The sequence below is a fragment of the Chenopodium album genome, chromosome 15 (assembly GCF_948465745.1).
Source record: "Chenopodium album chromosome 15, dcCheAlbu1.1, whole genome shotgun sequence".
Classification (NCBI taxonomy): Eukaryota; Viridiplantae; Streptophyta; class Magnoliopsida; order Caryophyllales; family Amaranthaceae; genus Chenopodium; species Chenopodium album.
Window position 1 is genome coordinate 46,325,537 of NC_137848.1, and position 72,089 is coordinate 46,397,625.

A 72,089-nucleotide genomic window follows, 5' to 3' on the forward strand; every position below is an offset into this window, starting at 1 on the left:
CGGTACCTCGTGATCCTCAGATGCTGATGCTGAATATGTGCTTCCCTAATGCGTCGGTGCTTAACCAGTACTTTGGTGCTTTTTACATCGCCAATACCTCGACATGCTTTAGATGTAACGAGCCGGTGCTTTGGTGTTGTGCTATGCTTGTGAACCAATACTTAGGTGCTTGTGAAAAAATATTTAGGTGCTTGTGTTTTAGAACCAATACTTAGGTGCTTGTGCTTTATAATGAGCCAATATTTAGGCGCTTCAAGCCAATGAGACAATCGTCGTCAAGCCGATCACTAATTAAGATTGTAATCGAGCTGACTACTAATCTTGTTAATTGCTTTAGAGGCTAAATGGCGTACCAAAGAGCCTAATTTGCTGAAGAGAGTCCTCATAATCTATCTATGGGGCCCACATAGTCCGTCGCTGGCAGTGGCAGATATATCGCGCAATTCATATCTCCATCGCGTCACGATGGTCGTATCGCGTAGCGATATGAGCATCGCTTAGCGATATTTTTGCATTTTGCGGATTTGAATCGTTCTTTTTCCTTATTTGGAGCAATTTTCTTCAAATCTTCTTGTCTTCACTCCTTGGAAGTGATAGCTTCTCACGCCTTGGAAACCTATCGTAAAACCTTATTCCTCAAGATTCTATCGAGCTCAAATTAATTTCCGTAGAGATCTTCCATCTCGGGAAATTCATGATTATGACCAATCATTGTTTAAATGATGTGCTCGATCAAAACTCAAATGTGCTCAATCAATCAATATGATCGTCATCAGGTGATCGTCAATCAAATATGATTGCAATCAGGCTGATTACTAATCAAATCCAGTTCCTTTGCTAAGTTGTTTGCGTCTTTTGCTTTAAATCCTTTGTAAAGGTTACTCGTCCGTCAGGGACTTGGTGTACTTGCATCTATATTTTTTGGAGTATAGGACTTTGCTCATGTTTATAATTATCTTGAGGTTGACCCAAGGCTTGGTACTCAACTTATTGTGTCAACTCGACTAAATGTGTTTTAGCACATATGACTTGACATGACTCAAGGTGCAAACTTAACTCAATGATGACTCGTTGTGTATGACTCGTGTGTGCAGAATGTTGATTCAACTCAATGTGATAACATGAAATAACTCAATGTACACGACTCGTGTGTGCATTGTATTGTGATTAAGCGACGACTCGAAAATGCAGAAAAAACAAAAAATTTCCGTCATTTTTGTGAAGGGTACCGACTTTCTCCCGAAAAAGAAAGACGTGAAAAGAAAGAAGTAAAGTGTTGGATATTCCTCAAAAGGGAAAGAAGGTGCGAAGAATTTAATTAAGTGATAATGCATATTGAATGAGCTTAATCGAATGTATGTGTTTATGTTGTATCTCATGGTGCGAGGATTGTGAATCCTAGATTATCTCGATTGATGACTCACTAATGAAAGTATTTGGGTAACTTAGGCGTGGAGGCTAAGTACTTCATACTTTGTGATGCAATGATGAGTGATGAGTGATTTTGATATGACAAGTCATGCTTCAACGTTGTGTTAAGATTTCATGACAAAGGGTTCCTAAAGGGAAGTATTATTTAGCCGTGTATCTGAGATGTGTGTGAAAGCGACACTTAAGTTAGGCAGCAAAGGATAACGGTGTGGAAAAGTATTTGAGAAGAGTCAAATGATGGTGACTCTTAGGCTGGGTAGGCTAATGATGTAGGGATCAAGCCCCCAATTCTAGCTCTAAATGGATAGGGATAGCAATGAATATCCCTTGATATGATCATGTGTGAATGTAAATGTAAAATTATTACGGCCGCACCTCGATGTGAGGTTGCCTACGTATCCGTTAGGAATCAGGCCGAACGTAGCTCTAGCCGAACCTTGCACAAGTATGTGTATACCTCAAAGATGTCTTTTGAAGGGTTGAAACGTGGTTAGGCTAAAGGTTGAAGAAGAAGGGACAAAGGATCAAGACCCAAGATAAGCCCCCAAGGTGTGCAACCTTGCTTTTGAATCTTTGTATTTGTATGCTTGAGGTTTCCTCACTTTTGAACTCTCTTTTGTTTATATTTTTCTCTCTCTTTTTTGCTTTTGCATTTTTTTTTATTTTGATAAGCGTGGGCAATCTCGAGCATGCGGTCTATCACTCACTTGGCATTCATGTTTCTCAGGCACGGTACCGAGCACTTGATAAGAGACGTAATCTGAGACGTGTTCATATCAAAGACATGTTCATATCAATGACATTGGAACACTTGCCCTTTTGCACATTTTTATTACTTTTGAACTTTTGAATTTTTTGTAAAATCACTCAAGATTTTGTATTTAAAACTTGCATAAGTTGCACACCATCCCATCCCAAGGTTAGGTAAATATGGGTTGAAAGAAGAAAGGTCTATCGTTAGACGAGGCTCAAAGTAATTTATCAAGAAAGGGATTGTAATTCAAAGGGTGAAAGTGATATGATATGGCTACAAGGGGTGCCTCAAATCATTGGTATACCTTGTGCTTAGTTCGACATTTTTTTTTCTTTTTTTTTTTTAATGCAATGCAATGATCATATGTAAAGAAATAAATGCTCATTTTATTAAAAAGTGAAGGGTAAAAAACAAACTCTAAATAAATCTAATGAGGAAGATGAGGAATGCCTATGCTAGACTTATTGGGGAAATGAGGAATAAAAGAAAAAAAATAGAAAAAGAGGTCACGAAATCTTGTCGTTGAAGCTTGCCTCGTGTCTTGTGCTCTATCATCATTTGGTCCTCTTGCCAGCTGGAGGTATGGGAAGCTTGTTATTATCGATCAAATATTGGATGACCTCTTTTAGCTTCTAACAACTCTCGGTAGTATGTCCCCTACCTTGATGGTACTTGCAGTGTTCATTTGGGTTCTAACTAGGCAACCTCTTTTCAGCTGCGGGATCTTGAATAGGTCCAATAGGAGTGATGAGTCCCTTGGCATGGAGTCGATCAAAGGCAGTATCGTAGTTCATTCCAATAAGGGTGAACTCTTTCCTTAGTTGCTTTTTAGGTCCTTGATTATCCATGGGTAAAACTTCATTAAGGTCAGAGGTACTAACATTGTTGCTAGAATAGGTGTTTTCGGAAGAAGAAGAATTGTCGTTCTTCTTTCCTTTCCAGCTACTGTTGTTACTATGGTTAGTAGCTTTCTGTTTTGCAAGATCGTCTTCAATATCAATACCTATGTCATAGACAGCTTTGAAAGTATTTAAATTGCATTGATATTTCAGGTGCTTTTGGTAATTGTCTTGGAGGTTCTTGATGAACATCCTCACATATTCCTTTTCAGTAGGAACTTCTACCATCTTAGCAGAAGTTTCCCTCCACTTGTTGAAGAAGGAAGTAAATCCTGAAAGGAATGGTGTCCTTCAACAAGTGTATTATTCCGATAGATGGTTCGGAATTATTAGAAAGCTAATTATTCAGTGAGGTCAAGTGATCGGAATGCCTGGGTGGAGGCCGCTTCTGATCAGTAATATTAATGTATAATTAATATTACAGCTTAATCTTGACTGAACCCTTCGTGTCACACCCAAGAACCTAGTGAACCGAAGCAACGAACTAATTCGAAAGGAATTAATGAGTCGCCCGAGTAATTAATATTTAGACGTTGGAAATTCGAGCTTGGAGCGTCGAAACTAAGCGTTGGAAGTCGAGTCGAAAATGATAACAGACGAGACGAGAAAATTACTAATAAATCAACAAAATGACCAAAATACCCCTAGCATCGGAATGCCCCGAGCAAACCGAGTGCTAGGGGCATATAGCCTAGCAAGGTGGCTAGCAAGCGCACCAAGCCGAGCCTAGGCTGGCTGGTGCGTGCTAGCGCACCAACGCTAGCAGCAGCAAGCTAGCAATGCTGGGGCAGCGATGCATGTGGCATGGCGCGCCACGCCCAGCACAAGTAGCAAGCTGCGGCTAGCAGCCTACACCTAGTGCTTGGCGTGCTAGCATGCTGCAGCTAGAAGCCCACACATGGTGCGAGGCCTGCTAGCAGCGGCCTTTGGCCAGTAGCAGCCTGCACGCATAAGCCTACTAGGTCGAAGATGGTAGCAGCCATGGCATCCCACTTGGAGTGCCTTGGTGCCCAAGTGGTGCTGCCACGTGGCGCGATCTCATTGGGTGTTTGGGGTGTGTGCTGGCCGGTTTTGGGAGAGGGAGTGGGGAGCAAGTTTGGTCCCCCCTCCTCCAAATGGTCCTCACCTAACCCCTTATGTGAGCTTGACACTTGTTGATTTATTAGTAGCTTGCTTATTTATTTTATTTTAGATTTAAAATAAAATAAATAAAATCAAAATCTCCCACATGGAAAGATGATGGGAATTTTGAGAGCCTTTGCCTATAAATACCAACCTTGGGTGTTGGGATTCTTCACTTGAGTAAGTGTTGAAAAGGCATTACAGTGTGAAAACCTTTGAACACTAATTACTTGGGTTTTGAGGTCGGGCCTTGCTAACTCCAAGGCAATAGACCGAGTTCGGTGCTCGCGTTGCGGGTGGACTTCGAAGGAGGTCTCCGTGTGAGCGGAGCTAAAAGGTTTCAAGTAAGAGCTCAATTTGGTGTGCGAAGCACGCTACAAAGGTAATAATCTCTTACTTAGTCTTGTGTTTATGTTAATTATGCTTATGATTATAATTATTGTGAGTTTGGTTTTGGGGGCAGGTTTCCTTCCGCGGTGGGTCGGACTCACCGAAACCCAACAGCGGTATCAGAGCCTTGCTCATTTATTTTTATAATCATATTTTTCAAGGTGTTTTTATGGCTTGATTTTTTTTTCTGGTTTTAAGTTACTAATTAGATTAGTAGCTCAGTTTTATTAATTTTAAACCCGTATTAGAGCTGATTTCAACCCTGAACCCGATTTTCGCCCAAAAATAATGAATTTTTGGTGAAAAAGGCGTTCTGGAAATGATTTTACCCTTTCAGAACTGTGTTTTTAGCCAAAAAACGACCAGAAATGCACTTTTCGAGGGATTTTTCGTTTTGACGAAAATTTTAAGTCTTTCGAACCTTGAAAATTCATTGCATATTTATGGTGGTTATGTATTTGGTTCATTCCTTAATTTATATGTAATTTTGAACCTCTTTAAGCATGATTACTTGGTAGTAATTTGTGCTTGAAAGTTTGGTTTTATTTTTCACATAATTGCAAATTAATTGCATTAAGTGTGAAAAGTTTGTTCTTTGTCGCTTCCAAGTACTAAAGATTCAATCTTTAATTGTTTTAAGTGATTGAAACTTTGAGTTACTAAATTCCATGATTTTTTGGTTGAACTTTTGATTTAATCATGTATTAAGTTGATTGGAATCATAAAGTTTGAATCTTGTGATAGAAATTTCATTTATCTTTATATTGGAAGATATAATTTTTCAAGGATTCACAAGTATTAAAGTTGAAATTTTTATTGAACTTGTGTTCATATTTCCAACTCCCTTTTTTAATTTGTCAAAATCTCATGATTAATTTAAATTAATTAAATTAATAGTGAGTTATTGCCCTTATTATTTTATTGCACTAAGTTAAACCAATTTTATTAAAGAATGGTTCTTGGAAATAATTTTGGTTATGTGCACTTTTTATGAATTTTTAATTAAAGTTGGACTTATTTAATTTTTCATTTTTTCTCACTAAATTGGTTCTGAAAATTAATTTAGAATTAATTAATTAGTCATGCAAAAACTCGGTTTTAAATCCCGAGAGTGTGACACGCAAACCAAGCAACACCCCTCGGCTAGCCGGGCTACTGAGCAGCCCGCATGTGGCTGCCGAGGCGGGGCTGCCTGGTGCGCGCCACACATATAGGCAGCGTGGCTATGTGCCTATTCACAGCAGTCGCACAGCAGCACAGGCCAAAGCAGAAGCACACTGTGGCTGTGTGTGCGTGCGTGCGAGCTGGTGTGTTACGTAGGTCGTGGGTAGCATGTGCAAGCTTGGTGCGAAGGGGCAAGCAGCCATGGGGCATGTGCCGGCACCAGGTAGCTCGTAGCAAACTCTACTAGGCTCGGCCTAGCTAGTACTACGTGGGGTGGTGGAGGCATATGCACCAAGCCGCATAGTCCGGGGTTGTTAGACGACCTTTGCTTGCATATGGCACGCAAGTAGTGCGTGAGCCACTTGAGTGAGGTTGGCTTCGTGTTTGCTTATTTTGCCGTTTTAATTATTTTATTAATTTAATTTGGTTTTAAAATAAATGTTGGAGGCTAAGCCTCGGTTTTTGAGCGTCATTTGCAAAATTTATTTTGGCAAATAATTTGGATTACCGGCTTAATTAATTAGATTAATTAAGATGGATGCGGAATTTAGTGGGAGCTTCAATAATTAATTGCGTTAAATTACATAATCAATTAAACAACCTTGACTAGTTTTAATTAGGCATGTTAATTGGATTAACGACCTAAATTAGTTACTAGTTTACGCGCGTTTTATGCATTGTTACTTGTTTTATCGATGTAAAATGGATGGGGCCATTCACAAATAGTGAATGGATGAATGGAATGTATATTATCTCACAGGTTTAATAAAATGGCAACTAGCGGGGTCCGATTACGATAGAAAATATGGACTACGATCCGTGATGTATTTTTGTAAATCTAAATACAGTCCGCGAGCCGTTGAGTATTTTTGTACCTTAATATTTAGATTAGTCCTAATCGTAGATACTAGTATTTGCATAATTGTGGTCATGTCTTGAAGACGGAGGTTCTTGGATGACGAAGCCATGAAGTTGCAAAAGTCGTCCCTTGAAAACTTGAAGACTCAAGGGGTCATGTTAGTTGCCAAATGCATCTTTATTTATGTTTTTGATATATATGAGTATTTATATATGAATTATATGTTAGATGCATGTTTAGGATTTCGAATGTTGTGATGATTAATTAAGTTCACTTAAATCAACCAATATAGAAACCCTAGGTCCCTAAAATATTGAGTGAAATTGCCATTCCAAAACAACACTTATCGACCTATTGAAAGTAGTGATGGGCTACGCCAAAGCGAGGCATCACTATTACTCCCTAGGATACGTAAGGCATACCGGGTATGCAGGTTGGTTTTTATACTCAACGATATGAGTGATAGAGTCCTAACATGTCGTGGCAAAGTGGATAAGTTGTAGAGAGAGCATTAGATGCGACGATGTATCCAACCAAGAGTGGCTTGGAGCCATTAGCAAAATGTTGCTTACCTTAGGATAATGAGTGTTAAGACAAGCCAAAGCATGCTTAACCACTCTTTGTTTCTTTGGATCTTGGAATCGACTTATTCTCACCAAAACGGGGACAATTTTAATGTGTGAATAAGACGTTTTTAAATAAGTTTGATTAAAATGCATGATTTCAATCTTATTTAAGTATTATGAATGGTTTTTCATTTAAAATTCTTTCAATTGTAGAATCATGTCTTCAACTATCAACAACAATTTAATCTTCCCAGAACTTCCCGAAAAGTTACCATTTTACTTGAATTTGGTGAACTTTAAGGATTGGGAAGAAGAACTCTGAAGGACTCTTCAAAATTTCTACCTAGAGCATATTCTGGATACGCCCATCCCGAGTTTCTACTCAAAAGAGGTTATGAGCGATGAGGCTCATGAGGAGTGGAGTTATGAATGCAAGAGAGTCTCGCGACTCATGGTAAACTCCATTCCGGAACAGTGGAAGAAGAAATTCTCCAACTATTTTCCGGATATGCTCCTCAAAGCTCTAGAGGATGTAGTCAATTTGAGGGTCACGAAGAGCGTTAGAGGAAACTATGATGATCTTGTGGAGGAGGTGACTAGGTCACTTTCTAACATGAGGATCAAGCCACCGCAAGAAGGGTGTCTCACCAAAGAGAGGCAAGAAGTATGGGCTAGGGTCTATAGTGCAAGACTTAGACCCGGGATGCCACTTCAAGCCCATATGCTTAAGATGACAAGGTTGTTCACCCACTTGGAGCTAATTGGCAAACTGGTGGAGGATGAGCAAGCGGCTCACATGCTTCTGAGCTCACTCCACTCGGGCTATGTGGCATAAAGATGCAACTTACCGCCAAACGGAACAAACTGTCCTTAGAGGAAGTTATCCAAGAGCTTTAGAAAACCTATTCTTACAAGGCGACTAAGTTTGCTCTGAGGCCTAAGAGAAAGGAGTTCAAGAACAAGGCAAAGATGTGCTGCTTCTATTGTAGTAAACAAGGTCACTACAAGAGAGAATGTAGCAAGTATCTAGAAGATGAGGCAAGAGGAAAACGAGCCTCAATCTCAGGTATCATCTTTATACTTGAATATAAGCAATTTACAAGGTATTAGATCCGGAAAATTGACTCACTATGTGCTCCTATTTCAGGAACAAAGTGAGCGGAGCTTTTCAAGTGGATATGAGTACACAAGTGGAAGATGATGATAATCTATCCAAAGAAAACTTGTAATCTCGTGTTTTTGTCTAGAGTTAAAACTTGTTTAGTTTTATCTACCATACTTTGATCTCTTGGCGTTGGACGTTATGTTGACTTTGATCACAAGACTTTTGTTTTATGTCTTGTTTATATTTATGGAGTGACACATTTATGTGTTTAGACAAAATTGTTTATAATGATACCTAAAAGGCTAAGACCATGGAGTCAAATCAAACGTACTTGTGGCATTGTCGTCTTGGCCACATTAACATCAAACACATCAAGAAACTTCTACAATAAGGTGTTCTTGACTCTTTCGATTTAGAATCATTTGAGAATTGCGAAGGATGCTTATTAGGCAAGATGATTAAACAGCCATTCTCCAAGTTGGGAGAAAGGGCAGGAGACTTATTAGGTCTAATACATACCGATGTATGTGGACCAATGAGCTTCACCACAAGGAATGGACATCGATATTTTATCACCTTCACAAACGACTATAGTAGATATGGCCATGTCGCATAAATTTGAATCGTTTGAAAAGTTCAAAGAATTTCAGAGTGAAGTTGAAAATCAGCTTGGCAAGAAAATCAAAGCCCTTCGATCGGATCGAGGTGGTGAATACTTGAGCCAAGAATTCGATGACCATCTGAAAGAAAAGGGTATACTTTCAGAATTGACACCTCCAGGAACTCCATAATGGAATGGAGTATCCAAAAGGAGAAATCGAACCTTGTTAGACATGGTATGATTAATAATGGGTCTTAGTGATCTTCCTATCTCTTTCTGGGGACACGCACTTCTAACCGCGGCACTAACACTGAACCGTGCTCCATCAAAAGCTGTAGAAAAGACTCCATACGAGTTATGGACGAAGAAACCTCCTAGGTTGTCTTTTCTAAAGATATGGGGATGCGAAGCATATGTCAAGAAATTGATTTCTGACAAACTTCATCCCAAATCTGACAAGGTTTACTTTGTGGGCTACCTAAAAGAAACCAAAGGGTATTACTTCTGCAACAAATCGGAGAACAAAGTTTTTGTTGCTCGCGATGGTGTCTTTTTGGAGAAGGAGCACCTTTCCAAAATGACAAGAGGGAGGAAAATCGAACTCGACGAAGTTCGTGAAGATGAGAAACAAAATCAGAATGACAGTCAAAGTGCTCAAACAGCATCTGTTGACGCAGGTCAAGATGATCAAAATGTGCAAAGTCAAACCGACAATGCAAAAGCTCAGTCCATTACCCTACGTAGGTCTTAGAGGCCGAGATCTCAACCTGATAGATATCTTGGTTTAGTATTAACCGAGAATCAGGACATTCTAATTATGGATGGAGATGAACCGGCAACCTACAAGCAAGCGATGGCAAGCACCGACTCTGCTAAATGGCAAGAGGCTATGAGATTTGAAAACTAACAAAGATGTAAATGTATTCATTTACAAAGCTAGATTGGTAGCAAAAGGTTATAGGCAAGTTCATGGTATTGATTACGATGAAACCTTTTTCTCCAGTCGCAATGCTTAAATCCGTTCGGATCCTCCTAGCGATTGTTGCATATTACAATTATGAAATATGGCAGATAGACGTCAAAACCGCCTTCCTAAATGGTATTTTGGAAGAAACTGTGTATATGACACAACCTGAAGGTTTTTTCGACCAAAACAATGATGGGAAAGTTTGTAAGCTTAAGAAGTCCATTTATGGGCTAAAGCAAGCAAGCAGGAGTTGGAATCTGCGATTCGATGAAGCCATCAATAAGTTTGGTTTTATCAAGAATCCAGATGAATCTTGTGTTTACAAGAAGGTTAGTGGGAGTGACATCGCCTTCCTAGTCTTATATGTCAACGACATATTGCTCATTGAAAACAACATTCCGTTGTTACATTCTGTAAAGGCCTGGCTTGGAAAGTGTTTCCCAATGAAAGACTTGGGAGAGGCTCAGTACATACTAGGCATCAAGATCTATAGGGATAGATCGAAAAGGATGATTGGATTAAGAGCCAAAGTACTTATATTGATAAGGTACTGGCTCGATTTGGCATAGAGGAGGCCAAGAGAGGTCACCTGCCAATGTCACATGGCATAACCCTAAGCAAGAAGTAGTGTCCACAGACAGCTGATGAGCGGGTAAGGATGAATCAGATTCCATATGCTTCGCTTATTGGATTGATCATGTATGCCATTATATGTACTAGACCAGATGTATCGTATGCCTTGAGTGCTACGAGCCGTTACCAATCAGACCTAGGAGAGGCCCATTGGACTCCGGCCAAGAATATCCTAAAGTACCTGAAAAGGAACAAGGATAAATTCCTGGTGTATGGTGGTTCAGAGGAATTAGTTGTTGCAGGTTATACCGACGCGAGCTTCTTGACAGACAGAGACAATTTCAAATCGCAATCTGGATATGTGTTATGTCTAAATGGAGGAGAGTTTAGTTGGAAGAGTGCCAAGAAGAGCACAACTGCAGATTCTACAACTGAAGTCGAATACTTGGCAGCCGCTGAAGCAGCTAAGGAGGCTGTTTGGATTTGTAAGTTCATTGGTGAACTTGATGTTGTACCCTCAATCAAGGGTCCAATAGCCCTCTATTGTGACAACAATAGAGCTATTGCTCAGGCCAGAGAGCCAAAGGAACATCAGAAGGTCAAACATGTCAAGCGGCGTTTTCACATGATTTGAGAATGGAAATCAGATGGTGAAATCAGAATTTGCAAAGTTAGAACGGATGACAATGTAGCCGATCCACTTACTAAACCTTTGTCTCAAGTGAAGCACAACAAGCACATTGAGGCAATGGGAATCAGGCACGTTGGAGACTTGCTTTGATTTCCCTGTTTAGTGTTTTAGTTAAATTTGAACATTTTAATGTAAGACACTAAGAAAAACCAATCAAGTTTTTGGAGTAATATAAATTTCATGCAATATTTTATTGCTCCGTTTGCTATTAATTGTGGTTTAGGATTAAATAATGAGTTTCAATTCTTAGAATATTCAAAATAAGGTACCAAGACCAGTCTTGGTAAGGAAACGCCTATTAAGTGAACATTGAATATTATAATAAAAAATTATCCCTAATCGAGGTCATTTAAACGATGGACGATTAATGACCATTTGAGATTAGTGTGTAGTTTGATTTATAGCATCGTTTCTTGTGCTACAAGGACATGATAGTCATAAATCATTTGCACAGGTATTGGTTTAGAACCATACTGGATCAACCTATGAGAATACTTTAAGAGATTAAAAATCGTCATAAGTATACTTCTCATTATGGCTATCGGAACCTATTTCCTCGACTATGAGTATTGTGAGTTCTCTTGTTTGAGTACTAGTCCGCTTTGATGTTGTCAAACGTCTGCTGTAATAGGGGATTATAACGGTAACACTCAGGCGGCTAGGTCCTCTCAGTAAGAGAAGCTACATTACAAGACTGGGAATGTCCCCCTACTAAAAATAGGGAAGATGTCTTTGTTGTTTACAAGGCCTCTCGAAGAACGAGACTGTAAAATGCATGGCCGTGCTCGGATGGATTTTAGAAATCATCTGTTCATTGACAGTCGGACTCGGGATCGAGAAACACTTCTGGACATAATAAGGATGACGAATAAATCTTACCTTATAGTTCATGAAGAGACATTAAGTGACATAGGAAAAAGGTTATACACTAAATGGGCACTTGTCCGGAAGGACAAGTGGGAGATTGAAAGGAATGGTGTCCTTCGAACAAGTATATTATTCCGATAGAGGGTTCGGAATTATTAGAAAGCTAATTATTCAGTGAGGTCAAGTGATCGGAATGCCTGGGTAGAGGACGCTTCCTATCAGTAATATTAATGTATAATTAATATTACAACTTAATCTTAACTGAACCCTTCGGGTTACACCCAAGCAACTAGCGAACCGAAGCAACGAATTAATTCGAAAGGAATTAATGAGTCGCCCGAGTAATTAATATTTAGACGTCGGAAATTCGAGCTTGGAGCGTCGAAACCGAGCGTCGGAAGTCGAGTCGAAAATGATAAAAGATGAGACGAGAAAATTACTAATAAATCAACAAAATGACCAAAATACCCCTAGCATCGGAATGCCCCGAGCAAACCGAGTGCTAGGGGCATATAGCCTAGCAAGGTGGCTAGCAAGCGCACCAAGCCGAGCCTAGGCTGGCTGGTGCGTGCTAGCGCACCAACGCTAGCAGCAGCAAGCTAGCAATGTTAGCTAGCTAGCAGCGCGCTAGCGTACTAGCACTACTAACAGTGTGTGCGTGCTGGAGCGCAGGGGCAGTGATGCAGGTGGCATGGCGCCTACGCCCAGCACAAGTAGCAAGCTGCGGCTAGCAGCCCACACCTAGTGCGTGGCGTGCTAGCATGCTGCAGCTAGCAAGCCGCACATGGTGCGAGGCCTGCTAGCAGCGGCCTTCGGCCAACAGCAACCCGCACGCATAAGCCTGCTAGGCCGAAGGTGGCAGCAGCCATGGCATCCCACTTGGAGTGCCTTGGTGCCCAAGTGATGCTGCCACGTGGCACGATCTCATTGGGTGTTTGGGGTGTGTGCTGGCCGGTTTTGGGAGAGGGAGTGGGGAGCAAGTTTGGTCCCCCCTCCTCCAAATGGTCCTCACCTAACCCCTCATGTGAGCTTGACACTTGTTGATTTATTAGTAGCTTGCTTATTTATTTTATTTTAGATTTAAAATAAAATAAATAAAATCAAAATCTCCCACATGGAAAGATGATGGGAATTTTGAGAGCCTTTGCCTATAAATACCAACCTTGGGTGTTGGGATTCTTCACTTGAGTATGTTGAAAAAGGCATCACAGTGTGAAAACCTTTAAACACTATGACATGCTATAGTCATAATCACCTAATCAAAAATAATTCCTAAGTCCACTAACTGTGCAGACAGGGAAGAAGGGTTGAACCACAGGGAAACAATTCAATTTATTCCTAATTAATCAAAAGTAATCTAAATTATCAAGTAACTAATTTGTTGTTATTTAAGAGAACTAAACTACTAGGAATAAAAGTAGGGAGAAATAAAAGTAGGAGAAAATCAATGAATAAAAGACCTAGGGCATAGGTTCACTAATAAATAATATTCCAGGGTAAAACATAATAATCAATCATCAATGCATCAATTAATCAGATCATAAAGGGCTTTCGCTACGTATTACAATCACAGAGTTAATCGATCTACCGGTATTAAATCTCATCTCTCGAATCTCGACTTAACCTTTTATAAATTAATCTGCCTATTGAAACTAAGCCTAAACATCAATTCTCATCTCTCGAATCTCGAATCAATATTGCAAAACTCATACAATTAAACCAGGCCTAATCTAATTACATAGCATTAAATCAATCAATAGAAAATTAATCAAGCATTAACAATCAACAATAACAAATTACCCTTTCATATTATTTATGGATCCCCACAATCCTAGAAAGAAAACTACTCACGCATAATTAAATCTAAACTAATCGAAGCAATTAAACAAGTCGTGATGAATTAAAGAAGTAAAATTACTGAAATTAATAGAGAGGAAATCGTTACCAAAATTAATGGAAAATAATGAGTTGAATCAAGAACAAGTGCAAAGTTGTAGAGAGAGAAAACAAGAGAGGAAATAAATCTAAGTAGAGAGAGAAAGTCTAAAAGAAGAGGTAATTAATACCAAAAACACTAAATCGTCCTTATACTAAAACTCCTAACAAATCCTAATTAAAACTAAGTAAATCGCCGAAAACACCCCATTGGAAGCACGCGCCCGATCGGGCCCGCCTTTTTCTTCACCTCCAGAATCTGGGCAGCCGCCCGATCGAGCCAAAAGTTGCCCGATCGGGCCCGGCTATGCTTGGACTTGGATTGGGCTTCACTTCTTAGCCCACTCCGAATTTCCACTTTGGGCTTGAATACTCGGTGTCCAATGCTCAGTATTTCACATGTCAGCCCTTAATCACCGGCTCGATGACTCTAACCGGCCTTGGGCTATGAAAAGTGGTCGTGCTCCTCCAATGCTCGTAGTCGTTCCATAAAATCCCGGGAAAGTGTAGGGTTTTATAGGTACTACGCAGCGGAAATAACATGAATCATATTCATACAGTACCTAATCCAAGGATCTAATGCATAACACATAAAGCACAAATAATTGTACCTTTGAAGCGTGATTCCACGTGCGATCGAGAAAGAACAAAGGGAGATAAAGAACCCCAAGCGTGATTCCTCTACTTGGTCCACGGGCACAGATTAAGACCTCCACTAATGCTAGTTAGTCGTGACTGAACGCTTCAATCAACCTTCAACGGAGAGGAGAGACATACTAACCAAGAACCACCACGATAACCACCACACGCGCCACCAAGGGGTGGCCGGCCGTACGGACGTGAGGGGAGGATGAGGGCCGTGAGTTGGAGAGAGGATTAGGGTTTTGGGGTTGGTTGCATTGATGTCAAAATTCACAGTGTGTGAATTATGACTGCTTCTTACAAACCCTAGGCATGGATCTTATTTATAGATCTCATCTCTAAATAAGAGCCCATGTCAAAAGCCCAAAACCTAATTCCAATCTAACTATGCTAGCCCAATCCAATTCATGATTAGTTAATTGCTCATGAGGCCCATTAATGGGCCTCTTACTTGCTTAACCCAATACCCTTGTGTGTGACCAATATAGGATCCATTCTAAAGGGCTTTGGACTATTTGACTAGCCCAAAGATCATCTCTCATAGTCTAGCAACAGAGGATGACGCCCCAATAGAATGAACTTATTATCTCCATAATAGTGATCCTTGATATATCTAGTAATTGCACTTATCGAAGACAAAACTCCTTCAATCTCCCACTTGTCTGAGACAAGTGCGCAATATTCAAATTCCTTAAGTCAATGTGTGTCGATTTGATAATATGATTGCATCTTATGTCGTGATCATATTAATCTACAAATCTTTTCTTGAAATCTGAGTTAGAATTGCAAAACAAATGATTACTACGTAATCCATTTGAGCACGGCCATGCATTTTCTGAATTCTCCCTCCTCAAGGGGCCAAGACACATTCCTAATTAAATAGGTAGACTCAATCCAATCTTATGGCAACCAAAGCTCCCACTCAACTTCTGAAATAACCGGGAAACACCCTTTATAATCTCCAGTTACAGGAAGACGTTTGAATGTACCACAGTTTTAACATCCATTGAATGAGATCAATGTTCCACTCATGTCAAAGGAATCCACTAATATATCCGGAAGCTCTATACTTGAACTTCAAAGTAGGTCAATAGTTCGATCATGCATCATTCATGCATATCCATGTGATTGACCGAGCATCACTACGCTCCTATAGCCCATGAAACTGCGCTATCCAATCAATCTTAACATGCTAGTCCATTATTGGAAATCATTTATGTCCAATTTAATGATTCCGAACTAGGAACTTAAATAATATATGAATTTAGTTCACCTGTGGGGTTTCATTCAAAAGGTCATTAACCTAGTGAGCCCACCAATTCATAATTATTTTGGACATTTTATTTAATCTTGTAACCACGATTAAATAAGATTGAAACTTTGTTCCAATTGATAAACATAATTCTGCAAGCTAATGTATTTACTTTTGTAATATGATTTCTCAAAACATACACAACTAAAATTACATAACTTGCTTCAATCCAAAAACCTTAGTATGACTCTTATACCTTGGTCATGGAAGGGGTTTAGTAAGTAGAGTTCATGAGACATTCTCATAAACATGAATTTTGCAATTTCTAAGTCTTATAATCATTTTTATCTCCATACACTAAGAATTTTCCTTCGCCCTTTCGCAAGGAACTTTGGAATTTCTAACTTGTATTCCAACGTTACATTGGATTTCGATTGAAATCTATCATCACTTGTTCTAAAACACGTGAATCAAATAGACGAGTATAGTCCATGGCATGCATGATGCATCCTCTGCGAATTGCATAAGCATCATCACTCAAAGTCTTAATTTCATCAATCCTTTCTCAAGGTATTGAATCATTAAGCAACGTGCCACGTCACATGGGATTGAAACTTTTTTTTAATATAATGTTGAACCTTATAAGAATCTTATCAATATAAGCTTCTTAACCAAAACTCAAACATCCTTCGAGACCTATCTATATAGATCTTGAATCCCAAATGTACTCATCATCCTCTTCAAGTTTTTTCATACAAAATGCATTACCCACCACTTGACTCTTCAAGCAATGAATAATTGCTCTTTATACTAGACCAAGAAGACTTCATAGCTCCCACTAAACATCTTGTACATACAAGACCTTTTCTTCATTTTACGAGAACATCAAACGATTTGATTAACTCACAAAATTAAGAACATTAACTCCCTGATGCTAACTTCAATCCATTATTGATCTTATATGCATCCCTAGGATTATTGGATCTCCAAACTTTTGATTGTATCATATACAAATCTTATTTCATGAACAATTTCAAGAAAGTGTTTTGAAATCCATCTACCAAATCTTATAAGGTAGAAATCACTAAGTATCTTTAATAGATCTTTGCAACATGTAAAGGTTTCATCATAATCATAGTCATACTATGAATTAGTTGAATCCTTTAACAAGTCTTTGCTTTAGTTAGAAAACATTTTTCTTTCTTGTCTGCTCTGCTTATATGGGTTTCACCCAACTTAGGCAAATTATTCAAGTGTCATACGCTTGCTTACAGACTTAGAATCTATTTCAGATTTCATGGTTTTAAAACCACTTGGAGTCATAACTTGTCAAATCATCTTTATTACTTGCATAATCATAATGTTCCAAAATAAATATTTTAGAACTCTTAGTCATTATGAAATCATATTTCTTTGGCTAAGTTCTACATATGCTAGTCATCATTGTGGGTTTGATGCAACAATTGAAACTCATACAACAACTTTGTTTAGTTTTCAATGAGAAACGACAATAGAGGATGTGCACTTGGAATGTACTACCTTCGACACATGGTTATTAATCCCATTACACTTAATGAGACCACGCGTTGTCATTTGTATCATGAGGTGAATCATGCTCATATTGTTGCTGTTATTCGATAACTTCTCAAATTTCTTCGAGATTTTCGAAAACACTTTTCTTGAACTCTTTCAAGGCTCTCGAACTTTTCGAGGTTCTTATACTCCCACTTACCTTTTAGGGAGGCACTTTTAGCATAGGGTGAACCAATCATGGTTTGAACCACGTTTGTTTGTTGCTTTTCTCAAACTCTTTTGAGATTTACACTACTCCCACTTGACCTTTTAGAACAATTTCCATAAGGGCACCTACTTGAGCAACAAACATTTTGTGCTAAGTATGGTTGTGTAGTAGTACCCGGTGCTCTATTTAGGAATCGAATGTGCATTAAACGTTTCAATACAAATTTTATTCCTTGCTTTGTAGAAAGACTTTATAAGAACTTTTCTTATCCATATCACATATGAAGCCTTTGCTACTTTTGATTTGACGTATGTAGTTTGTTTAGTTTTGTAGCTTTTCTTAAAAGTATATCCCTTGAAAAATTGTTGGAAGATAGGTAATTTACATCCATTATCAAAATATATCTCATATAGATTGATAACTTCCTTCATAAACACTTCACAAGGTTTTTCGGAGTTTGTTGTCAAACATTTTCACAACTCTTGGATGTTTATCAAGGTCTTGGCTTAAATTCTCATTATTACGATCATATCGCAATATTTCGAATGTGTTGCCAAGTACATGTCTTGACTTAAATTTTTCACAATTACAATCATATTGTAATGTAATCATTTTCTTGTCAAGTTGATACTGAACTTCATACTGAACATTTTGAACTTTTCAAAATCTTCACTCTTATGCTTCAACCAAGCACAAGTAGGGATCGTATCACAAATGAAGTTTCATTGTCCATCTCTAGTCTTTGAACCTTTGGTTTCCTTACATCGATATGTATTCGACCTCGAGTTCACATCGTCATTTCTCTAAATGGTGACTTAGTCAAAATTTCAAATTAGAATGATAATTACATATATCAATGGATTCATAATTCAATGATATTGAAAGTCCATCCCTTTGGATCTTCCGCATGCAACTTTCATTTTCATTCGAATTAATTGACATATTAGAGACAACTTATATATATATAGAAATGGTTTAACTATTTCTATCATATAGAACTTTAAACCTAGCAATTCAAAACACATTATGACTCAAAGAAGCATAGAATAACATTTATTCCACGTTTTTGAATCTTCGATGCTTAGTCATTACTAACATTGAATGGTGTTTTGATAATGGCAAGAATGAATAACATTTATTTAATTCTAGCCAATTATTAGTGATGCAATACTAGTTCTACTTGTAAAGTTGCAACTTTTGCTTCCAAACTTGTAGATTCTACTTGTGAAGTAGCAACATTTGCTTCTAAACTTGTAGATTTATTCCTCCTTTAGCTAATTTCTTCCTTTAGTTCAACCAAATTGTGCAATGAATGATCTAAACAAGACATCATATGTCCAAGAAGTAGCAATATGCTAAATCAATTTCTATAATATAATTCTTAAATTGGAACATTTCCATTCTTTTACCTTCCAACTATATGAGGTAGTATCTAATCAATTGGAATTGATCCATTTAATTTGAAACATTTGTTGTTCATAACAACTTTTAGCATGTAGGTAGTTTTATGTTTGAGAAGTAGCAACTTGTTTGCAATTCTTGGCCTATAACTTCTTAATGCAATCCTCATATATTCCTAAACCTTTCCCTTTGAGCCACTTAGAACATTTCTCTTAGGTTCAAAATGATACCTTGCTCAACTACTTTAAGCATTTTTCATGATCTTGCTAAGTCTATTCTATCATTATTTATATTTGAGTTTAATCAAGTATTAAACTCTATATAAAGTAGATGAAGAATATTGTCATTTGATCAACTTTTGATCATAGAGATTTCCAATCACTTTCTTATATTCAATCATATTGAAGATAAGAGATTTTATTGGATTTGTACACTTGTCTTTTGAGGGATTTTACCTCTCATCTCATTATTTCCCTTGAAACATTTTTCAAAATGAAGATGTGTTGGCATTTTACTCAAACATTTTGAATAAAACCAACCTTAGACATGTGACATGAATTTCTAAAACTTTCCTTTTAGAACAATCTTAGCAAAATTGGAATATGGGTTTATGGATTATCTTTTAAACCTTTTGAGAACGTTTCTCAACTTTATTTTCAATCGAGGAGATTATATATAATAATAAAATTAGAACGACATGTTACTTACAAGTAAACGCAAAATTCAATTATGTTTATTAAAATTTAAAGTACCATAAGCGAATTAAATTGGTAACTTTAAAACACTCTATTCAATTTAAGTGATCCCAACTTGAATTAAGTGATTCCAAGATCCTTTATTCGTGCAATAATTAACCAGAGTGAGGCCCTGCAATCAACCATTACATTTTCAAGGTGAGTAAACTCTTTACTGATTACAACTCTTGTAATTCTTGGTTGAATAATTAACCATCGCATGTTTAATTATTACTCTTAGCTTCAAGGTTCTAAACGGTTTAGGTAACCTTGTTGAATATAACCAATTAAAAGTGTAGATATGCGGTCCTACCCCCACTTCCCCAAAATATATTATGATGCTCTGCTGAGGGCTGACCCATCACAAACGATCAAGGTTTTCGTCGGGTTTTTAATTGGAAAAGCTGCATCAATATTACTGGGATCTAGATTTATTATGTTGTGATTAAATAGTGAACTCTAGCGCATCATCACAGAACATCAATAAAATATAACATGCATAAAATACTAAATGCATAAATAAGACATAGCATGGCCCCTAATCCTAAGAAAACTAATAAAGTAAATGCTCCCACTTGAATCATCATGGATCGCATCCACCTTGCTCCTTTGGGCCTTCACTTCATGGGATTCTTGGATTAACTGCAACCTGTAATTCTACTCTATTCTATCTACGACTTAAATAAAATAAAATAAAATTACAAAATACTTTATCGGTTCGTAGACCGTACTAAGATTACAAAAATACATCACGATGCGCAGATCGTATTTAGCAATCTACTGGGCCATACTAGTCATTATATAGCAATAAACAACATCATATATTATAAAATTGCCACATAATAAATCACTCATCATGCTTTCCTAAACTATAACATCGAATGATCATAATTAAGGAAACATGGCATCTAAATATCTTATATTTTAATTAATGTAATTAGATAATATCATATATTATTCATGATCATCAATAAAATATCATATATTCTAAATTAGTCATGAGATAGAATCAAATCTTATTTTAATCTTAAAAGATAAATCATATTTATCCTCAAGGATTATCCTAACAAAGTTAGGAAATTCTATCCTAATTACTAGCCAATCACAATATTTTAAATCAATTATATCCAAAAATAATTATGGGATAATCACATTATTTAAATCAATTATTATCCTTTTGGAATATGCTCAGAATATCCTAACAAATCTTATCCATAATTAACCACTTTAATTTAGGATAATTACCAATTTACCAACTTAAATATGGATAATATCAAATATAACAACTTTTGGATATTTGATTTTATCCTAAAATAAAAGATTTTATCCAAATAAAACCAATTTTATCTTTTAAAATAAAAGATCATATTTTCAAAATATTTTAACTTATCCAAAATAGAACTGATTTTATCCCAAAATAATTCATAATTATCTTGAAATAAATTTTTAAAAACACATTTTTTTTTTATGTTTTTTTTTTTTTGAAAAATACCGCAACCACCAACGCCGGCCACCGTGGTTGGCTAGCCGAAGCTAGCCACGGTGGCTGGCTGCCGTGACAGCAGCCACTGCCGCAAAGGGCAGCAGCGTGGAGCTGCTTCTGCTGGGCTGCAGGCCACCGTGCGTGGCCAGCCGAGGCTAGCCACGGTGGCTGGCTGCTTTGCAGCAGCCACTGCCGCGCAAGGCAGCAGCAGCGCCAGCTCTGGCAGCCGCGGCAGCAGCCGTGCAACGGTTGCACGCTGCTGCCCACAGCCACCATGGACCACCGCCCTCCCTCCCCTCCCTCTTGGACCGCCACCTGGTCGGCAGCCGCCGTGGCTGCGCCACCCAGCCGCGGTTGCCGACCAATTTTTTTTTTTTGTGTTTTAATTTAATTAAATTAACATTTATCCTAATTAAATTAAATCAGTCCATAAGATTAAAATTAAAACACATTCAACTTTAAAATTAGGGTTCATCATAAAATTAATCCCAATTTAATTCTAACTTTTAAAATTAAATCTATGATCATACATAAAACATTTTTATGCATAAATCAATTCAATTAAAATTATGAAACAAATTTAAAACGTAATCAACCAAAATAAGCATCAAAATTCATAATTTTAAGGCTAATAAGGTTCGAATTTTCGAATAAATTAGGGTTAGGGTTCGAAATTTTTTTTTTTGAACAATATTAGGGCATAATTCGGTCCTCTTCATGGCTATTTGAGCATAATTAAATCGCATTTAATCGATTCCAAAAGTTTAATCACATTAAATACAATAATTGAACCATAATTAAATATTCTCCCTCCTAATAGAATTAAAATTGTGGATTATCAAAGAATTATTGGCAATATGCGTAAATGCAATAGGCTAACTGATACCACTGTAGGGTTTTATAGGTACTATGCAGCGGAAATAACATGAATCATATTCATACAGTACCTAATCCAAGGATCTAATGCATAACACATAAAGCACAAATAATTGTACCTTTGAAGCGTGATTCCACGTGCGATCGAGCAAGAACAAAGGGAGATAAAGAACCCCAAGCGTGATTCCTCTACTTGGTCCACGGGCATAGATTAAGACCTCCACTAATGCTAGTTAGTCGTGACTGAACGCTTCAATCAACCTTCAACGGAGAGGAGAGACATACTAACCAAGAACCACCACGATAACCACCACACGCGCCACCAAGGGGTGGCCGGCCGTACGGACGTGAGGGGAGGATGAGGGCCGTGAGTTGGAGAGAGGATTAGGGTTTTGGGATTGGTTGCATTGATGTAAAAATTCACAGTGTGTGAATTATGACTGCTTCTTACAAACCCTAGGCATGGATCTTATTTATAGATCTCATCTCTAAATAAGAGCCCATGTCAAAAGCCCAAAACCTAATTCCAATCTAACTATGCTAGCCCAATCCAATTCATGATTAGTTAATTGCTCATGAGGCCCATTAATGGGCCTCTTACTTGCTTAACCCAATACCCTTGTGTGTGACCAATATAGGATCCATTCTAAAAGGCTTTGGACTATTTGACTAGCCCAAAGATCATCTCTCATAGTCTAGCAACAGAGGATGACGCCCCAATAGAATGAACTTATTATCTCCATAATAGTGATCCTTGATATATCTAGTAATTGCACTTATCGAAGACATAACTCCTTCAGAAAGTGCTCCAAAAGTGCAATTCCCAACAAAACTCAACCAAAACTACGAAAACACTAGAAAACACCAATTAGTAATAAAAGTGGCTCTAAAGAGCCAAAAACACTACCAATTATGACCAAGGAACGGGGGTAAAATACTATATAAAATAGACATATCACACTAATTACTCGGGTTTTGAGGTCGGGCCTTGCTAACTCCAAGGCAATAGACCGAGTTTAGTGCTCGTGTTGCGGGTGGACTTCGAAGGAGGTCTCCGTGTGAGCGGAGCTAAAGGGCTTTCAAGTAAGAGCTCGATTTGGTGAGCGAAGCACGCTACAAAGGTAATAATATCTTACTTAGTCTTGTGTTTATGTTAATTATGCTTATAATTATAATTATTGTGAGTTTGGTTTTGGGGGCAGGTTTCCTTCCGCGGTGAGTCGAACTCACCGAAACCCAACAAATCCTTCATTTTCTTTTTGTTTTAACATCTAAAGCTCCCTATGGACAGTTTCAACTTGGATGTTGCACTTGTATCTATCAATGAAATCGTTTGTAATAGACTCCCAAGAGGAGGTCTTCTCCTTTTCTAGGGAGAACCATTGTTGACAAACGGTTTCAAGAGATAGTGAGAATAGTGAAGGGAAGACTTTCCTGTCAATTGCCATAATACTCATTATAGTCTTGAAAGCTCTTAAATGAAAATAAGGGTTGTCGGTAGGTTTGAACTTAGGGATGTCGTTGGCATTGAACTTCTGCGGAATAAGTTCCTTGTCCACTGTGACCCTTTGCGAGCTAATTCCTTGATACTTATAATCGTTGGAAACTTTCTTAAGGCTTTCTTCCATGCGCTCAAGTTGTTGTTGCTTGCTAGGATCGTTGACTTGAAGAACGAGAGTCTTCAACATCTCAGTCAGATTGTTCATGTTTTGCCTCAATTCATCAAATTTTTGATGGGAAGCCATTAGTACAAACTTTTTGATTGTTCATGTGTCTGATGGGCTTATCAAAGAGTAGAACTTGAACGAAGGTGTTGTCCTTGATTAAGCGTCCTTCTCTTCTTGACCAAGCGTTGTGGAAAGGGAAGTCATGGATACTTATTGTTATTTGTTTTACTCAAACTCGATTCAACATGCATGGATGGGAAGAGATCATGAAAGGATGAGGGGAATGATATGTATGGAGAAAGCATGTGGAGAGTGGAAAGATGTGGAAGAATTTAGGAATAGAGTGGACCCCCCAACTCAAATGACGGAAAGAACAACTCATGCATGGACCTAAGTCGTGGTCATGGTGACACATATACAAAGTGTGTGCTTTTGACTAGTGAGTGAAAGTGGCATGCTTGACACTTGTGTAAGACCATGGGACTATGTGATTAGACTCAATTAAGGACTGAATACGACTTCAATAATTAATAAATTGATTAATCGGACTTAGCGCAAAGACTCAAGTAGAATACTAGACCATCGCGCAAACAATGGCACTGTCGCGTCGCGCTAGAGCCATCGCGGCACGATATTGCTATCGCGTCGCAATGGACACTAGAGTGTCGCGCCACAGGTCAAATCTTCGCGTCATTACTGAAACGTCAGTCTGGGCCTGTTTTCAGTATTTTACCTTAAAAGGACAAACCTATAGTCGTGCTAAGTCAGATTTAGTTAATTTATTAGGCTTTAATTAACCGTTTTAATTAATTTATTAAGAAAAGTCTTATATAGTCATTAATCAGTTTATTTAGACTTAAACACAAGTCAAACAAACGGTTAGTGTAAACACATACAAGCTATGCACAAGCAAGAGATGGACAAGTAGTCAAATAAGCACAATATGATGCAATGAGTTTGCAACCTAACCCTGGCTCTAGTTCTCTAAAGTTCAAGGATAAGGGTAGTCAAAAAGGGTCCATGGTTATGAGTCCGGATGCATCGCTTGGAAGTCTTACCTTTGGAAGGGTTGGCGTGTATGGATGGGACTCCGCAAGTTAAACTTGCTTCCATGGTTTGATGAATTCACAAACTCAGATGTACCCTTCGTTGCAATGAGCGTTCGATTGGGTACATGGAGCGTGAATTCCCAGGGGGTTATGGCCATATGTAGAACACATATGGGTTTCAGAAAAGAGGGAAAAAACACAATCAGAAAGTAAAATCGTCCAAACAGTACTAGAACCGGTCAAAGCAAGAAGGCATACGTCTGGCTCGATATTGGAAGAACATGGCGCGAGAAAACAGGGACCATCGCGAGGAGATGGCCCTGTTGCACCGCGATATCGCTATCGTGTGGCGACAGAGCCATCGCACTGCGATGGGCTCTGTTCTCTCAGCGACGGCTCCTACATGCCTCAGCAGTTTTCTGTATTCTTAAAATTTTCCGATTTTCGCAGCGTTTTTTCGATTCTATTTGTGAAAGATATTTTCCAAATTTCCTACGTATAAAAAGCCTATGTTTTTGACGCATTAAGGATGTTCTTTCCAATGCGGACCTTTTTATGCTTATGTCAATAATGTCAATCAAAATTACGCACATGAATATTTAACACGTTTCGAGTCACATCCACTCATTCTAAATTATTGCCAAAATAAATTTTAGGAATTAAGATAGAAAACCTCCCCAGTGGAGTCGCCAAAAAACTGTAGGGAATATTTTAAGCATCCCACACTTGAGCCCCACTGTAATTATACACTTAAGCATGGTGGCGTCCAAAGGGAAGGAATCTAGAGCAAAAGAGTCGCCAACAAGTTTTAGGAACTTGTAAACCGTTCACAAGGTGAAGGTTACACCCTTCACAGGGTGAAGGTTACACCCTTCACGATCCATGAGATCGCTAACTCCATAGTGGTCCTGAACCATGACTGGATATTCGGGGATGACGGTATAAATCCAACCTAAAAGAGATTGAACCTGCCCTAAAAAGGTCTATAATTTATTCTTCTCATATTCATGTGCACTTTCTGACTAACATCCAATCAATAAATTAACCCTAAATCTAATTAATCCATGTTGGTTGAATATTAATGCACAAATAAAACTATTATTGGTGATCACTTGAATTAAGATCATATTTGCTTAAATAAAGTTATTGATTATTTTATTAAGCGTGATTTCAAGTACAAATTTTCTTTAAACCTGCAAGAGAGGGCTTGATCAAGTAATAACAATAATATCAAGCAACGATAACATATAAATAACAACAATCATCATCACCATTAAAGATCTCAATAAAGCATAATAATATTATTAAGATCCTAGGCATGATACTAACAAGATTAATAACAAATCCTAGCATGTCACTAAACATTAAAGATCAAAGTTTTAACCCTAACATGATACTAACATGATAGAAGAAATAGAAAACATCCTAAACATGATACTAGAAAGCAATAAATAACATCGTAACATGATACTGAGAATTTAAATAATATAAACATGTTTTCTAAAGATATAGAGCAATGAAATTACTCACTTTGTTGCCGCGTATCTCTTTCAATCAAAACAATACACACGTTAGTATCTTCAAGGAAAATATTAAATCAAACAATTAATTTAAATAATTGAAATAGAGATTTGGGACCAAACCCTCAGAAATTATCAACCTTTCATGTCTAGGGCAAATGCAACTTCGACCTTGGTCAGGTGCGTCTAAGACTCGTGAATGTGGTATTGTATTTGAAAAGGGAAGACTTAGAAAGAGGGAGAAAGAACAAGCTTCTAGCTTTAAAAAGAGAAAAGAATTAGAATTAGATGATTGTTGATTGTTGAAAACAGGGAAATAACGCCCCTATTTATAGAGAAAACATCCGAAACGCTTAGAAAAGAGTCAGAATTTGATTCGAAGTAAAACAGCCCCTATCGCGATGCGGCCGCGATAGGCTCTTCGCAGTGTGATGGCGCGATGAGGATAAAAATCATGTATGGAGTCCTTTCCCTAATATAATTACGTAATTAGACTTTGTAATTAGCTTAATTAAAACCAGCTTTATCTTTTCAAAACACTTGTTTTATTTCAAATATTGAATTCTTTATCTTTTCTAAATAATATAAAAATATAATTATCAATCCTAATTCCATTAGAATTTAAAATAACCTCCTAGATCATTCTAAAAAATTAAAGTCAATCCTAATAAATTTAGGAATGATAATTAATGGGTCCTCCACTTGATCATTGGTCCACATAAAATCATACTGAGCCCAATTTAATATTTTGGCCATAAGTTCCTCATTATTCATCGGAATTGGGCTTATAATATATCGTTGGAAAGCTCTTTTCAAGCCCTATCCAACTACACTATTATTGGACCCATATCACGAACCAAACTAAATTGGATTAGGCATTTTCCATAAATAAGGTGCGAAAAGAAATATATTCGAAAACAGAAAGAAATATTTTTATTAAAAATAGATGCATCACGAGACTCTTTCACATTTCACCTCGTTCGATAATCAATGACGTGAAAGGCATTCATCACTAGGTTTGGTTTTTGGGGAGACTCAATCAGGTGTCTTAAAAATCCAATTTTTTTTATTTTTCCAAATCGATCCAAACCGAATAGTGAAAAAAATCGAACCGAATTGTTAATTCAGTTTGGTTCGGTTCGGTTTTCGGTTTTTATCCATATCACTTTCACCCCTATGTTCGGGTCTGGTCAATTCGGGTTTTGAGTGTGTTTTTGTCAGGATTCAGGTTCAGTTTGGGTCGGGTCAATATGTTCAAGTAATGTGTTGGGTTGGGTCACAATTGGGTTGTTCTTTTGGCACCAAAACATGGCGGGAACAAACCGTTAGTGTTGTTCTTGTTCTATCTTTGTTATTGATGGTATATTTTATGATACCAACGGAGTTCTAGATGATATTCTTTTAGGTATCAACAACCCTTGAAGGTATTCTCCAACAATTCTTAATGGTAAAGAAATTTTGGCAAATTAAGTTCTTCATTATGCTATTTCCTCAAATGGAATTCCCAATATGTGACAAATTTTGGCGCCAAAACATGGCGGGAAAAAATCGTTAATGTCATTCTTGTTCCACTTTTGCTGTTGATGATATTTTTTATGATACCAACAACCGTTGATGATATTTTTAAATAATCCTTAATGGAATTCCTTTTTTTAATTTGTCGTTGATGGTATTTTTTTAGATACCAAAACTTGATGAGATGTTACCTGTAGGCCGTAATTGGTATGGACTTTAGCTTAAATTTTGGTCTGAAAACGATCGTCTTTAATAGGAATGTCGCCGGCATAATTTTAGAGAGAGAAACTACAAGAAGAAAGATCTGTCATTTTCAACCCATTTCCCCGCCCTTATGCCCTGTTCTCTTCACTTTAAAAAAATAATATTAAGTAAAAATAATTTCAGTTCAGTAAAAATAATTTCAGTTCAGTAAAAATAAGTCCAGTTCAGTAAAATTAATTTCCTTTCAGTAAAAATAAGTTCAGTTCAGTAAAATTCAGTTTTCATAAAGAAGAATTATAATAGAAAATCAGTAAAAATAATTTCAGTTCAGCAAAAATAATTTAATTTCAGTAAAATTAAGTTAAGTTCAGTAAAAATAATTTAACTTCAGCAAATATAATTTTATTTCAATAAAAATAATTTCAATTCAACAAAAATAAGGTGAGGAGAACGGGCTCTTACTCACTGTCCTTTACCCAGGCTTAGTTTTGATTCTCCTTTTCAATTCCCTTTTTTGATTTTTTTTTTTGGCAAGTGGATACATAGTAAAAGAACGGTTATGCCCCTATTAGAGTCACGGAAGACTCTAATTGCTTAAGTCCTAGAATTCCTCGTCTCATATCAGTCTACGTCAACCTGACCCGGGAGTACATTCAAATTGTCCTTCCATAGACGAGCATTTCCTGTATCTATGCCAAAAATCCTGAACACACGATCACGGCGGGAAAATCCAAAAATTGGGACATCAAAGAGGAAATTGGCGGGAACAATTCCACTCCCCTATAAATTACCAACCCCTCTGCAACGCTCTTCTCCTTTCAAATTCTATCTTGCAAACTGTCAACTTATTCCTTTCTTCAGTTCCAGATTATTCTTTACTCCTCTTTTCAAAAACAAACTTAATCTTCCATAAAAATGGCGAAGAAAAAGAAAACTAGGGTTTCCGAAGAATCTACAGCCGAACAAGGTGAATCTGATCATCATCAAGAACACGCTAATATGGACAATGATAGCGCTCAGAAGAGTCTTTATGAGGTAAGGATTATTCTGTAATTTTTCCACATTTTTGGTTAATTTTTACTAGGGTTTTGATTTTTGTTTATGATGTTGTTTTGTCTGATTGATTGATAATTTGAGGTTAAATTTTGATTGGAAGCCCTAATTTTAATTATTTTAGGGTTTGGTTTCTGCTCAGGGAACGAATTTGCGATTTCTAGTTTGAAGCCTAAATCACTGTGGCTTTTGCTGTCAATTGTTAATTTTGTTATACTTATACTCAGTAATTTATTAGGTTAGATGATTGTTTTTGATTGGAGTTAAAGATGTTATTTTGCTAAACCCTTTTCAATCGAAAACTGAACTGGTAATAATCTCGAAACTTCAATTGATTTACAAAACTTATAGGATAACCAAATGCATATGTTCCACAAGTTAAGTAATTTAGTTGGTTCACAGCATTATGGTTAAGCTTTTGGTTGAGTTGGTCCATTAACATGGTATCGGAGCTTAAGCTGATGGTTGAGTTCCAGGAATATGTTTCATACTATATCATGGTCACATAACCATGATCGAATTTTTGAAAAATGAGAATCATTTAAGCAAGTGAATGTCTTTGCGATAATTTTATATGATGGTCAAAGAAGATGGTAGGTGTTGGACGCCCTAATTGTTGGCTATATCCATGACCAGCTTTGGCAAAATGCTATTCGAGTTGATTACTATGTTTTTGGATTAAATTTTGCTAAACCTTTTTAATTGAGAACTGAAATACAATCATGCCAGCAACATGTTTGAAAAACCAAATGCATATGTTTTCCAATCCACCATTCAGTAAGAATTTATGTGAAGTTTAGTGAATAGTAAGAACTTTGTGGAATGGGGTAGATTAGTTTAGTTGGTTGCTTGGTTCACATCAGCAGGATCTCAACTAGTTCACCATAACCATGATTAAATTCTTGAGGAAATAAATTGTCTTTAATTAAGTAAATGAGTGTTTTTTGTGAGAATTTTATATGATGGTCCAAGAAGATGGTAGGTGTTGGACGCCCTAATTATTGGATATATTCCTGACCAGCCTTGAGAATTGCTATCAGAAATTCAGTGCAGATTATTAACTTTTGGGTTAGAGGTTCAATTTTGCTAAACTTTTTTAATTAAGAATTGAAATTTGATCATTAGGACATTTATAGTACTATCAATCTTAAAATATTCTATGTAATACTCTGATTTACTTCAAACACGTTACTAGATAAAGCACGTGAATATGTTGTTGAGCCACACCAAGTATACTACATTAATTGAGCCACACCAGTCAGCAAGATGGTGTTGTTTTGTCTGATTGATTGAGAGATTGAGGGTAAAGTTTGGTTGGAAACCCTAATTAAAGGGCTTAAATGCTTGATTGCTGCTGAAGATAGAATTCCTATTCTATGTTGAAGTTTTAATTTATTATTATCACGTGGGGATGTTTATTTAATTATAGTAATTTATGCAAAATGTGATATTGTTTACTTTTAAGTGATTGGATGCTGTTGGCTTTTGCTGTTAATAAACTATTACGTAGTAAGCTCTAATGTTTTAGAGTAGATGATTGCCATTCATTGGGATAAGAGTTTTTTTTTTTTTTTTTTTTTTTTTTTTTTTTTTTTTTTTGTAGAATTTATCTCGAAAGTCTGATTAATTTACAATTACTATTTGATAAACCAAATGCATATCTTGCCAAACGCAACAATCAATAAAAATACACACGAATTACAGTGAATGGGAAGAACTTTGTGGAACGGGGTGGAGTTGCTTGGTTCACATCAGTAGGGTATGAACTAGTTCATATAACCATGATTGAATTCTTGAGAAAGGAATAGCCTTTAAGCAAATGAATGTTTTTGCGAGAATTTTATATGATGGTCTAAGAAGATGGTAGGTGTTGATGCCCCAAATATTGGTTATATCCCTGACCAGCCAGCTTCGCAAATTGCTGTCAGAGATATGGTGTAGATTTTTACTTTTTGGATTAGGGGTTCAAATTTGCCAAATCTTTTTAATTGAGAATTAAAACCTGATCATGCCTGCAATATTTTCTAATTAGGTAATTTATTGTATCAATCTTATATATTTAATGAAATACTTTAATTTTCTTACAAGTGTCTAACTAGATAAAACAAGTGCATTTTCTGTGTGATGATTAATCATACAAATATACTACTTTAGCTGGGTCACAACAGTGAGTATTATTGTCTGACTGCTCAAGCTAGTTCACATAACCATCAACAAGATAACAAGTGCATGTCTTTGTGAGAATCTCCCTAAAAATATGTAACAGTATATATTTAAAGATGGAAGGTCGTTGATGACTGCTAGCCTTTGAAGGAACCACCTCCAACCATAACTCTCCTCTATGGCTCCTACATAATTGCAACTTAATCTAGCCATGCTATGAACTACCTTATTGTGATCACGTTTAACTAACATTAGAATTGCTCTCTAATTGTTAGCTTAGCTGTGACCTGCTTCAGCTTATTTTCTTTTATTGGTTGTGATGATTGATAATCATCACAACCAATAATTAGAATTGGTTGTGATGATTGATAATCATAAATTTGTAGGTTCTTGGTGTGGAAAGAACTGCATCTCAACAGGAAATTCGAAAGGCGTACCACAAATTGGCTTTACGACTCCATCCTGATAAGAACCCTGATGATAAGGTATTGACCTGCATTCCTTTTCCAGGCGTTGTTTGTTGGAGTCTTTTTTATTTATTTATTTTTAAACCTTAAATATTTATGGTTTGTCTTTCTTGCTCTTATTAAAGGAAGCAAATGAGAAATTTCAACAGCTGCAGAAGGTGATGTCAATTCTTGGCGATGAGGAGAAAAGAGCTCTTTATGATCAGACTGGAGTTGTTGATGATGATGTGAGCTAAATTCTTATAGCACTTGCATTCGCATGTTAGGTGGATAAGTAACTTGTGAATATGTTTACACTTTGTTCCCATAATATGACTGTGTGCATGCAAATGAATGAATGATATTGTAATGGTTAGAACTCACCTAGCTGGTGAGGATACAAAACGATTAGTGCATTTTTGTAAACATGCCTGTAAATTGAGCTATGAAATTGTCATTTTGGTCTTGTCTTGGAACTCTATTATTTATGTTCTTTAGATTACAAGATGAGAAGTCATAAGTCTCATAACTCATAAGTACAGGTGACAGGTTGGTAGGATTGTGAGGATTAATGACTGATGTTATGCATTTTGTTCCCTATAATTGGTAGGATCTTGCAGGGGATATGGCTGAGAATTTGCAGAGCTTTTTCAGAACAATGTACAAAGAGGTATATTTTTTGGTGCAATTTAACATCCTTGAAAAGCTACTGCATTACATAATTGCGGAATTCAATTTTCATTAGATGAGGAATTGAGGTTGTTGTGTGTGCTTTCAGGTCACTGTGGCTGATATTGAAGAGTTTGAAGCAAATTACAGGGGATCTGATTCTGAGAAAAACGATCTGATCGACCTCTACAAGAAGTACAAGGGCAATATGAAAAGGTACCTCTCCTTCCCTTTCTGCCTTCCCCCCATAAACACGAGCTTGACATTTTGCTTGCCTTGGACTCTAGGCTCTTTTGTTCGATGCTATGCTCAGACCCTAAGCTGGACTCTCATCGCTTCAAGGATATGCTTGACGAGGCAATAGCTTCAGGTTAGAAAGTTGATGCTGTCTATTAGTGCAAAGTTTTTAATTTGATTTCTGGAGGTCATAGGGATGGCACAACATATCAAGTTTGTTCTGCAGACCTTTGCGTTCTATTTTAATAAAAGATAATTTGTTGGTTATTTTTTATTTTTATTTTTTTTTTTATTTTTTTTTTTAATTTGAAAATATTTTCATGATCTGAATCATTACATGTTCATTGCTACACAGGAGATCTGAAGGAATTTAAATCGTACAAGAAATGGGCTAAGGAGGTATCTGAAATGAAACCACCTACAAGCCCTTTGAAGCGGAAAAAGAAGTAATTCCATTTTCCTTGGCATTTCCGTTGTATAATGCTGGAGCTGTAAAGCACTTTTAAATCATGAGCTTACTGTTTCTTTTTTGTGTTCGCCTTCCTTCAGGTCAGAAAAGAAGTCAGATTCTGATCTATTTGCAATCATATCTCAGCGAAGAACTGAGAGGAAGGACCGATTTGATTCCATGTTTAGCTCTATGGTGGAAAGATATGGTGGACAAAGTTCTTCAGAACCAACCGAGGAAGAGTTTGAAGCTGCACAGAAGAAATTAGAGAAGAAATTGTCGTCAAAGAAATCTAGAAAGAAGTAGCTTAGCCATCTTCCGTCAACAAAGTTCAGGTTTTGTAAAATTGGTTTTTCGCAGTTCTACTGGTTTCCCCCTTATTTTCAATGGAAATGTAATGGGTTTCGATCAGTGCCTTATCGGCTTATCGTACAGAACCTCTGGTCGTGTCAAAATCCAAATCTACTTGTTTCTTTCCCTGTGCCTTGAGGACTTGGGATAATGTATGTATTTCATCTACTGTTTCTGTGAATGGAATTTAGTAATGCTTATTCAAGACTTCAAGTGTATCACGAGTAGGATCAGGAAATGCTAACATCAAAACAATGTATTCTGGATCCTATTTTGAACTTCATCTTCTTAGAGGAGAATTTGAAGGTTCCTCTTCAGAACTAACAAGCAAGGTTGCTGATTAGGTGAAGATGATCATGAGATTCTTGACTTACATAAACACGATCTTCGTACAATGGGGGTCTGAAAATGGCGATTGGAAGATTAATTGAAGCATGAAATAAACTTGGTGCTTGTTAAGGAAATTAAAATTCCTAGGAACTGGAAGAATGTAAAGTTGTTTAGTTGTCACACAATATTAGTTAAACTTCCTAAGTTCTATATCTCACATACGAGAAAGTTATTTACCATTGCAAGGTCAAACCAGGGAACTACTGAACTAGGGAAGTGACACTTTTTGTAGTCACTCAAACAACATTTAAGCTTGGGTCTGATAGTTTGTGCTTGAGAAACAAAGGTTATTCACATTGATGTAGCTTGGAATAGAAATACCTATAGAATGAGGATATGATAGTACCTCCCTTTCAAATTTGGACCGATGAAAATGTGTTTCAAGGTGCATGTTCCTCTGGTCTAGCGAGCTCAGCCGTCCAAGTAGAAGTCATGGCTTGTCATCATAGTATGAATTGAGTCTGGGCCGCTGGCCTTACAGAAATCAGTGTCTTCATTTCTGTATGGGAGATTACATTGATTCAAACCTAATATGACCCAATATGAATTGTAATCTGAATTCGAACCGGATTATTCTTCGTTTACAACTGAATAATATGTAGTAAGAAATGTGATATAGTAATCAAAATTGTGTACTGCAAACGTGTGTTGAAATTATTTTAATTGATTAACGTTTGAATGGTGATTATCTTAAAAAAAAAAAAAAAAAAAAAAAAAAAAAAAAACTTTTAGAGACAAAGGGAGGGATGAGAGATCAATGATAAAGCCTAATACAATATTTATAACATTGTTAGTACACATCTTTTATATAATTGAGTGATTTAACCACAACCCTTTAAAAGACCAATTCTCAAATCTCATGCATTTGAAGGTTTTTTTTTTTTTTTTTTTTTTTTTTTTTTTTTTTTTTTTTATAACCTCCAATTGAATAACTTCCACTTCTTCATTATTTTTATCTAATAATATCCACATCTTATATATATCGTGCGTTAGCACGGAAGTATAATCCACATATTATATACTAATATACCAAGAATGTACCAAACTAAGCTTGGTCTAGTGGTAAGAATTATCTCCTTCTAGGCTCGAGGTTGAGGGTTCAATCCCCACTAGAGACACGTTGAGGGTGGGGATCCCTTATCCTTCCCCCTCACTCTCAAAAGTGACCTACTTTGACAAAGTATATGCTCCGTATGTTGTAATTTATATTTTTGTTTTGTTTTGTTTTTATGTGGCTAAACAACCAACATTTTTTTATTACTATGAATATCATTAAAGTTTGTAAAAAAAAAAAATAATAAAAAATAAAAAAACTGAGTAGCTTTATCTAAAACATGTAATTTGTGTAGCATAAGTTGATACTTTACAGTTTACACCCTCATAGACAGCAACTAAGTTAAATATACATTTAAGACTTTATAAACAATTAAACAACCATTTTAACCATCAAAATAATCAATCAATATGATAAAAAAGATAAGTGAAACAACCAATTGACACTTATAATAAGAGGTCGAAACACAAGACTATTATTGTACACCGTATTATGTAACTAAGGGTGTAGCTTTATTTAATTATATTTGTTGAAATAGTCTACAATAAAATGTTGAACAACTTGACCTAGGGACCAAATTAAAATGAATACGGAGTATGTCACAATCACAATTATTCCAATAAATTGGAGTTAAGACTTAAGAGCATCTCTCCAAAATTTACATGGAAATTTGTATACCGTACGACTAAGGAAGAAGAAACTGGATATCATAACATCTTTTATTTTGGTGTTGATTGATTTTAGAGTACATATTTAAAGAGTTGGCACATCGTGTAATTGACTATGACACCACAACTACATCCTTGGAATTTTCCTGTATCAATTTAAAGTTTTCCCACCAATATAATCAACCAATGAATTTTTTTGTTTCATTCTTGGACTAAATGCGATAGACTTCATCCATTTTATTTTAGTTTGTTTTCTTATATTGCATAGTTTTTTTTTTTTTTTTTTTTAATTTTTTTAAAGATAAGAAGATACTGCATGGTAAGGTTAGTCATTAATCATTATTTCATAAAAATAATAATAATAGATTAAATGAGAGATATTGAAACAACTTTTTACGAGTAGTTGAATGAGAGAGAACATGAAACTAACTTAAGTAACTTTTATTAGTCAAAAGTAAGATTTTTTATTTGAAAAAATAAAAACAGGTCATAGAGCATGATATAGCAAAAAAAAAAAAAAAAAAAAAAAAAAAAAAAAAAAAAAAAAAACCGTATAACCTAAATTGAGACAAAGGAAGTTATTTCTCACTCATAATTTCATTTAATTTTAAAAAATATATATAAACTTGATGAGTTATATATGCTTGAAGAATCTTATTGGTATACCTGGGCTAGAACAAATGAATTAAGAGATGGGGATCGCAAACTTAAGTAACTTTAATTAGTGAAAAGTAAGATTTTTTATTTGAAAAAATAAAAACAGGTCATACAGCATGATATAGCCAAAAAAAAAAAAAAGGAAGGAAGAAGAAGAAGAAAAAAAATAACAAAAAAAGCAATTTTACATTGAACAAACGGAAAAAAGACAAAAAAAAAAAGCGTATAACCAAGATTCAGACAAAGGGAGTTATTTCTCACTCATAATTTCATTTTAAATTTTTTTTTAAAAAATAAAATACACTTGATGAATTACATATGCTTGAAGAATCTTATTGGTATGCCCGGACTAGAACAAATGAATTGAGAGATGGGGATCGTAATACTTCATATTTCCACCATAAAGCAAGCCTCGTAGAAAGCCCAATACTATTGAGGGGTTGGAGGATGCGAATGGTAATTGGGTCGATGAGCCGAAAGGTATTGAAAAGATTGTCACGGACTATTTTCATAATCTTTTCACATGTGAGAACTCCACCGATTTTGATGAAGCTCTTAGTGGAGTGGCGCACCTTGTTTCTAAAGAAATGAATGCTGAATATAATTGAAGAAAGACCTCACGGAGGAGGAAGTTAGAACTGCCCTTTTCGATATGCATCCAAATAAAGAACCCGGTGTCGATGGTATGCATGCTCTTTTTTATCAGAAATTTTTTTGTGTTAAATTGGTGGAAGGGAGATATTGACATTTTGGAGATTAGTATGACTTGTATTGTTCTAATTCCAAAGTGCAATGAGCCTCGAATAATTACAAAGTTCAGGCCGATAAGCTTATGCAATGTGATTTATAAGATAATATATAAAACTCTTGCTAATCGTATGAAACCGATGTTGAAACAAATTATTTTTCCTAATCAAAGTGCGTTTGTTCCGGGTTGGTTAATTACCGACAATGCTCTTGTTGTCTTTGAAGTTTTTCATGCAATGAAGAGAAGAGGAGAGGGTCGGAATGGTATGATGGCTTTGAAGCTCGATATGATGAAAGCTTATGATCGTGTTGAATGGAATTTTTTAGAACGGATTATGCACAAGCTTATTGGTTTTGTGGTGAGTGGACTCAAAAGATCATGACTTGCGTTTCTAGTGTGTCTTTCTCGGTAAAGGTGAATGGTGACATTGTTAATAACATCGTCCCTCAACGTGGCTTGCGGTAAGGAGACCCAATTTCCCCTATATCTCTTCCTTTTGTTGGCTGAGGCATTCTCGGGGTTGATTTCTAAGGCGGTTATGGGAAAAACGATTCATGGTGCTAAGGTCTGTAATGGAGCTCCTCGTATTTCCCACCTCTTTTTCGCAGACGATATTATATTATTTGCTAGAGCTACTGTCCAAGAGTGTGAAAAAATTGCTGATATTCTGGGATTTATGAGCGTGCTTCGGGGTTAAAAATTAATTTCAGCAAGTGTGAGATAACCTTTAGCAAGATTGTTCCTGTGGAAAGAAGGGTGATTATTTGTGATACTCTTGGGATTAAGGAGGTGGACAAGCATGAGAAATATCTCGGACTCCCAAAAATCATTGGCAAGTCAAATAAAGCTACTTTTGCAGGTCTCAAGGAAAGAATTTGGAAGAAGCTTCAAGGTTGGAAGGAAGACTTTCTTTCTAAACCAGGGAAGGAGATTTTGATAAAGGTCGTTGCACAAGCCATCCCAACTTATCTTATGAGTGTTTTTAAGATTCCCGATGGGCTTCTTGATGAGATTCACTCTATTTTGGCACGCTTTTGGTGGGCTAATGGCGGAGAGAAGAAAATGCATTGGAAAAGTTAGGATTCTCTTTGTCTTCCTAAGTCTAAGGGTGGGATGGGATTCCGAAATCTGAAAATCTTCAACCAAGCATTACTTGCCAAACAATGTTGGAGACTTTTGCAAGGAGGAGACACTTTACTTCATCAGGTTATAAAAGCGAAGTATTTTAAGCACTCTGATTTTCTGGATGCAAGACGAGGCTTTGACCCAAGTTTCACTGGGAATAGTATATGGGGAGCTAAATCTTTGTTGATTGAGGGATTGAAATGGAGAGTGGGGGATGCATGGTAGTAAGATTAGGGTGTGGGATGATTTGTGGCTGCTGTCTGGTGCTTCGAATGGCAGACTTATGCCTCCTCCTAATAGTTTACATGGTCCTGATCTTTTGGTGTCTGATTAATGGTGGAGGGTGCTGCTAGATGGGAACATAATGCTATCTCCTTACATTGTAGAGTTGAGGGTGCAAAGCATATCCTTGAGCTTCCTCTGCTGCTGCCCAATGCTACTGACAGAAGGTTTTGGTGGCCTTGCTCTGATGGTCTTTTTTATGGTTAAATCCACTTATTGGTTGGGAGTACTTGGGGTGAGTGACTCTCATGGCGTAGCAGATGAAGAAACTTGAAGATTGGTGTGGAATGTGGCTGGGCCTGCCATAACTCTCTTGCTATTAGTGAAATGTGCTAGACATATTAACGAGAATGGGGATTGTGTGCTTTTGCGGCAGTGATCACAAAACAATTAATCATGCCCTTTTTGCTTGCAATGTCACTTCTCAAATCTAGACTTCTAGTCCTTTTGCTAGTCTCCTGGTTGATGCACCCTCCTAATCTTTTAAAGATCGTATTATGTGGATGGTAGGGAAGCTAACTAAAAAGATCTCTCTCTCTTTGCTACACTTGATTGGGCTGCCTGGACTAGTAGGAACAAGTCTATTCATGAGCCCAACTCACATGATGCACATTTACTTGCTACTGGTTATGCTAAATATGTGTCAGATTTTAAGTTGTATGCCGTGAGAGTCTTTGGTGGACATAGCAGAACTGTGAAATTTGATGCTAGGTGTTTCAAGCCTCCTTTGGGCACTGTTAAGGTCAATACTGATGCGGGTATTATTAACAACAACAAGGTCGGGCTGGGGGTGGTTATTCGAGACTCTGTTGGGACTATTTTAGCCAATGCTGTTAAAAGAAAGGTGGGACAGTGGGATCCTTGTGTGGCTGAGGCTGCTGTTATGTGCTTCGGGGTTGAGATTGCTAGAAGATTGGGGTATGAGGTGAAAATGGAGAGTGACTCTCTCGAGACTGTGCAGAAAGTCAGAGGCAAAGCTGAGGGTTTTAGCTATTTTTTATCTCTTTATTGATTGTATTTTAGAGATGTCTTTGTCGTTTAATTCCTTATCTTGTAGCCATGTTAAAAGAGCGGGAAATACTGTAGCTCACTTGGTTGCTAGATCTTGTCTCCTCGGGGTGGAGGAGCTTGTATCTTTGAACCTTTTTTCGCAAGGTGTTCTTACTCTTGTAGATTTGGATGTTGCTTAATAATATTGCTGCTCCTCTGCTTTCTTTACAAAAAAATAAAATAAAAGTACTCCATATTATTTAATTAAGGGATTAAACAAATTAAATTTCATACTCCCACCATCTCTAACAATTCTTGTTTAAACTTTTTTTTTTTTTCTGTGAGATAATTAATTATTGTATAACTTGAAAGAAGTTTTAGAGACAAATGGAGTACAAATTAAAAATTTCGCCCATAAAAATCCATCAAAAATACACTCATAAAAATGAAATATAGAACATCTATTCGTGTCTTACATCTTATTTATAATACTCCATATTATAATACATTACATTATTTCTTATACGTACCTTCATATAAATTCAGACAAGTTGCCTTTTTGTAACTTCACCTTGTGATTAAAAATAGGTATAATTAAGGTTCATCAATGGTTGTTACTTCTTGTCCTCTCCTAATTGAAAACAATCCCTAAAGAATAGAGCAAACTTTCATTATTTTAATTGCAGTTGGAAGTAGGTCAAATAAGTAAACATTAGTACTAACGACATTTTAGCATCACGAATTAGGTGTTAGGACAAGTTTCAATAATGCCTTTTAAATAATGTTACATATGGGCCAATTTAAGATTTCAAGCATAGAAAAGTCAAGGTACATTTTATTAATATTGAACATAAATATAAACCTTAGTACAAAATTCTAAAAGCATCAATAATTCATAATTGTCGGTTAGATGTTATAAGTCCCCACCAAATGATAATATGTGATTTCTACAACTTCCACTAATGACTAATTAATCTTTTTAGGTACACCATTTTTGTTCCATTTTTCTTTTCTTATTTGTTAAGATTATCATTTATATATACTAATTTCAATCTAATCATTATGCTTAATGCGCCATGTCCCTTGCTTTAATTAGGAGGAAATTTTTGCCACCTCTTTCTTGATTTAATTTTTCTTCTTAGGGTCCTACCAATTTGGGATAGGGGCTACTAATAAATTTCAATTAAGTTGTGCGTGCAAACTACAAAGTACACCTATTATTCACTATATATAAAACAAAGTACAAGTGTAAATATCCAAAATTCCAAGCAATTGATCTAATTTGATTATGTTAGCTAATATGTTATCCCAAAATTAAACATTAGCGTGCAGTGTTCGACATTTGTCATGCAAAATGATGTATCAGTTTTATTCATATTATTTTCATTTTTTTTTAAGAAAAATAAGTCTAGATAAGATAATTTAGAAAAAAAAAAAAAAAAATTAATAAGTTTTGATAAAATTGATAAGAGTTACCTAAGCTTAATATACCACTAAAATTATTTCTAAAAAGTTTTGATGAATTCTAATAAGATAAAATAAATTTAGATACGTAAAAATCAGGTAAATATAACACATTGTTATCTGAACTTCTGTTAAGAGTTTGTTTCAGTTGTAACTTGAACTTAAATACGTAATCCTTATTAACCATTATAAAAACTTATCTAAATTTATTTTCCTTTACTTTATATCTTATCTAAACTTATTTTAGTAATGAAATAAAACGAACAAGACTTAAATGTTATAAAGTGCCTACAATCAAAATAAATACTACCTCCGGATCGTATTATTTGGGGTATTATGTGTGAGATATAAAAAATTCCAAAGTTGCATATAATAAGATCCGGAGGTAGTATTTTGTTTCCTAAGTTCATGTATGGCTCTATTCTTTTCATGCGCTCTATTCACTTTTTAAAATGGTTCAAGATTAATATGTTTATAAGTTTTGATAAGTTTCAATTCAATCTAAGGGCATGCTTGGATTAGGGGTAATACATTAAGGGGGTAATAAAAGTCAAACTAAGTAAAATGAATGTGAAAATACGGAAGAAAGAGATAGTGATGGTGTGATTGTAAGAAAATTATGTAGTGATGGTATGTTGTGAGGTGAAGAAAGAGGGATCAATACCCTCATGTTGGGGTTATAGTTACCCTACGAGAGAGGGTGGGTAACTATTACCCTCATTATGAGAGTAATAATTCCTCCATCTCTCTTTTCCTCATGGCACAACTACCTTATTTCATTCGTAAAAACCATGTCTTCTACAACAACACCTTTAATTACTTTTGTTTTTTCAAATTTGACTTTTATTACCCCTTAATGTATTACCCCCAATCCAAGCATGCCCTTAATTAGATCATCGAGTTAGTGAAAAACGAGTTATATTAGGATGGAGGGAATAGTTTACATTTACATGGACAAGAGTAGTTAACCAATACATAAGATATTAGGGGGTAATTAAGTTGATACTAATACTTAAGTAAGGAGAAACTAGAGCAATGCACGGGGTTTAAATAAACAATTTATAAAGCTAAATATGAAATAACTTGTTAATAATTGTAAGAAAATAATAGGAATAAAGAAAAATGTAAATCTTATTATATACTTCCTCCGTTTTTTTATACTGGTAGTTGTAACACACACATTTTATCATTGTATTTAAGAAAGTGGATCTCACATGATATAATACACTTAAAATGGGGTTAAAAGATTGTTAGGAGCATAATCAAGTAGGCCATGTGTTTTAAATACGGAGTAAAGATAAAGTACAATTTTCATTATAAAAACCTTCTTTATATAGTTTTTTTTATAGTGTGTTGCAATTATTATGATATTTTCATTGTAGGAAAGTGTTGCAACTATAAAGAGACGGAGGAAGTATAAGTCGAAAACATAGTGCGGTTGCCGGTGTATGTGTAAATTTACTATTACTGACTACTCACTCTTATCTATTTTTTTATTTTTTTTTATTTTTATTTTTATGTTCACTCAATCGGTATCTATTTAAGTGTATCATTGGTTGTGCACAAAGTTAAATGCAAGTGAAATACGGAGTAAAGTGACTATTTAAATATTTTACGGAGTAATGTGTAAGTGGGTGAGGTTGAGAATTGAATATGTTGATAAGTTGATTAAAATGATTTTATTCTTATTTAGTGACCATGGAAGAGAGAAAAATGATACAGAGTAGTGAGTAAACCATTTTAAAATGATTGATTGATTCAGAAGTGATACACTTATTCAGATATGAAGAAAATGAGAGAGCATTTTAAAATAATTGATCTAGAAGAAATTTAGAATCATAAACGGAATAGTAAATCTAGTATAGGCACGTGTGTATTTGTCAAATGCGACTATATTTGAGAACAGAGGAAGTAGCTTACGTTCACATGAACGGAAATAATTAACCAAAAATATACATATTACAGTACGATTTAGGGAGTAGTTAAGTTGATAGTAATACTTTCTTTCAAAAAAAAAAAAAGAAAAAAAAGTTGATAGTAATACTTAATTAAGGAGTAAAACAGACGACTCAACAAATGACCTTTGTAATTAAATAGTCATAATACTGCTGTTTAACACTTTTTGTATTCCAGTCTGCTACTTGCTGCTGCTCCTGCTTTACTTCAACAGTTGAACTTGTGGGTGTTCTTTCTCTTTCTCTCTCTTCTCTAATAAACAGACCTTCTTTCTCCATTTTACAATCTTGTGCTTCTTCTTTGCGAATTTCTTACTATTCTATAATTTCAATTTCTGGGTATTCTTCCTTATCCTGTTCTTTTGGTGAATTGGTTTGAAGGTAAGGCAAAAAGGTTTGATTTTTGGTTCATTTTATATTTAACTTTTTATGTTTTTTTCTAAAAATTTGTGGGTTGCATACCAGGTTTTCGCTGAAATTTCCCAGAGAAGAGTAGATCCTGAAAAGGGTTTTTGGGGGTTTAAAATTTTCTGGGGTTTCAAAATGGAGGCTGAAAATGGAGAATTTAAGTCTAAAATGGAGGATTATGAAGTGATTGAGCAAATTGGAAGAGGCGCATTTGGGGTTGCTTTTCTTGTCCTCCACAAAGCTGAGCAAAAGAAGTGAATTTTCTTTTCCTTCAAGTTTAAATCTTGTTAATTACTTTGCTAATTACTTTGTTTGAATGATTAACACTTAGATTAGCTGATAGGATCAAATGGTTGAATTTGCTTCAATTTTATATGATTTTTCCAACGTTTTGTGGGGTTTAAGGAAAGGGATCAATTATAGGGTGTTGAAAACAGGTCAACGATTTCAAAAATGATACATGCCAAATAATGGAGTATTGTATTTTTAAATTTTTTTTGTTGATTGCTAATGATTTGTTTGTCGGTGTTATATGGGTTGCTACCCATATTTCTTATGATTGCTGATTATTCATTTATTTGTTAGGTATGTATTGAAGAAGATACGCTTAGCTAAACAAACTGAGAAATTTAAGAGAACAGCTCTTCAGGAGGTTAGTCTCTTTTATCTCTAATTTGTAGAATTTCAACTGAACATGTTGGTAGTCAAGATCTAATTTAATTTGGTGGATTATAAATGTTGATTATGTTTACTTCGTCTTATCACAGCTTTAACATATGCAGCCTTATGGTTATGAATATAATATAAATATCCTCTAATGACATTAGTTTAGGAATGTATAACAAAATCACGTATCCACTAGTATTGTTGTATTTTTATGTTTCATACCTCCACTTTTAGGCATTTTAGTTCATGAATCTATGATAACATCACGTATTGATCAGTGTTATAGTTTTGTTTAGTTTAGTTATTATCTCTTTGTATTGTACTCTCTACGTTCCTTTATGTTTGTTCCATTTGGAATATTCCGTTTGAAGGGAGAAAAACTTTGACCATGACTATTTATGGATATATTATACATTGATGTATGTAAGAGATAAGATGCTTATGTGGGATCTTGTTAGGTTCGTTTCGATGTGTAAGTTCAAAATATTATCTTTTCATAATTTTTAATCATAAACAATAAAGATATTGTTGTTTAAAGATGTACATTGGTGATAAATGACAAATGGGAAAAGCATTGAGGAATGGAGGAAGTATGTTTTACATACCTTTTACATGTTTAACTGTGGTTAATAGTCTTAGTACCTTTTGCTGCATTCTTTGATCTTGGTATGTCTGATTGTCCAAATGTTGCATTTTGCTGAATTTGTTTGTTTTCTCTTTTTTAAAGGACTAGAGCTTTCGATTCTCAGTACATACCATTTTTACTTTTGCCCTGGCTCTTGTTGTTTTGTTCAGATGGAGCTGATTTCCAAGCTAAACAATCCATACATTGTTGAATATAAAGATTCTTGGGTGGACAAGGTAAATATAGACATCACATACCAAGTATATACTAGTGCCATTAATGCCATATTGGCAATTACTGTTTGCTACATATCTTGATTTGTCATAGTATAAAATTTGAACACTACTGCACCAATAAAAACTCTTCTTCTCAATTAGGAGGTAGCATGGCCATTACACGTGCTGATTTTGTTGAAAATGATCTGTTTGAAACTATGAAATCCCTTAATGACATTGCTATGGTTTTACTACTAGGAATGCTGCGTATGCATCGTAACCAGCTATTGCGAAGGAGGTGATATGTAAGCAGCTAGCATCCTTGATTATTATCATTTATGTACTCATCTCTTATATAAGTATTGTAGGATTTCAAATTTGTATGACTGAGCATGAGAGTTGCATTTGGCACTCATCTTAAAAATATAGCGGGGCAATCACATCATTCATTACACTTTGCCTCAAAAGGATCTTTCATCTTTGTGATCACACGAGGCAATGCATGCATGTCAACAGTACTGTGACTTCTATCCATTTAGATTGAAGAAACACTTTTTTAAAATTATGTTTTATTTCAAAAAAAAATATGCAGTTTCCATTCTTTTTGGATGCAATTAACAAATGAATTATGCCTAAGTGGGATAATATTCTGTATGATCAGGGCTGAGATCATTAGGAAGGCTAGAGGATCACATATCTCCGAGGAGGTAGCAATAAATAATTATTTACTAATTCTCTTTATATTACTTGCATGAGTATTTAGAAACCTATTTAAATTCTTGTTATCTACAGAAAATCTGCAAATGGATGACTCAGTTGTTGGTAGCTGTGGATTACCTGCACTCCAACCGAATACTTCACAGAGATCTGAAGGTTTGTAAATCTGCATTTGCTTGCAAAATTGGTACTGGGTTTGTTTTTCTAGGTTTGAAACTATTTTAATGGCCCACTAATGTCAATCGTAAATTCGTAATGTAACTATGTTTATTTCAGTGTTCCAACATCTTCTTGACAAAGGAAAATGACATTCGGCTTGGTAAGGGACTTTCTGCCAAGGCTTTTTTTCCTTACAAAATATCCGTTGACATATAAAAATTGTACCCTCTTGTGTGTTAGAATTGTATTGAGCTGGATTAGTGCTCACAATTTTTTTTTTTGTGTGGAGGTTATAGGTGACTTTGGACTAGCAAAACTTCTCAAGCCTGATGATCTTGCTTCATCGGTATTGACTTCTGAGCATTTCCTCTAATGATGTGCATTTGCAAACAATAAATTTATTTTGCTGATGAAAGGGTTTTTGTTGATGACTTACTGTACTTAGGTTGTTGGTACACCCAATTATATGTGTCCTGAGCTCCTTGCAGACATACCTTATGGCTACAAATCAGATATATGGTCACTTGGTAAGTAACAAAGAGTATTATGGTGTCACTTTAAACTCTGTTATCTTGTTCTGTGCTGAAGTATTTTGTTCCTTTAGGATGTTGTATATTTGAGATTGCTGCACATCAACCTGCATTCAGAGCTAATGTATGTCCCATGCCGAGTTACCTCCCTACTAAATTATCTATTGGACAGAAAGAAGTTTTAGTTTGATTTTTGTACAATTCGTTATTAATTCTTCTGGTGAAATGAAACAGGACATGGCTAGTCTGATCAACAAAATTAACCGATCAATTATGACCCCACTTCCAATTGTCTACTCCTCCACATTGTAAGTGCCACAAAATCCAAGAAATGGACTTGGTGCTTTATATTTCACCACATCTATATCTTCATTTACTTTCAGTTGCATGTTTTGTTATTCCATTAATCCATTATAAAATAAAGTCGCGTTATCTTTATTCACAATTTATGCTTCTGCTATCCAGGAAACAAATTATAAAGACCATGTTACGAAAAAGCCCAGAGTATAGGCCAACTGTGAGTTTCAGTGCCTTTTGCACCTGCCTTTAAATACTAGAGTAGATTGCAGCTCTTGGATCCTCTCTGATGCATGTTCTGTATTTTTTTTTTTTTTTTACATTACTTACCAGGCTGCAGAAATTTTGAGACATCCTCACCTGCAGCCATTTTTAGTCAGGTGTCGTGCTACATCCCCATCCTATCTTCCCGTCAAGTCGCCAAACTCAAAGGAAAAGGCAGAAAAGACAGCTAGGAGACTTTCATCTGGTAAAACAAATAGAAACAAGGATGGAAGAGAGAGTGAACATAGAGCAGTAAAGATGATTGGAAATTTTGATCAATGTGACAAGGATGGGAGAGAGAGAGAACATAGAGCAGTACAGCCTATTGGAAATTTTGATCAATGTGACAAGGATGAAAGAGAGAGAGAACAAAGAGCAGTAAAGCCAATGGGAAATTTTGATCAATGTGAAAAGATTAGTGATGCTATGCCCATCAATCAGCAGAATTGTTGTGACAAATCATCCACATCTGCTACCTCTGAGGAAAACCTTGAAACGAAGAGAGTTGATCTGGTGAGCTACTTTAAGGATAGATGTGATGCCAGTGAAAGTTCCAAATGTGAGTCTTCAGGCTGTCATACAAGCTCAGATGAGCTAAGTGGCTTAAATGCTTCCAAGGAAAGTGGTGTGGAAGAAACTACAGCCGCAAATACATTTAGTAATGAATCCCTTCAACAATGGGTAGATGTTAACGTTGAGAATGAGAACAAACTAGATTTATTGGAGCTTTATGACGTACAAGACCTTACTGACGAAAGTGAACATATCAATCAAGTCATGCGACAGAACAATGGAAACACATCAATTTCCTGTGGAGAGCATCGTTCAGCCAACAGCTCTCCTGATGATGGGCCTACACCATTGCCAGTGACGCAAAATGAGCATGTTGAACCAAGCTCTCAAAAGGAAACAGAAAATCATGATATTTGTATAGAAAATCAACAAACAGAGATATCGCCTTCTGATAATGGCAATTTGCTCCCATCCAACTGTGAAGTTGGAGTAGAGACTCTCAACACTAATTGCACCTTACAGTCAAGTAGTGGTAGCGATGAAACAATTAACCCAACACCAGCTGAATTGTCTTTACTGAGGAGAACCCTAACAGCAATGAGTGGTGGTCAAACCAAAGGTGGGACTGAAGTTCCGACCCACCAAAGAGCTGATGCTTTAGAATCTCTCCTTGAGTTATGTGCACGGCTACTTAGAGAGGATAAGCTTGATGAACTTTCTGGTATTCTGAGACCCTTTGGTGAAGAAACTGTGTCGTCTCGGGAAACTGCAATATGGCTGACAAAAAGCCTGATTGCAGCACATAAGTCAGCCAAAGCTACCTCAGCCTGATGTTTTAGAGCATTTGATTTGGATTTGCCTTGTTCATGACATTTTGATGTGTAAAAATTTTGTGTGTGTGCGTGTGTGAGATTCAGAGGGTTGGGTTCATTCAATGTATTTGTGAATTTTCTGAAAAATGGCTGCTGTTTTGAATTCTGTAATCGTAAACCAGTGGTTGCTTATTCTTAATTGGAAGTGGCCTTCAACGATAGGAAATTAATTTGTCAAATTTGCTGAAGTGAACTTTATCAATTTGTTAATTTCATTTATTTTAAAGCTGGTTATGATTTCAAAGGATTATATGGAGGGAAAGAGGAAAAATTGTACTTTATAAGATTCTGCAAAAGCTATATATCTTTGTACAGAAAATCTGTTGCTTTGTATTCTTGGTTCTCCTATAGTGTCAAATGAGATCTTGAGCATGTTTGAGAAATACTAAGTTGAACAACACGGGGAATTCTGAGCAGTTATGCTATCCATCATTAGTAGAATCCACAAGCTCACATGATGCTGCTGTAGTGCTGTCCTTGGAGGTGATGTGTGTCTTGTATCTGATGTAGTACAATACTCTGTCATTGATAAATGAAGGATACTATGGAGGGCTACAGTTTTATGGAAACTCATAACTGGCAAGGTTGCAAGGGAACTATTATAGGGGCTCACCTGAGTTGTATGGGTGGAGCATTTGATCTCAGCCCCTAATCCGGTAACCCCTATGTCAGCCACACCACACAGTTGGCGCTGGTGTTGCAAATAATGATACAGCCTTGCTGGTAATATTTTGAGAATTTGTATTTAGTTAACTCGGGTTGTAACTCTGTAATACTTCAAATCATGGATATATATATTAACGATTATATTACAGAGAATAATATCAAAGATATATCTCTTAAAATCTCTAGTACGAAGTGATTACTATTTTTCATAATCCCTCAAATATCGATCCAAAACAAACTGTTATTGAACCTGCAACATACATTATTTCATTACACAATCTTTTTTTTTTTTTTTGTTAAGCATTAAACCAGAAGAGGCGGAGGTGGAGCAGGCGGAAGGTTACAGGATATAGCAGCATGATGGACGGTAAAGTCATAACCAGTAGGACTGTAGGAAAGATAAGTGAAGCTGTAATTACCATTATAGGGTATGTAACCTATACCGCCTTCATTCACATAGCATGTATTGTTTATGATTGTGAGTACTTTTGGATCTAATGGGCGATAAGGCACGAATCCAGTACAATTCAATCGGACATCAAAGAATACACAATCTTTACAAGTATTGATGATTGATACTTTCCACCCTCTTGGTTGCTCATCTGTTCTTTCCTGCCTGAGTTTTACGTTCTTATAAAAGTTGCAGTCATCCCAATTGCTTATTCCTGTTTACAAGTATGTGTATGTTATTGATTTTTAGGGTGCGTATGGGCAAATACATATACGAGTTATTAAAAAATCGAGTTAAAGTGTTAAGACTATCCTTCACTATTCGAATGTTGAAAAGATATTTATTATGAGGTGATAAAAGGGTATGAAAGGTTACAACTTTACAAGCGAGTAATTCAAGGGAAAAAAAAAGGGTCTTAGGGTGATAAACAATTCTAATTTAAAAAGCTCATTTAATTTCAAATTGAAAAAGAAAACTTAGAGGCATAATTTTCAAACATTAATGTTTAATTGGTAGCTAAAATTAAATCAAATAGGTAAAATGAAACGTTTACAATGAAAATTGAGTATAGTGATGCGAATAAATACCTTGATGAACAAAAGAGATAAGCAAAAGTAGAGACAGAAAATTGAGAATGGAAGCCATTTCAGTACTTGTAGAATGTAATGTTTTTGGACATAAAATTTTATGTCATGAATTCAAGACTTCGTATTTATAATCATAAACAAAAATTTGAATAGTTTCTTCTTTTTTTTGGAATTGTTTCTTCTTCTTATACTTCGTCTCTTTTTACTTTTTTTTTTTTTTTTTTTTTTTTTTTTTTTTTTTGGGGTTGTCCTATGTGTAACAAACTCTATGTTTATTCTTCAATTCATTGACTTTGTATGTAACAGACCCTTAATATCCTCTTCAATTAAATGACAACTCATATTATGTGAGATATAACATCTTAAAATTGATAACTCACATTGTGATATTGATATAAAATGAGGCTTTTCAATTCAAGTCACTTAAGCAAATAATTGTTAACTTTAGAAATGATCTGACCAAATCAGACCATATAAGGTTAGATTAGATTTGATCTTTTTATTTGTGTTATTGGAGCTGTCAATTCGAATTATTGGATTGGGTGTAATTGATGATTCAGATTTGGTCGAGTATATTTCAAATTTGAATCATGCTAATTCACTGTGAAATAATTTAGATTGGGTTTACCAATAAGATAGCTTACATTCACTTCTATTCCAAAAAAATGGCTTGCATCCAGTTACTAGTTACAAATTAGTGTGAAATATGGTTTGGAAAATCTTAATAAGACCCCGTTCACTTCACCTTATTTTTGCTGAACTGAAATTATTTTTACTGAAACAAAATTATATTTACTGAACTTAAATTATTTTTATTGAACTTAAATTAGTTTTACTAAATTGAAATTATTTTTGCTGAACTGAAATTATTTTTACTGATTTTCTATTATAATTCTTCTTTAAGAAAACTGAATTTTTATTGAACTGAACTTATTTTTACTGAACTGAAATTATTTTTAAGTAATATTATTTTTTTAAGGTGAAGTGAACAAGGCCTAAATTGTAAACAAATCATAAAGGATAGTTTATCAATAAAATAATGATTCTTCTAAAGGTAGAAAATCTTCAAAATCCCATGTTTACATTATCTATTTGTTACAAAATAGGAATGGATAATTATTAGGAAAAATTGATATTTTTAATCCCAACTTTACATCATTTTCTTTTTAATAAACTCACTTTAATCCCAACTTTGGAGCTGTTTACATCCTTTAATCCCAATTACTATTTACTTGTTGAAAAGGTTATTATTTTTTTAAAAATACTACGTGTCAAGAGCTAATTAGCCAATTAAAAAAAAGAACATAAAAAAAAAAAAATTTAGAAAACCTAGCCCACCCCTTCCCTGACCACCCCAGCCTCACCGCCCACCGGAACCCCAGCCACCCCAATCCCTTCCCGCTCTAGAAAACCCACCCCTCCTCTCGCTTGCCAGCCGCCCCACCTCCTATCCTGTCGCCCCTCCTCCTTCCCCTTTGAACCACCACCACCACCCTCAATCCCTGTAACCCCCCCTTTTTTCCCCTCAAAAACACCCATGAAACTCCTCCCCTTACCCTTGTAAAACCTCCTAGTTTTTTCGAGGGTGGGGGGAGGGGTTTCGTGGGTGTTTAGAAGGGTGGGCCGTGGAGGCGTTTCGAGGGAGAGAGGGGGGTTACGGGGACCGGGATGGTGGTTCAAGGGGGGAAGGGGGAGGGGCGACGGGATGGGAGGAGGGGGTGGGTTTTCCGGTGCTTGAAGGGATTGGGGTGGTTAGGGTTCTAGTGGGTGGTGGGGAAGGGGGAGGTGGGGGGGGGGGTTCATATTTTCTTTATATATATAATTTTTGGACCAATTACAACTTGATACATGTCACATAACCTGTGATAAGTGATAATAGGTCATTGATTTTTGTTGACCGGTTTGGGATTGAAGAAAGTAAATAACCCCCAAAGTTAGGATTATTCCAAAATAATCCAAATTTGGGATTATTAAAAGAAATGGAGCAAAGTTGGGATATTTAATACTCCGTATCAATTTTACCTTATTATTTAACAAAAGGCCATTCTGAAGAAAATGGGTTCTGGTTAAAAAGACAAGCAAGTCCCTACCGATAGAGTTGTGAGAAAGAGAATGTTGGAAAGGTTAAATTATGTTGATGAGTATAAGAGTATATATGTAGTACATAGGTAAGCAATAAAATTAGACTAGGTACATTTATAGGTACATTAGCTAAGAGTTAGGAAAATATTTGACTATCAACCTAAAGAGTAAATCAAGGGATTACACAATTAACACAATAACTAATAATGATTTGAATATCCTTTACACGCCCCCGCAAGACGGACGTCTAGAACGAGAGATCGATCTTGGATATAACATCTCAAATCTTGTTCAATGTAGGAATTGATGAATTAGAGGTGAGAAGGGTTGCATTGTGATTCTCCGAGACGGTTTGGAGAGTGTGGAGTATTAGAAGGTTTTTTAAAAAATAAGGAGTTAAAGAGAAAGAAAAATGTTTTTTTAATTTTTTTCTTAATAAAAATAAAAAAAAGGCGTGAAAAAGGAGGTTTTTCTTTTTTTTTTTTTTTTTTTTATTTTAATTATTGTAAGGGGAAAATTTTAGGTATAGAGGAAGGAGATGCAATTGTAATTGTTTCCGTAGGAGAAGAATTACATTTTTATCATTCAAAGAGAGGAGTTTGGGTTTTCCATGAAAGTTTGAAAAAAAAATGAGGTTATATTTGGCACCGCTCAGTAGATAGACTACGGGTTATTGAAAAAGGATTGTTTCTCCGTGTAAGGGGTTTGGAGAAAAAAAAAATTAAAAATGATATCTCTTGGTATATGAAATACGGGGTGCCAAAAGAGTTGAGCGAAAAGTGTGATTTTTGTTTGCAGCTTTTCGAGAAGGAAGTTTGATGTGGTCACCATCATTTGTCGGCGCCGGAAAAGGGTTTTGATAGTGTAACCATGGTAGTAGTGGAAGCAAGCAAAGATGGATTAAAAGCTCACGATACCATGATAGAGTTGTGAGAAAGAGAATGTTGGAAAGCTTAAATTATATTGATGAGTATAAGAGTATATATATAGTACATGAGTAAGCAATATAATAAAATTAGACTAGGTACATTTATACGTACATTAGCTAAGAATTAGGAAAATATTTGACTATCAACCTAAAGAGTAAATCAAGGAATTACACAATTAACACAATAACTAATAATGATTTGAATATTCTTTACACCTACATCATACTACAAAGTACAAAGTATATTTTATGCTAGCTATATGGTTTCCCTTATGATCCCTAATAACTAATCCTGCAATAGCAACATTATTTATAGAAGAACCATAAAAGTTTAACTAACTTTAATAGTAGATTTCCTGAGACTAGAAAAAAAAAAAGAGATTTAAAAGATAATTGTTGTTTAGCTTCATCGTGAGAATACATAGGGGATAAATAGTAGTACAAATATCAAGTTGATGATGAGCAAGATTTGCTCTAGAATGAAGACTATAATGCAACATTAACCATATGAAAATCTTTAATATTTTGGGAGGGACATCTAGTTTCCTAATCCAATAAAATTCCCATTTATAATTTAAAGAGATAATACCATGGGCAAATTCAAGTAGCAGATTTAACTATAAATTGATCATTAATTAAAAAAACACCCCTAAAGTTATCTGTAATTGGAGAAGAAGAGAGGAAAAAAACCTCAAATTATATTTACCAAATATGGAGGAAGAAACTTGGAAAGTTTCACATTACATTCCAAGAGTTATCTTCTTGTATAATATAGTTACAATTAAGTTAATATTTTGATCTAGGATCCATTCACGTTAGTATCAGCACACCAAATATCAACACAAAAACAGAAAATTAAATATAAATCATTACCAATTTCCCACCAAAGGCTTTATTGGTAAATTTTTTGTACAAATTCAAGAGTTTTTGGTTTGAGGAGTGCATTCTAAAAATGTAATATGATGAAATGTAAGGTGTACTTGGTTGTAACAAATTGTACCTTTAAATTGGAATTATCACAAAGGATTTCCCATTCTAATTTTGCCTAGAAAGCAGAATTAATTCTTTTTGTTTTACATAAGCCCATATTAAACCTCTTTAATTGGTTTTTAGGCTGAAAGATGTGAAACCAGCAGGAAAAGCCTTTTTAATGGGAAATTTCCTTTTAATCTCTTTGATTGTTTCAAAATGTTAATCTAGGGGTACTTTTGGTATTTTCATCATTAAAATGTGGATCATTTGGTCATTTTAGTTGTGTGACATGTTAGAATGTCCACATTTCGGCTGACTCTGCGATACACGTCATTAGACGGAGTGAACCCCTTTCATTCCGTTAAACCACTTTTCCTTCTTTATCCTCTCTCCTCAAAGCTTCTTACCTTCATTCATCACTGGTAGCTGCATAAATGACCACCTCCACCTTTCTCTCTCCACCAGATCTCCACCCACCATTCAGTAACACTATGTTCTTGGTCACCCCTACCCTTTGGGGTTAACCAAGCCCTTAATTTCACCTTTGATTCCTAGGGTTTTCGTTTAATTTAGAGGTGGTGGTGTCGGTGGACAGTTTAACGGAGGAAGATGGTGGTGTTGGTGGACATGATGAATTGAAGTGGTGTCGGTGCTAGCTTCAATGGAGGAAATAAGTGTCGGTGGTAGCTTCAATAATGGAGGAAATAAGCGGCGTTTACTAATCGCTTGCCTACATGGCCATGTGTGAGCTGACTCATTAAGATCTAACTCCAAATGCTGAGTTAGCGAAATAGATTGACAAACTAAAGCAATCAAAAAGATTAACTGTGCATCCCTCCTTTTTAATTGACAAATGTTTGCCAAAAAGAAATCCTTTTTGATTTGATTTGAAAAAGTAGGTAGTCACAAAACCTAATAGTGTAGTCGTAGTCGTAGTTTAAGATCGAAGGAATAACTTCTAGATGACTTTGTACCAATAATTACTTTCCATTGTATGTCTTGTGTGTGTCGGTGGGGAACTAGTCTCCTTTATCTCCTTACATTGTAACCAAAAAAAAAAAAAAAAAAAAAAAAAACGTTTTTTTCAGCTTTATAAACCAGATTTGAATGGTATGATGAGTAGGTTTCAATTTTTTTGTTCGATCTTTTTTTAAAATGTTGAAAATTTTATTTGTTATATCTAATTGAATTGAAAAATACTTCCAAATAACTGTCAAAAAATATTTATGGGTCATTTGAAAGTAAGTAGCAAGTTAGCATTATTTCTTACATATGGACTTTAAAGGATAGTTAAATAAAATTCATACTGCGACGTATATTTTTATATTTCTAATTTGCGTGTATGTTGTGTAATACTCCGTAATTCTTATATGCTTAACTTGCAACAGGACCCTACCTGGATCTAAATTTGAGGTAGTTTCAATCTAAGTGATGCCATTTTCCATTCAAATTACGTATGTTAAATGAACTAATAAAATCAGTTATCACTACAAAAAGAAAATGAGAATAGACAACACTTAAGATTGCAACACTTACAGATTTGTTACTCTTTATAATCTAACACAACAATATTTATTTGTTACCTTGAACTAAAGTAACAGAAAAAAAAGTATTGCTCTAAACTATATAAGGCAATAGTCGCTTAAAGTGTTACATTTTTCTTGTCTAAGACAACAAACATAATAATTGTTGCATGAAAAGATAACAATAACAAAACTATTGTTTGAAAATGTAACATTAATATCTATGTTGCCATCTATGGCAACATTTATATTAAAAAGACAACATAACTTAAGATGTTGCTTTTATAGCGAGTGTTATATATATATATATATACCCTCCGTCCCAAATTACTATTCACACATCTCACTTTGACCATCTTTTTTAGCTATTATATGAAAGTCAATGTAATCATGTAAGATGTTGTTGGGTCTATTTTAATGTATAGTTTCTTAATATAAGCTTTTTATAACTTATTTAAATATATAATAAAATATATTAACGATCAAATATGTAAATCGGCAAGCGTATCCAGTCAAAATGTTGCAAGTAAATTGGGACAGAGGGAGTGTGTATATATATATATCAAGCAAGTTTGGTGGAGTTGGTGGGGAACTCACCTTGTGACTTTGAGGTCACAAATTCGAGCCCTACCAACTACTAAATGCTTGAGAGTGGCAACATTTAGAAAGATTTTTGAATTGTCTCCTTAGATGACAACATTTTTCATTTGTTGTCTTTGTAAAAGTATTGCCTTATGTAGGAAATATTTCAAACATCCCACACTTGAGCCCCACTGTGATCATACACTTAAGCATGGTGACGTCCAAAGAGAAGGAAGCTAGAGTAAAAGAGTCATCAACAAGTTTTAGGAACTTGTAAACTTTTCACAGGGTGAAGGTTACACCCCTTCACGATCCATGAGATCGCTAACTCCATAGGTCTGGAACCATGACTGGATATTCGGGGATGAAGGTACAAATCCAACCTAAAAGAGATTGAACCTGCCCTAAAAATAGGCCTCTACTTCATTCTTCTCATATTCATGTGCGCTTTCTGACTAACATGCAATCAATAGGTTAACCCTAAACCTGTTTAATCTATGTTGGTTGAATATTAATGCACAAACAAATCTATTATTGGCGATCACTTGAATTATAATCATACTAGCCTAAACAAGATTATTAATTATCTTATTAAGTGTGATTACAAATACAAATTCCCTTTAATCCTGCAAGAGAGTGCGTGATCAAGCAATAACAATAATAATCAAACAACATAATCATAACAACAACCATTATCATCATAATATTCTCAATCTCATCAAAGCATAATAATATTAGCAAGATCATAAGCATGATACTAACAAGATTAATAACAAATCCTAGCATGTCACTAAACATTGAAGATTAAAGCTTTAACCCTAACATGATACTAGGAAGCAAAAAGACATCCTAACATGATACTAGGAATTAAAATAATTAAAGCGTGATTTCTATATCAAAAGAATAACAATTAAATTACTTACTTGGATGCCTCGTATCTCTTTCTAATAACAAAATACACACATTAGTAACTTCAAGGAAAATAATAAACAAACAATTTAAATTAAATAATTGAAATAGGGATTTGGAACCAAACCCTCAGAAATTATAAACCTTTCACGTCTAGGGAGAAGGCAACTTCGAACTTGGCTAGGTGTTTCTAGAACTAATGTATGCAAAATTTTGTAAAAGGGAAGGTTTAGAAAAAGAATAGAGAGAAGAAGCTTCTAGCTTAAAGAGAGAGAAAAGAATAAATGATTGGTGATTGTTGGTTAAAAACGAGGAGATACGACCCCTATTTATAGAAAAATAGTCCGAAAACGATAAAAAAGAGTTTGAGTCCCATTCGGAATAAAAGACCTCCAGGAGTTAGCGCCAAACGACAGGTATTAGCGCCAGGCGACAGACTCTGTCGTTTGGCGCTGGGACAGTTTTTTGCGGATTTTGTTTTTATCATATCTTTTTATCCAGAAGTCCAAATAAGTCATATAATATGTCCTTGGAAAGATCTTGAAGTCTACTTTCTAACCAAATTAGAATCAGATTAAAATCTTTTGTAGATTAAAATATATGGCCAAAATAGTGAAAGAGTATCAGTTTTGGATAGAGTTTCGTATTTCTTTAATATCTTTTTCGTTATAGCTCGAAACTAATATTATAATATATCATTGGAAAGATAATTTCAAGATATATCCAACCATATAATATTTGGATAAAGATTATGAGGCACGAAAATAATATCTGACTGTCTTCCATTTCGCACAGAACAAGGACTCTCAAAAAGAGAAGTTTTATTCAATTTCGAATTCTTTGATCTTATCTTTTTAAAAAAGGATAATTAAGATCTTTTAGAAACTTATAGAAGATTCTAATAAATCCTAATTATTTTAGGAATGGGATTAAACCTTTGGACCCTCCACATGATCATTGGGTTGTAGGTAAAATCCGATTTGGGCCCAGTTTAGTATTTTGGCCATAACTTCTTCATTATTCATCGGAATTGGGCTTATAATATATTGTTGGAAAGGTCTTTTCAAGCCCCATCCAAATACACCATTATTGGACCCTTATCATGGACCAAACTAAACTGGACTGGACGTTTTCATAAATAGAGTATAAGAAGAAATATTTTCAAAAACAGAAAGAGATATATTTTAATAAAAACAACCACATCACTAGACTTTTCACACTTTCACTTCCTTTGATAATCAAATGAAGTGAAAAGTATTCATCATTGGGATTGGTTTTGGGGAGACACATTTGGGTGTCTACACCTTATGTATCATTTTACTTAGGCTTTCAAAATTGTTGCCTTTGAATAAAATGTGTTGCCTTATGAATAGACAACGGGGGTATATATACTACGCCTCATATTTGTTGCCTTAGTTACAAGGCAACACTTTTTTTATATTAGGCAATGGTTTTGCACTGTTACCTTTGCTTTATTTTGTTGTAGTGTATTGAGTTGAATGTTACCTTTTCTTCCTATTTTCCAAGGTCAATCAAGCATTGAATATTTAATATGTAGTCTTTTTTTGTTATTTACATTGGGAAGAAAGGGCATAAAAGCGAATTAATATTTTAGACACTATTCCATATTGTAGGTAAGAGTTGTGTCAGGTTGTCAGCTGGCCTCAATTATGATTAAACTATAAAGTTGAGTTGAGCAAGAGTGAGGGATAACTCAAGTGGTTAGAGTTTCTCTCTCGATTCTAAGAGATCTAAGATCGATTCTTATCACCTGCCCTTATAAGGTATAACTTGAAATTTATGGGACAACCATTAATCGTCCATCGACTTCTAAGGCCCTGTTAGCTTCTGGGCAGAGCAGTGCAAGCAAAGCAGGACAAAGCAAAGCAGAGTAGCTCTAAAGAATAGGGCCTAAATCCCCTATCTATGTCAACTTTTCCCATATGAACATAAGCATTATAAAGTGAAGATAATAAAAAGCAAAGACAATAACTTGCACCATAGCATATGCATCAATATAAGCACGACTTATGGATGTGGCCTGATCTGTTGGAAAAAAGAAAGCAAAACTGCTAAAATTTACTAAAGAAAATAATATTGCATTCTTAGGCCCCGTTCCTTAGAGCTGCTCTGCTCTGCTCTGCTTTTCTGAGTCCTGCTCTACTCTGCTGATTCCTGCTCTGCTCTGCTGAGTCTTGCTCTACTCTGTTCTGCTCTACTTCAATCTGCTCTGCTCTGCCTTACCCTTCCCTGCCCTGCTTAAAAATAATAATTAATATTGAATTATTATAATAATAATAATTATTATTTAATAATTATAATTAATATTTAATAATAATAATAGTAATAATAATAATGGTAATAATTATAATTAATAATAATAATAATACTAATGATTGATTTTTTTATAATAAAACAAATATTTAAAGTAGTAGTAGTAGTAGTAGTAGTAGTAGTAGTAGTAGTAGTAGTAGTAGTAGTAGTAGTAGTATTATTAATGTGTAACGATTCATGAGTAGTGTGCTAGTAACCAACATTGCGAGATATTCACCATGTAAACGTAACATTTTGCAAACGAAATATATTACTCTTCACTACATCGTCGGTTTTGATCATATACTTACGATTTTTGTTACCAATTAATTTACGAAGGGTCTGTTCACATTCACTGAATTGAGTTGAACTGAACTGAACTGAGCTAAACTGATTGGAGCTGAACTGAACTGAACTGAGCTGAAATGAATAATTTATGAGAGAAGGAAATTAAGAGATAAACTGAACTGAATCGATTGGAGCTGAACTGAAATTAAGCTGAAGTGAACATGCTCGAAATTATTGCGTTTGTCATTTTGGGGGGATTTTCTTCATTTTTGACGTTCTTATGTTTGAAATTTTATTTCTTCCATTATTGACATTTTATGTCCCTTGAATCTCCTTTATCTAATAATTAAAATAATAATGCAAGCAATTTAATCTCCTATAATTGATGATTAATATTTTTATCTTTTAACCTTTTGAAAAATAAAAATTCCAAATTCAACTTGAATTTTAATGGAGAACAAAAATATGGGAGGAATTTAAATTACTCCATAGTATTTAAACATAATAATAACATTATAAAGATTAACTAATCAAGCTTTAAGCCATATGCAAACCAGAGTTAGGCAAAAGATTATGCCAGGTGCGTGCAATGCCTCTAATGAGTCTAATCTAATAATATGAATCTTACATCAATTTACAACTTATATACTATGAATCTAAATGTTTAACAGAGTAAATTACACCACTCTAATGTACATTTTTATAAGTATACTGTGTAAAAATGTATTTAGAGTGTCATATTTGGATGGATGAATGCCCACCTATGCTCGGTGTCTTTGCTGGACAAAACTCAATTATAATTAATTGGGTTGTGTAAAAAAAAAGGTTGTATAATATTGAGCAATGTTACTGATAGAAGGAGAGTGTTCTATATAAGGAGGGAAGGAGTACATTTGAAAAATAGAGGTCTAAATCGAGAGTATCCAACGAGATAATAATAATAATAATAATAATAATAATAATAATAATAATAATAATAATAATAATAATAATAATAATAATAATAATAATATCGGGTTCGCTATAGTTAGAGGGGTGGGGGCCCAGATTGTATCTCGGCTCCCTACCAATTTCTTGTAAATTGATTGACTCTGTAGGTTTTGTTATAATAATAATAATAATAATAATAATAATAATAATAATAATAATAATAAAAATAAAAAATAAAAATAAAAAAAAAAGAAAAAGAGTTCACCATGGAAGAAAAATGCAACGGGAGGAAAATTTGCCATTTCATGGAAGACAAATGAACAGTATTTTTTGTTAAAAAAATAAATTCAGAAATTAAATGTGGCCATTGAAAATAACAATTTTTTTTTTAATTTCAAATATTATGATAGTATTAAAAATTTCAATTTCAATTCAAATGAAATTTCAAAGTGAGTGGAATTTAGGGTTCAATTTGACAACCCCACATACAAGGGTTGTATGTGTAGCCTTTCTCTCTGATATATAGATATATTTGGCTTAATGGCACGATCATGTACACTTCAATTTTATCAAAGAATAAGCAATTTTTACAACTAGTTAAACAAATTATAAGAACTTCTACAATTTTCAGGGTCGTGACTCTAACACGTTACACGTTCAGTAACTTATATTCAATTCATTAGCTTAGATCGACATTATCGCATACCAACTATATATCACCCTCATTTCGTTCTTTAAACGACTAGATGAATTATAAGGACTTTTACATAAATATCTACAAAGGAAAATAAATACATAGTACAAAATTTCGCCGTGTGGCTGATTTGAGAGATGGTGATAGACCACTTTGTGTATAAGCTTTCCTTGACTTAGAAGAAATGCAAAACCATATAAAAAAGAAGCACCAACTATGTATTGCCTTCTCAAGTTTGGTGCACAACATAAAATGTTGCTGTCGATTTCTTCACTTTATTTGGTGTGTGTGACAACACAAGCCTTAAACTTTAAGGTAAATAATTACTTTGATTAACTTGTTATAATGTCATTTTATAAATATTAAGTACCAAACCTTAAAGTACTATATATATTTGGGTTCATCTCTACTACATTACCATCTCCAATTGTTTTTTCTTATAGTTTTCGAAATTTCAACGAAATATTCACTAGATTTAAGAAATGGCATGCCAAATAGCTACAGTTCGATCAATGATGTTAGCACTAGTAATGGTGGCCTTATACTTTGTGACCGTTACAGGTCAAGAAACCGGGCTTTCCCCACTGCCTGCCGCGGTTGCTGGAGATGGTGTTACATTGCCGGTTTCTGGAACATTGATGGTCTCATCTGTGTTGATCTCTATGATTGCATTTTTGTTAAACTGAATGTATTTTTGTCACTGGATTATGGCTTTGTGTGTTTCTCTACGTGATTTTTCTGTATGTTCCTATTATTGTCACTTTAGTCCAATATACATTATTCTTGGTTTTTATTGTATTTTATTAGCTTACTATGTATTATACTAGTAATTTGTGGGCATTATATTGACATTTAATGTTCGTTTTGTATATTAAATGTTGGTTTACAAGAATAATAAGGCTCCCTTGCAGTGATTGGGAATGAATTTTGGTGTTCAATGTAGTCCTTGGACTTTTTTGTTTGCTCCGTATAGAAGCAATGTACTACAACGCCTACAAGACTACAAGTTAATAACCCAAGTGGATTACTCTTTTTATTATCAATTGATTTTAGGATGAAACAATGATTGAGACTCTGATTTGTGGGCTTCTTTCCCTTGTGTTCTCCCCCACTTGTTATAACTTATAACAAACTAGTACGAAGTATTATTTAATATCACCTTCGATATAACATGTAGTGATGTAGGCAGAGAAATAATTCATGGAAGTTTGGCTCGGCCCAGATAATCGAGTCCAACGTAATTACAAAATTGGGCCTTCGATCCATATTTTTGAAAAGATAATTATTTAAAAAAAAAAAATTATTATTATTACTATTGTTAATCCAAAATTGAACTTGAGCATCTCAATTTCCCCTAAGAACTTATCTGAATTAAGAACTTGTTTGGTTCACCTAATTTTTACTTATCTGAATTGATCTGATCTGTTCTTATCTGATCTGATTGTCTAATTTGATTAAACTTTGACCTTAAATGTACGATAATCTATAAGGAAAAAATATATCAAGTGAGATCTTGTTAGATTCTCAATAATGTGTATTTTCTTAATATGTAATTTTCACAATTTTTTTAATTACAAAATTAAAGATATTTAGCGTTAAAAAACTGCACATAAAACGATGATCTGATCTGAACTTATATTTTCTGACCTAAACTTATTTTTTCTGAAATAAGTAAAAATAAGATGAACTAAACAAGGCCTAATATGACATGAACTCCTTTTGCTAAAATGAGTGGAAATACTGTAGTGAAATTTAGGAGTACATTCGATAAAGACAAGCTAAGAAAACACTGCCTAAATTTACACATAACAATATACTCCATTCAATTTATTTTACTTGCAACATTTTTATGTTCTTTTCACTTATTCTACTTTGACCATAGTGAAAGAAATATATAGTCATATGAAATCTTGTTAAATTCACTTTGATTTATTTTTTTTGACACCGCACTTAAATTTATATCATAATATCAATTTTTGATATAATTTTTTTTATCTATTGATAATTAATGATATTAGTGCTTAGAATAATATATTAAAAACGTAAAAAAAAGAAGTACTGCAAGTAATAAAAAAGAAATAAAAAAAATAGTAATACCATTGGAAACTCTTTAGATCATAGTGAAAATCTAGTGGTTGAACACGGGTCCAGACTAAAGGTGTAGGACATAATTTTTTATTTTATAAAGGTAAGGTAAATAATCTAATAATTCCCCTATCACACGAAAGGAAAGGTGTAGGACATAATGTATAAAGTTACATAATGTATAAAGGTGACCATTTAACCATATTACCCTTAAAAAAATTACCGTTTAAAAATCCCATAACATAATACGGAAAACAAAGTGTTAAAATAATTAAGATATGTTAGAACTTAAAAGTCACCACAAGTTTTGTTAACAATTGTTCAAGTATAGAGTAGAGATGTCAAAACTTAAATTGATTTTGGAAAAATCTGATTAGATTTTGACTCATATGGATACAATTAATTTAACATGCTCAAATTTAAAATTAGACCCGATTTGACTTTATTGAGCTCGATCCAAATTTAAATTGACACATCTAACAAGTACTATAGACACATTGTACAAAAAATTATTGTACAACCGAGGACCGATGCGCACAAAATTTATTGATTCTTTACGTAATATGGAAAATTGAAGCGGACTTTATCTTTGGGCCAAAATAAGAATTATTGTAATACGTTCCATATGGTTATGAAAACTGGCCCAACCCAATACGTTTTAACAAACATTTTCTTGAAATTTTTTTAGAACCGAATTAGGCAATTAGTCATGTTACGATTACCGAGCTAAGCTTGATCTAGTGGTAAGATTGTCACCTTTCAACTTTGAGATTGGAGGTTCAATCCCCACTAGAGACACTTTTGAGGGTGGGATCCCTTACCCTTCCCACTCACTCTCAAAATGTCTAACTCGCAAATACCGAACCAAAAAAAACCATGAGCATTGAGGTACGATCAAGGTTTTTCTCCTTACCTTAAAAAAAAAAAAAATATTAGTCATGTTACTCTTACTTACACACACAAACTCTTATATGTGGCTGGGCATACTGTGTAGCTAGCCCACTATGGGGGGTTACTTTGTTAGTGATAAAGGGGTTTCTTGAGGAGTTACTTCATTGGTATTATAGGGGTTACTTGATCCATGTTTGGGGTAACTCTGTCAGTGTTACAAGGGTTACCTGGTCCGGCCACATGGCGTGGCTTCAAATCGCGTTGTATGTTACAATTTTTTTTAATGTTAATTACAATCGGTAAAAATACCCGTTTTATGGTAGAATTACACCCGGGTGTACCATACACTCGGTGTTATTTGCTCATTTAATCAACAAATAAGCAAATAATATTTTTACTCATTTGTTGATTGAATGAGTAAATGACCCAAGGTGTACATAATAGGGTTTTTTTTTTTTTTTTTTTTTTTTGCAAATTAAAACAAAAAGTTAACAAACATTTTAAACTTCAACCAAAATTCGATTTTCGACCACATTTATTGGAATATGACATCATTAATCATTTATAGGTACTACTCGGAAAAAATAGCCCCCAACCAATAATGGTTTTGAATCATTTATTAATATAATGATCTATTTCACTGAAAGTGGCCGAAAATCAATTTTTGGTTGTAGTTTAAAATGATTGGTGACTTTTTTTATTGTAATTTTGCAAATACTAGTATAAACTTCGGTAATAGGGTGTTTATCAGTTGTAATTTTTTTTTTTTTTTTTATTTTTTATTTTTGTAACTCAAATTTAAAAAATACTCCCTTCGTTTTTTTTCAAATACATCACTTTGATTTTTGCACTATTTACATACCATTGTTGACTTAATTTTTTTAACTTTATAAAATAAATAATTGTTATTATATAATATATCATTAGATTCGTCATAATGTCTAGTTTCATAATATAATTTTGTTATAGTTTTTACTAATTAACAATTAAAGATATTAATGGTCAAAGTTGTGTTTCGACAAATGTGTTGATCAAACTGATGCAAATAAAATAAAATAGAGGGAGTAACAAATACAACATGGAAAAAAAAAAAAAAAGGTTACGATTACAAGATTTCGGCGAGGATGTGAACACAATAATGAGAAACATGTAAACACGATAAAAAAAAAGGAAAATGCCAAAAGGGGTCCTCGTTTCATGAATTAGCCCACCTAAGCCATTACACATTCAAACCTAACCAATACACAATCTCAGCAGCCGGTTTTACGCGGTTTAACGACCGACCGTTTCTTAATAGCCGTTTGAGTAACGCTTTTGTCATTACATCTTACATGTGGGCCATTTTAAAACATGCTTCCATCATTACTAATACACGCCGCCCAATTTTGCCTCTACTTTAATCCTAATTTTTTAATTTCTTCCGGAACATTTCCATTAATTTTTTTATATTTTCATGACATTTTTCCAGTACATTTCTATTTTTTTTTAATGACATTTTTCCAGAGCATTATTGACTGTCACACCCCACGTTATTTCGCAACAGACTAAATCATAAGCTAACCAATTATTATTTCATGATACTCTAAAATCTTCCTTTCCTTTCTCCACTACGTGTCACTATCTCACTGGCTTGTCAGTCTGTCAATAAAGGACCCCACACACTCCTATTTCCCCTATAAATACTCTTATTATTTCTTCATCTTTCAAGTCTCAAACTCTAAACACAACAAGTACAAGTAAAGAATATTTTCTTTCTTTCATACACTTTTACTTGTTCATTTACACATATATATTCTCTCAAATCAAATGGCCAAGGCAATGAACTCCTCTACCTTCTTTGTTGCCATCATCTTTGCCATAGTTGCGTCGATTAATGCTCAAGAGATGGCACCAGCACTGTGTTGGAAAAATACCTGTTGATTCCATGAATAATAATAGACAAATCAAGAACTTCCCTTGGAGCAAATTCGATCGCCATACTCGAAACATAGACCTGTCCTCCTTCTGTTGTGCCGTGGTTTGGAACCCACTGACTTAGAAGCGAAATACGCCACCACCGGTACAGGTTTTCCGATGACGCACGCCCCCCAAGTTTTACACAACGACCTTTGCAATTCGTGTACCCGAATCAAAGGTTGGAATTGCTCAAGAACTGTTCAGATCTCAAAGGGTGGGTTTGTGTTTCTGTGTTTTGGTTATTTTCAATAATGAAATTAACGTATATTGATTTTGGGGTATGAGGGTATTTATATGAATATAATGGAGTAAAGAACAAGCCAAGAAATTATGTCTTTTAGCCCACGCAAGCCCACCGCCCAAAAGCAAACTGATCGACCGAGCTCTCGCTCGCAGTCGAGCGAGCTATCGCTCGGCCTAGCAGAGAGCAACTACGGCAGCGAGCTAGCGTGCGAGCTATCGCTCGAGCTCTCGCTCGCCCCTGTCGCAAGCACATGGCCAGCGAGCTATAGCTCTCTCGTATCCGAGCTATAGCTCGGCCTTGCAGCGACCACGAGCAGCAGCGAGCTATAGCTCTCTATTACCCGAGCTATAGCTCGGCCTTGCCAAAGCTATCTATCCTTGCTAGAGCTATAGCTCCTTCGCTAGATCTTTAGCTTGCACATATCACTCCCTCGTTAACTCCTCGTACACTCACTTGGTAAATCTCCGATTTGCATTACTAGAATCGCAATTACTCCAACAATCCCCCACTAATGCAAAACGGACAGAAGATCATGAAATCTGAACAGTAAATGAAAGTCTTAGTACTTAAATGCTAGTATCCGAAGACTTGAACTAACACATTAGTGCACAAGGTTTTCAACACTTCCGTAGTGAATATCCTAAGATTTGAATTCCTAGGAGCGAAGAAGGGACCTTGTAAACACATACCTTGACTTTAGAGCTTAAGCAATTCCGCAAATCTTGGCTACACTTGGGATCTCATGAGTACTTCAGAAGGATCACGCCCAATCCTCCCTTGAAGAGCGCCACTCTTCGTACCCACGTAGGTGTTCTCAGCATTCCCAGCAAATCCAAGGACTATTCATGCAGACATGTGAACCTTCACATGCACCTTGCAAATCCAAGGACTATTTATGCAATGGAACTAAACATTAAGAACATTTAAGTTCAACCTCCATCAGTCAACAGTGCACCATCTAACCGCAGCTCAACGAGCTTTCAAGCAAGATGCACTCAACAGTGCACCATCTAGCCGCAGCTTAACGAGCTTTCGGGCAAGATGCACTCATCTTCGGTGTCTCTATCGGTCCCTGCTCAAGTAGTATCTGGGCTAATAGTTCCTGATCACTTAAGATCACTATAACTCCCTACTCTTGAGCGACTGGGCTAGAGCCATTAAGAGCTACGCTCAACCTATCTCTTCGGTACCTTTCACTGCACATTCCCTACTCAAGCAGTTTTAGAGCTGACAGTCCAGGTCACTTAAGACCACCATCACTCCTCACTCTTGATTACCGGGATAAAGGTATTAAGAGTATGCTCAACCTCTACGTCGGCGTCATTATCAGTCCTATTCAAAGAATATCTGGACAAATGACATTAAGAGCCACACTCAGCCTGTCTCTGAATCACCTGGTCAAAAAAACCACTCAAAAGAGTTAGATTCAACATACACCAACAGTGTAAAACAACAATGAGTCAACCAAACTAGGCTCCAGACTCAATTAGAACAAAAGTTCAAGTTAAAAGCACATCGGTGCATCCATGTAAACTGTCTTATCTGACCACCCAACCTGGGTCATGGACACTAAAACTCAACCTGTTAATATCAAGCAATAGGTCTAGCAAGGCATCTCATAACCATAAAAATTAGAGGGTTACCGAACCAGATACCTCAATTGCGTAGACTCATTATCTGACACTTCGTCACTGGAATGAAAAACCACATGGGAGTTTTAAAACACCATTTCCTTAGACGACCAAGCACTTACTTGTGCTCCATCCTTTTTTTAAGGAACTGCTTGACTCTTCCTGCTTTTACATACTCTCACCAGAATACCATTTCCACAAGCTCTGTCTTACTAGGTAACTACCTTCGTAGTTCCTATCAACACACACAAAGACACTTGAGAAAATAATGTAGAGAACTTGAGGATCAACTTGCCCCCACAACGGACAAACTTCCATAGTTCACTTTGCAATAACTTATATTCTTGACACTTATCATCCCTAAATAGCAATGATCTTTGCTTCCTACCGGATAGTGCGTCACACTTGCTTTGCAATTAACTCAAACAAAGTACAACCCATCAACCTGTAAAACATACACTGGCAGGGTAATCATAAGCTTTGTTATTTACTTAACCTTTGTCCACTGCATCACTCCAACTCCAACAACGATTGGACAATGCTATCTAGACAAATTAAGTGAACGAACAAATTCCTTTCTGCAAAGCTACATCATGTCAAGAATAAAATCTTAAACCAAAATATTTGCAAATCATTAGCATATTGAATCAAACATCAAAGCTAATTCACACCCAATAAATCTGGTTTTTAACATGATCAACATATTCATCATATTAAATTCTCTACATAGTGAGAATGAGTTCGATACATACCTTGGTCGATTCAATGATCTTACCATCCAGAATCTCACCACTCATCTCATCATTTCGTACTTTCATCTTGGCATAGATTAAATTAAGACACTTGACCCCCACATGACTTGTCTAGTCCACTCACCACATTAACCACAAAAGTTAATTTAATATATGAAGGTTATTCCTCATACCTTGAGTTGTCTCATATGATTGTATCAACAACAAACCCTATGATCATTAGTCAATCATGCTAGGAAGCTTACACAACCTTACTGCAAAACAGACAAACTCATAACACAGGTGAGTAACAAAATTGGGTCAATACCAAACTTACATGTATATTGTTAAAATACAATATCTTACCTTCAACCTCCTTTCAATGTAAACAAACACCCTTCAATTTCTTTGAAAGAAACTTACTACTGAAAGACATATCATGGCAAGGCAAGACATAAACCTCAAGCACATAAAACTCAACAAGAGCTTACTTTCAAACTAACATGCTTCTTCTCTTCAAAACTAGTTCAGGTAGCATTTAACATGGTCTATTTACATGGTTCCGGATTCCTATCCACCATTACTAGAATACCAAGAATTCAATCCATCTAAACCTTTCAAGAAGAAAGTAAACATAAGACGGAACTCAACTAGTTCAAGCCTTAACCATTATGATTACCTTAGTTGATCCACTCTTCAACTACTTGGCCAGACTAAAGCTTAGAGACAAAAGCATCGACATGATCAACCAAGGTTAATAAGTTAATACATGATATACATTGTACTTGAGAAACTTCACATACATCAACCGTCAAATTAAAGTCATAGAGACTTACATACATAGCTCATAGTTCAACTTATACGTCACCCACACATATACATACTGGTCACACATGCCATATGAAATGTACTTTACTGAATAAACTTCATAGCTAGAAAACCCTCACATCATACACCTTGTGAAAATAAAACTTGACCCTGTCAACGTTTCAGGGAAGACAACTACAACTTGGGTGAACAACACAACTATAAGGCTAACCCCACATAGCAAAAACACAGTATATATAAGCTATAATTAAGACAAAGAAACTTACTTTCTATTCTTACCTTATGTGGAGTTCATAACATTTAGACTAGCATAACTTTACTAGTCCTTGTCAAATCATACCTTTCACTTCTGCTATCAAGCATGGAGAAAACCCGGCCACTTCTAGACATGAGGTAATCAAATAAGTTGAGAAGGAACTTAGCTTGTTCAACCCTTACGGCCTACGACATCTATGTGACATTGATCACTCTTGACTGGTGTCCGCTACTCGCATGGCCACACATCTCAAACTTCTTGTTACACACTCTACCAAACTTGGCACGAGCTACCCGCAGACTTCCTCAAGATTACCCATTGCATCTGTTGATTAGCACATGAACTCACAAATTTCTTCAATCATAACATGTCTGACACTAGTCCATTTTATTCCTTGCTATAATTAAATAGCGAAGCCATATGTAATGCCATTTGATTTGATACTCCAACCGTACTTTAGGTAATACCAAATAAATAATAAGCTCCTTGAATTGCACCGCTTCCACCGACCCTTCAATGGAAATTTCCGGTTTTTCCCTTTTAATTCATGCTGACATAAAGTCCACTAGATTGGTAGTCTCAGATGATAAAGAATTAAACTTCCTTAAATTTACGTCGAACAAACACAAGATCAAATCTTTGAGAAACGCATGACCCGTCTTGATCTTAATCGCAAGAGTCTCTAATTAAAACTAATTTTATACAAATAGAATCGGACTTCCATTATAAATTCCATCACGATACCGGAGATACACAAATAATATTCCGTTGACCAAATTTTATAGTCTTCATGAATTAGGGTTCTTGAATATCGTCAAATATAGACAATCTTCAAATTCAAGAAATCAACAGTATAATTAAATATTATTTCGCTTCTAAATTGTTGGAAAAATACCTGTTGATTCCATGAATAATAATAGACAAATCAAGAACTTCCCTTGGAGCAAATTCGATCGCCATACTCGAAACATAGACCTGTCCTCCTTCTGTTGTGCCGTGGTTTGGAACCCACTGACTTAGAAGCGAAATACGCCACCACCGGTACAGGTTTTCCGATGACGCACGCCCCCCAAGTTTTACACAACGACCTTTGCAATTCGTGTACCCGAATCAAAGGTTGGAATTGCTCAAGAACTGTTCAGATCTCAAAGGGTGGGTTTGTGTTTCTGTGTTTTGGTTATTTTCAATAATGAAATTAACGTATATTGATTTTGGGGTATGAGGGTATTTATATGAATATAATGGAGTAAAGAACAAGCCAAGAAATTATGTCTTTTAGCCCACGCAAGCCCACCGCCCAAAAGCAAACTGATCGACCGAGCTCTCGCTCGCAGTCGAGCGAGCTATCGCTCGGCCTAGCAGAGAGCAACTACGGCAGCGAGCTAGCGTGCGAGCTATCGCTCGAGCTCTCGCTCGCCCCTGTCGCAAGCACATGGCCAGCGAGCTATAGCTCTCTCGTATCCGAGCTATAGCTCGGCCTTGCAGCGACCACGAGCAGCAGCGAGCTATAGCTCTCTATTACCCGAGCTATAGCTCGGCCTTGCCAAAGCTATCTATCCTTGCTAGAGCTATAGCTCCTTCGCTAGATCTTTAGCTTGCACATATCACTCCCTCGTTAACTCCTCGTACACTCACTTGGTAAATCTCCGATTTGCATTACTAGAATCGCAATTACTCCAACACACTGGCCCCCGATGCCGCTACCGGAGCAGGATTCTCTCTTTCTACTTCTACTGCCGTTGTCGGAGTGTCTCTACTCTTCTCAGTTTTCTCTTTGATCTTCAAGCATTAAGAGATGTAATTAATTTTTTTGGAGTGTATATTATCTATACTTCGTATTTAATGTTAATTGGTACGATTATTGTATTTGTACCACATTTGTTATTCGTTGGTATCAATTCTGAATAAAATCATTCATTGGTTTGTTTCATAACTAACTTTTGTCAAGTGTTTCATAACTTTTGTCAAGTGTTTCATTTGATCATTTATATTTGGAGAATTGCTTCGCATCAATTAATTTTTAAAATTAAAAATTTGACCAAAAAGATAATTACTCAATTTTCATTTCTTCATCCTTATTATATTTGGAAAATTAATAAAATTAAAAATTAAACATCGACGCCGTCTGTGGGGATCGAACCCACGACCACGTGGTTAAAAGCCACGCGCTCTACCACTGAGCTAAGAAGGCTCCTGTTTACTAATTTTCACCTGAAACTAATTATAGTAATTATAAGCTATATGCCATAACAATTTCGATCCACTCTACCATTAAATACGTACTTCGTATTTAATAGTAGAGTGGAAGTTGAAGTTATATTTATCAAATTTAATTTATGTATTGTTATTTTGTGGTAACCTTTAAATAATTTTAGCAAAGTTAAGGTTTTTTTTTATGTAATGGATAGATAAACTATGGAGTAAGGTGAACAATTGACAATTGAGTAAAGGAAAAAATAGCTAGCATATCCAAGCTAAGTAAAGGGTAGCTAGGGCTAAACACGGTCTAATATTGTCATAAATGAATTTCGTATTTAAACGAATTTCATATATATATAGGCTAGGTTC

General features: G+C 35.3%; 3 protein-coding genes and 1 non-coding gene across 5 annotated transcripts; 3 read left to right on the forward strand and 1 right to left on the reverse strand.

Annotated features, from left to right (window-relative positions):
- Nucleotides 1–28,657: 28,657 nt before the first annotated feature.
- On the forward strand, nt 28,658–33,580 carry LOC145582355 (chaperone protein dnaJ 6-like). The gene is made up of 8 exons (XM_081639357.1): nt 28,658–29,043; nt 31,611–31,709; nt 31,817–31,918; nt 32,281–32,340; nt 32,449–32,555; nt 32,627–32,709; nt 32,932–33,022; nt 33,126–33,580. The coding sequence occupies exons 1-8, from the start codon at nt 28,924–28,926 to the stop codon at nt 33,328–33,330; spliced, it is 867 nt and encodes a 288-aa protein (XP_081495483.1). The 5' UTR covers nt 28,658–28,923; the 3' UTR covers nt 33,331–33,580.
- Nucleotides 33,581–37,310: 3,730 nt separating this feature from the next.
- Nucleotides 37,311–37,972, forward strand: LOC145581293 (uncharacterized). The gene is made up of 2 exons (XM_081638324.1): nt 37,311–37,457; nt 37,574–37,972. The coding sequence occupies exons 1-2, from the start codon at nt 37,311–37,313 to the stop codon at nt 37,970–37,972; spliced, it is 546 nt and encodes a 181-aa protein (XP_081494450.1).
- A 4,892-nt stretch (nt 37,973–42,864) lies between these two features.
- Nucleotides 42,865–48,140, forward strand: LOC145583209 (serine/threonine-protein kinase Nek6-like). Of its 2 annotated transcripts, none has more exons than XM_081640393.1 (14): nt 42,865–43,089; nt 43,174–43,370; nt 43,702–43,768; nt 44,578–44,643; nt 44,881–44,927; nt 45,215–45,329; nt 45,415–45,495; nt 45,616–45,658; nt 45,795–45,844; nt 45,944–46,025; nt 46,103–46,152; nt 46,263–46,336; nt 46,494–46,545; nt 46,659–48,140. In XM_081640393.1, exons 2-14 carry the CDS (start codon nt 43,252–43,254, stop codon nt 47,931–47,933), a joined length of 2,121 nt encoding a protein of 706 aa, XP_081496519.1. In that variant the 5' UTR covers nt 42,865–43,089; nt 43,174–43,251; the 3' UTR covers nt 47,934–48,140. The 2 variants fall into 2 exon arrangements, with proteins under 2 accessions (XP_081496519.1, XP_081496520.1); XM_081640394.1 differs by having other exon boundaries at nt 42,866–43,089; nt 45,284–45,329.
- Nucleotides 48,141–71,640: 23,500 nt separating this feature from the next.
- TRNAK-UUU (transfer RNA lysine (anticodon UUU)) lies at nt 71,641–71,712 on the reverse strand. Its single transcript has one exon. It is a non-coding gene; the product is annotated as a tRNA-Lys (tRNA).
- Between the last annotated feature and the right edge of the window lie 377 nt (nt 71,713–72,089).

Excerpts from the sequence above, each read along its gene's own strand:
- LOC145582355 (XM_081639357.1), top strand. The coding sequence starts at position 28,924 with ATGGCGAAGAAAAAGAAAACTAGGGTTTCCGAAGAATCTACAGCCGAA. Across the intron at positions 31,919-32,280 it reads CTGGAGTTGTTGATGATGAT|GATCTTGCAGGGGATATGGC; the intron begins GTGAGCTAAATT and ends TATAATTGGTAG. Across the intron at positions 33,023-33,125 it reads CCTTTGAAGCGGAAAAAGAA|GTCAGAAAAGAAGTCAGATT; the intron begins GTAATTCCATTT and ends GCCTTCCTTCAG.
- LOC145581293 (XM_081638324.1), top strand. The coding sequence starts at position 37,311 with ATGGTGACATTGTTAATAACATCGTCCCTCAACGTGGCTTGCGGTAAG. Across the intron at positions 37,458-37,573 it reads AAACGATTCATGGTGCTAAG|CGTGCTTCGGGGTTAAAAAT; the intron begins GTCTGTAATGGA and ends GGGATTTATGAG.
- LOC145583209 (XM_081640393.1), top strand. The coding sequence starts at position 43,252 with ATGGAGGCTGAAAATGGAGAATTTAAGTCTAAAATGGAGGATTATGAA. Across the intron at positions 44,928-45,214 it reads TATTGCGAAGGAGGTGATAT|TTTCCATTCTTTTTGGATGC; the intron begins GTAAGCAGCTAG and ends AAAAATATGCAG. Across the intron at positions 45,330-45,414 it reads GATCACATATCTCCGAGGAG|AAAATCTGCAAATGGATGAC; the intron begins GTAGCAATAAAT and ends TGTTATCTACAG.